This window comes from Brassica napus, chromosome C6, assembly GCF_020379485.1.
Source record: "Brassica napus cultivar Da-Ae chromosome C6, Da-Ae, whole genome shotgun sequence".
NCBI lineage: Eukaryota > Viridiplantae > Streptophyta > Magnoliopsida > Brassicales > Brassicaceae > Brassica > Brassica napus.
This window is the reverse complement of record NC_063449.1, coordinates 10,893,741-10,960,983: the sequence shown is the minus strand read 5'-3', so window position 1 is coordinate 10,960,983 and position 67,243 is coordinate 10,893,741. Positions and strand designations below refer to the sequence as shown.

Below are 67,243 nucleotides of genomic sequence, written 5' to 3'. Positions count from 1 at the left end.
CATTTATTGATTTTGCTGACGTGCCATTCAAATGTGAAGTTTCAAAAAATTGTTATAATTTGATTAGTTAATGACTTTTGTTAAATATTTATTTTGATCAAATCTAAAAATAAAAAGAAATTCTAGAACCAAATAATACAAGTTACAAAAAAACAAAAAATATTACAAATAATAATTTATGGTAACTAATTGCATAATTATACAAAAAATATATAATATTTCATCAATTTTTTTCATTTTTATAAATTATTTAAAATATTTCTATATTTTTATAAAAATAAATATAATGGTTGTATATTCTATATAAAGAATTAGATTTGTATATAAAGCATTATTAGAAATTTAATGTTTTCTAAAACCCACACGAGATTTATAAATCATTTATAAAGATTTTGAAATTATTTAAAACATTTTTAACTCTGTCCTACAAAATCATTTTATTAGAGTTTCGTAATCATTTATGAGACTTTTATCAAATCTATTTATATAAATCTTGAGCACATCTTGTATAGATGCAAAATGGTATATGCTTCTAAATCTAATTATAATTGTATACAAGTATAATTTAATGATTTATAAATCATATAGAATTTTTTCACACTTATTATCTTATCAGTTAAAATATAAGTAATTTAAGTGACTTATGGTTGTTATGCTAGACATTTTGGTAGATAACTAGACAAATGACAGACGGCGATAAAAATGGCGATTGCCAATAGAAGATGAATCTGTGTCAGTTTCAACTTTCCCTTTTGATTTTGGAAGATCGGAGTAAGGATTATCATCAGGAGAGGAGGATCGGTTTGATTCTCAATGCGACGGTACATGGGGATTCGAATCTGGTGGAATCTTGGGGTGTTCACATAATCTGGAGATATGGGGATCTTAAGGAAATTCCGATTTGGAATTTGAATGGTCCTAGGCTGGCTAGTGAAAAACTTCTACCTTATTGGGATCTGCTGGAAGAGAGGATAAAGGATTTCGGGGATCTCTTCGTTATGGTAATTTCTTGGTTTCTGTATGATTAGTTTTGGGTAGACTTTCAGCGAATCAATTCTTTCCCTTTCTCACATGAGTTACGCAATAGAAAATATTGGATGTGTATGTATGTAAAAGGGAGATTTGGGAGTATTTTCAGAGATCATGATTTCTACGGATCTGGTGGAATTTCCGACGATACTGATGAATGTTTTCGATTGAGTGTTAGGGTGGATTATGGATACAAAATAATTTGGGTCGATCTCTTAGGTTTTAATAGATGCTCAATTTGGCTCAAGATTGATTTTTTGATATCAAAATGGATTGCAAATGATAATTTTGGGCATTTAAAGTTTGTGATTGAGAGAAGTATTGTGTGTTGCTTGTGTATATATATAACACCTTACGAGCTTTTTTTAGTCATATATTATCTGGTCACTTTTGACTTATATATCTTTATACTCTTGTTTTTTCTCTTGCTGTGTGAGGATAATCATGTCTCAAGGACAATGGCTTGTGAAGTCTGGGGGCCAGAAGAAGCAGGCGCCAAGTGGGGGTTTGAAGATTTTGATCCCGAAGTTTTACAACTCCACACTTATCACGTGGTATTCAAAGACTCTGATTGGCCGGTGCATGAATCCGCTCGAGCAGGAGATGAATGGGTTGCTTTATCATCTCCCACGAATCTGGAATGTTGAAGAGAGGGTGGTGGGCGCAGACTTGGGTCTTGGAAGATTCCAGTTTGATTTTCAGGAGGAAGAGGATATCATTGAAGTGCTTAAGAAGGAGCCATTTCATTTTGATAATTGGATGTTGTCTGTGGTGAGATGGGAACCTGTGGTGGAGGATAATTATCCTTCGAAGATCACTTTTTGGGTGAGGGCTATTGGAGTTCCTCTACACTTTTGGGCGGAACCGACTTTCAAGAGTATTGGTGATGCGTTGGGGGAGGTTCGTGGAGATGATGCGATTGATATTAATGATGGGAAGATTCGGGTGATTTTGGATGCGTTTAAGACGCTGGTTTTTTTCATCACTGTGGAGGTTCATAGTGGGGAGGAGACAGTGATTGCGTTGCGATACGATCCTCTTCATGGCTTCTGCAGGACGTGCTCGAGCTTGAGACACGACCAATCAAGGTGCCCCACCACAAAAGGCACAACGGAGGAAGGTGATGTTGGCCCATCTGACAAGCCGGATCAAGGAGGGAAAGCGTTAAGCTATAAAGGGGGCAGTGAAGTCTCAACATACGGAGAACACTTCTGGTGGAGATAGTAGGAGGCAAAACCAGCAGGGGGCGGGAAAGCAGGGTGTAAAAGGGAAAGGCATTGCTTATGAGGGAGGAAGACAAGGAGGTGTAGCTAAATCGGGGCCAGGGAGAAGGTATAGAGATCATGGGAGACCAACGGCGAGGTATGTTAGGCAGGCTGGATATCTTCCACCTCAGGAGCTAAATGATAGCTATGTCATGGCAACGTGTGGTATCAATGGGTTGAGGAACCAGGAGGTGGGAGGCCATCTGGATACTCAACAAAAATTAATGCTTGAGGCTTTCAAGAGTGGGGAAATAGGGAGGCCTCAGAGTCTAAGGCCCGTAAAGCTTTACTGTTTGAGAGCGAAGGTCATGAGGAGGGACTTGTTGTTACATCAGGTGGGGTTTCTGTAGAAACTGTTCAGAGGAGGGAAGAATTTATGGAAAAGCCGGGATTCTCTACGGAGGTGGCTACTGCAGAGGCAGAAGGTATGGAGGAAAATAATTTTGTGAAGTGTTCAAGTGCGGAGAGTGAAGGAATGCAGGTGATGGAGATGGGAAATAAGGAAGAGGCGGTGTCGTCGGAGATGGTGGCAGGCCTGGATGATGAAGATGGGCATTTGGAGTATGAGATTATGGAGGATGGACTGGATGATGCGAGTTCTGAGCGAGAGGCGTCTGGTGATTTAAACTCCATGGATGTTGAGGAAGCTTTTCCGATTGCTGAAAGTGAAGACTTAGTAGGAGAGCAAGAGCATCAGGTCCCAAAGAAGAAGAATGGGAAGATCACTGCTGCTGCAATGGGAGGGAACGCGAAGAAAAGATTGGTTCAGAGCTTCGTGTCTCCACGGAAGAAGGCAATGGCAAAGCAAGGCAGTAAGGCGGGAGACAAGGGTCCAGTCCCCACCAAGAAGGCTTTGATCAAGCCGAGACCAGACCAGGATTAATTTCCCCTGGTGTTTTTTTCTTTAACTTAAGTTATGAATAAGTGTAGGGCTTTTGATATAAAGTATCTGGTTTTTCATATTTTGTTCTCTTGGTTTAAGTTGCCTCTCATAAAGTCAGGGAGTTGGAATAAAGGAGTTGGTTCCCGTTTTAATTTTCTTGGTCTATGTTGGAGTATAAAGTTTCATTTGGAAGTATGTATTTTTGCTTTGGTTATGAGGTTAATAGGGTATCAGAGTATCTTGGAATTGGTCTATAGGTGTTCGTATAGTTGTTCCTATGGTTTGTGGAAATGGTTAACGAAATGGATTATGGTCTGAAATGGTTACTGGTCTAGTCCAGTTATAAGTTTGTTGGATGCTATTACAGGAATGGGCAGTCAGGTTGTGGCTTGTGATTTGGTCTCAAAGTCATACAATTTCTATGCAAAGTAGCGCAAGCAAAGAAGCTGGAAGAGTGGTCTTACTGTTTGGTTTTCAAATTGGAAGATGTATACGATTTGGTTAGGTTTTCATGCTGGGGACCGTTGCTGGCGGTGTTGCGGACGTTACGAACAAGCAGGTAGTAAGTATCGGGTTGAAGTAAATAGGAGCTTCAGTGTTGAGATCAGTTTATCTCTTCGGTTCAGTTGTATAAGTCAAGTCGATGATACAAACCTTATGCTTATTGACGATAATTTGTTAATCTTTTGGACAGGTTTTTATTGTTATGAATATAAGTTTTCTTCTCTGAATGGTTTCGGTGAGATTATAATTTCTTTCTTCTTGATGGCCTGAGGCACTGGTGGAGTGGAAGATTTGGATTTAGTTTTTTGTGGGTCGCAAGTGTTGATAAAGCAAGTGGCTGATGAAACTAGTTGTATGTCTTATTCTTTACTTAATTGGTTTGGACAGGACGTGTATTATGGATCTCCAAATGCTTTGTTTTTTTTGTATTTTTCAACACAAAATTTATCAAATGATTACACAAAGGAAAAAAAGGGGATATATGTGGGATTTAGCTATAAAAGATTATTATATAGGGACACGATTTTTTTGTAATGGTTACAATTATCATGATGAGGGTTTTAAATTTTTTTTAAAAATAATATAAGGAATTGGATATGAAAATATTGAGTTGGAATTGTAGAGGAATGAGGAGCAATTATACGATTAGTTATCTGAGGGATATATGGCATAAACATAAACCGGCGTTTCTTCTCTTATCGGAAACAAAACAACAGTTTGGTTTTGTTCAAAATTTTCAATTTCATTTTGGTTATAAACACCTACATACGGTGGATCCTATTGGGAGGAGTGGAGGACTGGCCCTTTCTTTTGACCATGATTCACCGGTTTCTATTATCTATTCAAGTAATAGAATAATAGATATTGAAACCACATATAAAGGAATTTTTTTTTTTTATTTTGTATATGGGGACCCTGTTCAGGGTCTTCGAGACCACGTCTGGGAACGTCTTACTCGAATTGGGATAAATAGAGTGGAACCATGGTTTATTATTGGGGATCTAAATGAAATAAGAGGTAATCATGAGAAGGAATGGGGGGGGGGGGGTGGTTACGACACGCGTCCACTTTTGTTGATTTTAATAATATGATCGACAATTGTGGTTTTTTGGAATTTCCGTCTGTGGTAAACACTATGTCATGGAGTGGGACGAGGAATAAACAGACGGTAAAATGTAGATTAGATCGGGCTTTAGGGAACGTGGAATGGCACACCCTATTCCCGTCCGCCTTTGTCGACTATTTGGGAATGGTAGGTTCGGATCATAGGCCTATTGTGACGAATTTAGATGAGAAACAAGTAAGAACGAGAAGGCAATCTTGGTTTGATAAGAGATGGATTGGTATGGATGGTCTTATGGACTCCATTTCGAAAGGTTGGTCTACAGAAAGGCCAAGTCATAATTCGGGTGTTGTAGATAGAATTATCAACTGTAGACGTGAAGTTTCGGTTTGGAGGAAAATTAATCCTCCATATGGGAAGAAAAAGATTAATTCTCTTCAGAAGGCTTTGGAGGACATTCAGTGTGATAATACCAAGACATATGAGGAGGTGCTAGAGGTTTCCAGGAAATTAAAAGAAGCTTATAGGGATGAAGAATTATACTTGGAACAAAAAAGTAGAACGACTTGGCATGCAAAAGGGGATAGAAATACAAAATTCTATCACGCTCTAACTAAGCAGAGACGAATACAAAATAAAATTGTGGGTTTGAACAATAGTGATGGTAATTGGGTAACATCGGAATTTGAGGTAGAAGGTGTTGCGATAGATTATTGTAATGATTTGTTTGCGACGACATCACCTTCGGGCTATGAAGAATTTCTAAGGGAGGTACCTACTTTGATTACAGAGGATCAAAACAGGTCTTTGGGCATCAGAGGAGGAAGTGAGATCAGCTTTATTCATGATGCATCCTGAAAAGGCTCCAGGACCGGATGGAATGACAGTTTTATTTTTCCAACAATCCTGGTCGATTATTAGATCAGATATCACAAATATGGTTAACGAGTTTTTTAGGACTGGATATTCGGAGGAGAGGATGAATATGACCAATATTTGCCTCATCCCAAAAACAGTGCGACCAAGTAGAATGACGGAATTGAGGCCCATCAGTTTATGTAATGTGGGTTATAAGATTATTTCGAAGGTGCTTTGCCAACGGCTGAAGAGGCTATTAGCACAATTGGTATTAGAAACACAATTTGCTTTTGTCTCTGGGAGACTGATTTCATATAACATATTAATTGCACAGGAGATGTTTCATGGATTAAGAACGAATAATTCATGTAAGGAGAAATTTTTGGCTATAAAGATAGATATGAGCAAAGCGTATGATAGGGTTGAATGGCCTTTTATTGAGGCGATGTTGCTAAAGCTGGGTTTTTCACAAAGGTGGGTATCTCGAATAATGTCTTGTATTACGTCGGTACAATATAAAGTTTTGATTAATAGTCAACCAAAAGGAAATATTGTACCAAACTGAGGACTTCGTCAGGGTGACCCATTATCACCTTATTTGTTTATTTTGTGTACTGAGGTATTAATAGCGAATATACGGAAAAAGGAAGAAGAAAAATTATTAACGGGGTTAAAAATTGTGCGTGGTAGTCCGGCAATTACACACTTATTATTTGCGGATGATAGTCTCTTCTTTTGCAAAGCTAATAGGCAAGAATGTGAGATTATCCTACAGATTTTAAAAGACTATGGGAGAGTATCAGGGCAACAAATTAATTTCATGAAGTCTTCAATTCAGTTTGGACATAAGGTACCGGATATAGCACGTTTAGAGGTACAACAGGTTTTGGGCATTACAACAATTGGTGGTATGGGAACATATTTGGGGATTCCCGAAAGTCTTGGTGGCTCTAAAACACAGGTATTTGGTTTTCTTAGTGAATGGGTCAATAATAAGGTTAATAACTGGACTATTCGATTCATTACGAAAGGAGGAAAGGAAGTTTTAATTAAAGCAGTGGCATCCCCTATGCCAACTCATGTTATGTCTTGCTTTCGTTTACCAAAAACGGTTACGAAAAAACTTACCAGTACGGTTGCCCATTTTTGGTGGAGTGGCAGTGGCAATACAAAAGGTATGCATTGGTTTGCATGCGATAAAATGTGCAAAGATAAACCGGACGGTGGTATTGGTTTTAGAGATATTCAAAATTTTAATACGGCGTTATTAGAAAAACAGCTATGGAGGTTAATCGATAAACCTGATTCTCTTTTCGCTAGAGTTTTTAGAGGAAGATACTATAGGAAATCTGATCCTTTGGATCCAATCAGATCATATTCTCCCTCATATGGGTGGAGAAGTATTACGTCAGGTAGATCTCTGGTTAATAAAGGGCTAATCAAAAGAGTGGGAACTGGTTCAAGCATTTCAGTCTGGAATGATCCTTGGATCCCTGCACCTCGCCCGAGGTCAGCAATACAAAAATGTTCGAATCAATATTTGAATCCATTACTTAAGGTGGAAGATTTAATTAATCCAGTCGATCTCTCTTGGAATCTGGATCTGCTCAAAGTATATATTCACCAGGACGATGTGGATATTATACGGAGTTTAGCCATTGGCCGTAACCCAAAACCAGATTCATATGGATGGCATTTTACGGATCACGGTTGATATACGGTTAAATCAGGTTATCGAATAGATAAATTATTTCCGGATATGGGATCTCCGGATAGAGTTTTGGGACCAGATATTAAACCACTTTTGGCTCATTCTTGGAAGCTTCAATGTTCACCAAAGCTGAAACATTTTGTTTGGCATATACTTTCGGGTAGTCTACCGGTAACCAAGAATCTTTATTCACGTGGGATAAAATGTGATGTGCAATGTCAAATATGCGGTGCAGAAGAAGAATCTATTAATCATGTTCTGTTTGAGTGTCCATTAACACTACAAACATGGGCTTTATCTAATATTCCCTCATGCCCATGAGTTTTCCCCACCCCGTCACTTTTCACAAATATGGACCATCTTTTCTGGCGGTTACCCAAGGAACCGGATTTGAATTATTTCCCATGGATATTGTGGTATATTTAGAAGAATAGAAACGCTAAAGTTTTTAAGAATCAGATAAGAACCCCTTTTAATATTCTTCGGATGGCGGAGATAGAAGGTGTTTTGTGGGCTGAAGCCCAGACAGAGGAGTCTATAAATCGTGAATCTCTAAATATTGCAGAGAACCATTTTCCACATGGAGTTAACAAGTGTTATATAGATGGAGCATGGAAGGAACATGATATTTATACGGGGCAGGGATGGGTCTACAGAAAAGATGGATCAACTGATACTATGATGGGTGCAATGTCTATTCGCAGGAGTCTATCACCTTTACATGCTGAATGTGAAGCTTTGATATGGGCGATGGAGTGAATGAAGACCCTACAAATCTCAGAGATGGTGTTTGCAACAGATTGTTCTCAATTGGTGAAGATGGTGTCTACACCGACAAAATGGCCGGCGTACACTACACACATGGAGGAGTTTCTGCGATGTAAGGAATTATTTCTTAACTTTACTATCCAGCATATACCAAGGGCGCAAAATACTCTAGCGGACAAGCTGGCACGAGGTGCTAGGACTTCGCCATCTGCTATGGTTTATGTTGACTCAGTTCCCCCGAGGTGGCTCTCGGACCATGAATCTTCTTATTTTCATAGCCTTTTGTTGTAAAAAAAAAAACTAGACAAATGACTATCATATCATTTTTCACCTGAGCCTATGGGGTTTAGGAGAAATAAGCCCATATACATATTTGGAGCTTCGATATATAGTTAAATATTCTTGGTTCACCACTAAAGACCAATAAAAATTTGTCAATTCATATTATATTTTTGAAAAAAACAAAAATAAAAATATAGTAATAATTGTCATAAAAAAGACAAAAATTTTAATCCTATTAACACATTCAACAAAACACTAAACCTTAAATTTTTGGATAAACCTTTGTGTAAATTTTAAACCTTTGGATAAACATAAACCTTAAAGTTTAGAGTCTAGGATTTTGTTGACGGCATTTAGGGTTTAGTGTTTAAAATTTTATGTTTAGGATTTGCTGAAAGCATATTGTTTCTTTCTTTATCATTTTATACATGTACAAAACTAATTCCAATAACGTAGAGAGAAAACCCCAAATGAAACAAAGACTAGTGAAACTATATGAAATTTCAATTTTTGTTTATATTTATGGTCTCCAATTATATCTCAACTGAAAATATATGTATCATCATTAATCCTTTACAATTTGGGTGCTCATAGAATTTTTGTGGATCTTTAACATCAAATTTATTTACATGTATAATCTTGGCCTCCAAGATAATTTATTTTAAATATTTTTGATCGAATGTATTTTTGAAAAGTGTTAGCCAATTTATGGTATTTCAATCAATTGATAAAAAGTTATTGCTATTTTAAGAATTATGGATTTAAGGGAAATGTCAATAAAACATTTTCTAAAACATTATTACTTAAATATACACTTTAGGTGGATGGCCCACATGTAATATAGTTTATTTATTATATATAAGTTTATAAAATTATAAAGTGTGTATGGCCATTTCATGGATATGTATAATATTTATGTGTGTAAAATTTAAGGTTTAGTGTATGTTTATATATGAAATAAGAAAAAATAAATATTGGCTTATGATAATATATTTTAATATTATATAATTGTTTATATATTTGAATTAGCAATGGTTGGTATACCATTTTTCGTTGATGGATATTAATGTTTCGAGTAATAATATTTATTTTTTATGCGTTTTACCCTTTAGAAAGCTTAGAAGAGTTAAATCGAAGATAAAATATTGGATAACATGTGTAAAATTATATGCAAAAATATATTGTGCAGCATGGTTTTAACACTAAATATGATTTTGGTTGATGCAATGGTACACATTTCTTAATATTTTGATCCGTACAATAGTGTACAATTATTATTTTTTTGTTCCATTGATTGAGATAAGAAACAGTCGTAAACACATTTATTGATGTTTAAAAATCTTTGCTTAACGGAAGAACTTGGATTGAGATAGAAACAGTGAAAATGTCACCCTAATATAAGTTTGGTTTATCATATTGACTATTATAAAAAGTCAATTTGATAAACGATTAACCGTTTTAGACTCACTGTTTTTCCATTTCGACGAAACTAATAAATTTTCAAATAAAATCCTAAAAATGATAAACGGCAACTTGTTATGAGTTATGACCAAATAATTATTGGAAGAATTTCATGTTTATGGCACCATTATTCATCTTTACCACCATTGAATTGAACATTTTCAAAAATACATTTTCCAGACAAAAGACTTTTATACTCTTGTTATATATATATATAATAAATAGTTATTTAAATAAAATAATAATAATAATAATAATTTTTTATGTTTTTGAATTAAAATTTTTCAAATTCGAACTTTTTATAAAATTTTTGTTTTGAATTTTTTTTCGATTTTTTTTTTCAAATTCTTTTTAAAAATCAAAAAATTATGTTTGAAACTATTTTTAAAAATTTCTTTATATTTTTTTAAGTATTTATTTATATATTTATTAGAATCCTAAATTTCACATTCCAAAAACATTATCCCACCACTTAGCTCTGAACCCTAAGTCTATATTATTTAACCTTACGAATATAAATGTCTTTTACTCTTCATTAAAAATGAGGGTAAAAGTGGTTAGTGTAAATATAAAAAAATGACACTATAAATATAATATTTGTGACAATTTCCCTTAGTTCTTATTATTATTTTAGTTCACCAATTCTTTAATTTTCCATAAATAAGCAATGCAGTAGTTCAATTTCTCATTTGCCATTTTAATAGTAATAAACTTTAGCTCTTTCATTTATTTGGGAATTTACCAAATATGACTCAAAACCTGATTTTAACCCCAAAAGCATACCCAAACTTCAAGGAAATGCAAAAGTAATCCAAAATGTGAAATTACATCCAACCACTTATGACCAAACAAAAAATCAAAATTCATTTTTACGAATATAACCCAAGAAAGTCTTATGAGGTTATATAAATTTTTTGGAGACGACTTCATAAAAGTTTTCTCATATAGTAGATCTTAAAAATAATTTATAAATTTTATTAAAAATATTTTGTTGGGAGAAAAATTGAAATCATGTAATTATAATCATTTGTTGGTTTGATATTCTTGAAGTTATTTAACACTTTTGAAAGTTCAAAAATATATCTTAAAAGTACTTAACAAGTTTACAAAAACTAACGTAGAGAAGTCTTCTCGAATTAGATAGAAATATTAATAAACATGAATGCTAGTAACCTCATAATGAAAACCAATTAAGTTATGAATTTCATTCAGGAGCCCCGATATCGACTAATATACATGAATTAACAAGACAATGTTCAAAAGTATTTACAGTTTTAGAGAAAATGAAAGTTTATTAAACATTGACGTAGAAGATTTCCACTGAAGTCGTCTAGAAGACTAGTTTCTAACAAGTTTTCTATTTATGTCATTTTTGCAATTGAAAATTTACAAAAGAAGACTTCCAGATAAGTCTACTCTACAGCAGAATTCTTTGGAAGTCTTGCTTTGTAAATATTGGCTTATTTTTGTTTCTAGAAAAGACATAAAATCAATCCAAAACTAACCTCTGTATTGACTAGAAGACTTCCGTAAAAGTCTTCTCATTGTAGAAGACTTACACGGAACTTTTCAGGAGAACAAATCTGGAAAAAAATTTAAAAATCATTGTTAAATCCAGTGAGGTTCATGATTAGCTTCTCCAAGCACAAATCACTTAAAAGTTACTCATTCATTTTTACAAGAATCATGAACTTGAGTAACTCTAGTAAGCTTATAAATTTTGAAATAAAAAAATTTGGGATTTTGGGATGAAGTAAAAGAGGAAGTGAAAAGGAAATGGTTTGTGTCTGTAAGAAATAAGAATATGAAGATGTAGATGTTGATTTTAGACGCATTTAGAGCTTGAAATTGTTTGTTCATGGTGGTTGATATATTGATGAAAATGACAATGTTGTAAATAAAAGAGAAAGATGAGGATGATTTAGTAAAACAACCATTTTCAAAAAAAAATAATTAATTTTTTTTAAAGTAATGACATTTTCGCGAATAAACCGAAATTTAGAAGTGAACAGAGCAAAGAAAGTTCCAAAAAGGTCATTAGTTTTGTGTTTGACTTTGAGTTTTGAGTCATTTTTGCAAAAATTCCATTTTACAATGTATACAAATCTTATATGTTAGTTGATGATCACATTTAAATATTGGTTGTGGTTTGATCTCTATATTTTTTTAACTCTTCTTAATCTTCTAGGATTTTATACACATTTTTTTTCTGCATTTAATAACACCTTTATCATTTATTTTATTTTAAGTCCAATTTTGTTATTCACAGCTGTATTTATTTAAAATTTATATTATTATATATTATAAATAAATCTACAAATCTTAAAACAAATATTGTAATAATTTATTATCATATCAATTGAAATATTTAGACATTTATTGTTAAAAAGGTAATATAAAATTTTGCTCGGACATTAAGTTCCCAACACTTATCGAGGTCTCTTGCGATGAGCTGAGCATTGACAAAATCCCTTAAGCTCCTTCTCACAAACACTTAGACCAACAGGTCCAAATATCTTTCTTCAAAAACTATCATTACACAGTGGATCACAAGATTTTTTTGTGTCAACTGGGACATTATACGTACGAAATACTATTGGGTTCCTTCTTTGCGCATCTGCCATCATTCTTTTTAGATGTAAAAATACTAAATTTTGTATGAGAGAAAATATATAGAATATTTTCTGAAATATAAAACTTAATTATAAACAAAAATCTGCTTAATAAAGTTTTGTTTTAAGCATTATAAACAAAAAGACACATAGGTTTTCTCTTTAAATAAGAAACTAGACTATGATAGCGCGGATATGAATTTTCAGTTTTTAATTATTTATTTTATTAAATGATGTATTTGTAGTATTCGTTCATATTATATTCATTAAGTAAATAATTTTTTTTTTGCATTTTAAACTATCTATTTTTTTACGAATGTGTGATATCATATAAAAAATATAAAAAACAATGAGTATAGAGTTAATTAGATATTTTAAAAACAGAAATTTTTCTTTTGTGTGCGATATCATATAAATAATGATCTGCCCAGTTAACAAAAATCATGATTATTTTATGTGTATTTTTTTTTATTTTGACCATTTTCTTAAAACTATATCAAATTTTACATACTTTAATTAGAATATTTTTAATATCTTTACCTTTTTATTTGAAATGCAACTCAATATTTTTTTAACAATTATAAAAAATATTTAAAAAAATATTTTAAGAATTTTTTTGAAAAATATGAAAATTACATTTTAAATTAAAATTATCCTAAAATATGATAAGTTTTGATATAAACGAAAACTCAAATTATGTCAAAATAATGATATTCAATGATAATAACAATTTTAATTGATTATTTTTTAAAAAATACATTTACAAAAATATTGTTTGAAAGAAAATTCATTTATTTTTCAAAAATAAAATGAAAATATTATAATTAAATAATAAAAAATATAAATAAAAACCATAAATTTAGCAAATGACAACTGAGTTATATTATGTTAAAATTTTCTTTCTAACAATTTATCAAATGATAAATGAGTTATGAGAAAATAATACCATATAATTTTTAAAAACATAGCCATTCTAAAATATTTTTTGAATAAATAATTATTTTTAAATTTAATCAACTGAAAATAATATATGTATAATTGTGTGAGTCAAATTCTAGTTTTATTGATGCATGTTATATATTAGTGCTGCATGTTTTAGTTAACATTTTAATGATGCACGTTTTAAAAAATCTCCATTATTAAAATTATGCACGTAAGGATAACTCATGAGTTTTTTTGGTTGATTAAATGACATTATGTCCAAATTTATTTAAATATATTTCATTAAGGTAACTGAAAAAGACAAACAATAAAATAGGAAGTTTAAATTCATTTAAGCATATTTCATTAATGTAACTGAAAAGACAAGTAATAAATTAGGCAGTTTTATTCGTTTTAGGATATTTCATAAATGCAACTAAAAAAGACAAGTAAAAAAAAAAGAGTTTAATTAATGAAGTAAGAACATTTTCAAAAGGGTACTTCTCTTTTAATAATATAGATGAGCATATGATTTGATTAAAATGTTAAATTTTCATTTTTTTTAATTTTTTTTTAAGAATTATGTTCATAATAATATAAAGTACACATAAAGTTTTGATGTTTTAAGAAAAATTAATATATATATCGAAAAGCAAAACATATTGACTACAAAATATAAAAATCTAATTCAAAATAGTTCTTAAATTTACATATGAACTATAGTTCATCCATATTATGAAAAATGGTTGTTAGCGTATATGAGAATGAAAGAAAAATGTAGAGAAACTAGATCCTGAGCGCGGGTATGAATTTTCAGTTTTTAATTATTTATTTTATTAAATGATGTATTTGTAAAATTCATTCATATTATATTGATTAAGTAAATATTTTTTTTTTTGCATCTTAAACTATCTATTTTTTTACGAATGTGTGATATCATATAAAAAAATATTAAAAAATGAGTATACATAGTTAATTAGATAATTGTAAAAACATAAATTTTTCTTTCGTTTGCGATATCATATAAATAATGATCCGCCCAATTAACAAAAATCATGATTTTTTTTATGTGTAATTTTTTTTTATTTTGACTATTTCCTTAAAACTATATTAAATTTTACATATTTTAATTAGAATATTTTTAATATCTTTACCTTTTTTATTTGAAATGCAACTCAATATTTTTAAAAAAATTATAACAAAATATTTAAAAACTATTTTTAGAATTTGTTTGAAAAATATGAAAATAACATTTTAAATTAAAATTATCATAAAATATGATAAGTTTTGATGTAAACGAAAACTCAAATTATGTCAAAAATAATTATATTCAAAGATAATAACAATTTAAACTGATTATTTTTTAAAAAAATACATTTACAAAAATATTGATTGAAAGAAAATTCATTTCTCTTTCAAATATAAAATGAAAATATTATAATTAAATAATAAAAATATAAATAAAAACCATAAATTTAGCAAATGACAACTGAGTTATATTATGCTAAAATTTTATTTCTAACAATTTTGCAAATGACAAATGAGTTATGAGAAAATAATACCATATAATTTTTAAAAACATAGCCATTCTTAAATATTTTTTGAATAAATAAATATTTTTTAATTTAATCAATTGAAAATAATATCCGTACAATTGTGTGAGTCAAATTCTAGTTTTATTGATGCATGTTATATATTAGTGCTGTATGTTTTAGGTAACATTTTAATGATGCACGTTTTTTAAAATGTCCATTATTAAAATTATGCACGTAAGGATAACTCATGAGTTTTTTTTGTTGATTAAATGACATTATGTCCAAATTTATTTGGGGATATTTCATTAAGGTAACTGAAAAAGACAAACAATAAAATAAGAAGTTTAAATTCATTTAAGCATATTTCATTAATGTAACTGAAAAGACAAGTAATAAATTAGGCAGTTTTATTCGTTTTAGGATAATTCATAAATGCAACTGAAAAAGACAAGCAAAAAAATAGGGAATTTAATTAATGAAGTAAGAACATTTTCAAATGGGTACTTCTCTTTTAATAATATAGATAGATGATAAAAAAATGAAGATATCTACTTTTTTTTATGATGCATGGTATTTCTTCATCATGTATAAAGACTATACATTTAAAACTAACAATTGACTAAAATAGAAAGAATAACTCTTAAAATACTTTAGGGATCATCCTTGTAGGTTTAACATAAAAAAATGTTTGACTCAGTTTCTATATTTTCTAACCATCTAGATATTAATTATTTTTACAAAAAATATTATTTAATACTATATTTTATATAGTGAAAAATATTATATGAGCTTTACAATATATTAAACATAAAATTTTAAGGATCTAAGTATATGCAAGATGTTAAGATGTAAATACAAACCAAGTGAGAGAATGATAAACATAGTTAAGAAGGTGAAAAAGAGTTGAAGGAATTTCCTCATCTTGGATTATAAAAATGGATTGGTACTGAGTTAAAAATTTAGGAAAAAGAAGAAGTACTCTATTTTCTCACGAGAGAAGAAGAAGAAGTATTCTAACATATATACATAATAAAAATATATATTTTAATCTACTCACATTTTTATGTTTCGATTTAAACGAATCTAATTTAGAAAAGTTCTAAAACAATTTTGGTCATATAATATGTAATAGCTTTAGACTCGTTCTCTTAATGTGTGTTCTACAAGTGAAATAAATTTTGGTGTTCTCAAAAAACAGTATTGCTATTTTGAGAATTATGAATTATTTAAGGGAAATGTCAATAAAATACTTTCTAAAACATTATTACTTAAATATACATTTATTAGGTGGATGGTCCACATATAATATAATTTATAGATTATATATAAGTTTACAAAATTATACAATTTGTATGGCCATTTCATAGACATGTATAATATTTAGAGTTGTATGTATGTATAATTTAAAATTTAATGTATGTTTATATATGAAATAAGAAAAATACCTATTGTTTTATGATAATATATTTTAATATATTAGATTAATATTAACATATTATATATAAATATAGTTATATGCTACCCAAAATTATAGAACTCTATTAAGTTGTAGACCATTAAAGATATTATAAACTTGCTATATATTTGAATAAGTAGACTTGACAGAGTCAGATGTTTCGGGCAAGCTAACCCGTCAAATTAGGAAGGATGTGCGAAGTAGAATACAACATCAACCAGTTAAGCAAGGCTCGTGTTCCCAAACCGTATTTGTTATCACACACATAGAAAACAATTGTTAACGATTTGGCTGTTTTTAACAGCTTTCGGAGTTAAGCAGCCTAAACAAATGACATAGGCCCGAAAACAAGCCTATGACAAAATGAGATCCAATGTTACAAATGAGATCGATGTGCGTGTATAGCTCTCTCTAGAGTTTTCTCTGTGTCTTTTATTTGTACTCATCGATCTCTTTTTATAGCGGATTCATTTCAGATTTCTCTCAACCTCTCCGCGATCTCCGGCTCTTCAAATCGATCTCCTCTCGCTCGCCGGTATCGAGCTTCTTCGTTGGTTGCGCGGCCCAGGTTATTTAGGTCCAATTACATAATTGACCGAAATTAGGTCCAACAGACGTCTTATTTTGTCTTAAAAGTGCTGCTACTTGATTGCAGGAGGTCTTCCCAAAATTGATGACGTCAAATGTGACTATGTATTACATTGCCTGCATCGATTGTGTGACAAAGGCGAACAGAGGTCCAACTTCATTGATGTGCCCAAAATGCGGCAACGTAAGTAAACGTTTCAGGAGTTGCAAAGTAATGAACTCTACACTAAACAATTTGTCTTGGTTTAGTATTAATCAATGTTCTAAAAATCGCTAGGCGGTAACTAGGCGCTTTATAGAGAGGACTAGCGACTAGGCGGATTATTCGGGGCCTAGGCGAGGCTTAGGCGTTAGCAAAATATTGATTTATTTTATATATTTTATTCATTTATATGACATATTTTAGTTTTTAAGTTTAATTATAAAATTATTGTGATGAATTATCAAAATTAGATATACAAAACATAAGAAAGTAGACAAATTTGTAGATTTGAAATAATATTATTGCTTAATTTAACATATATAGACAATTTTAGATCGATTTTGACCAATTTTAACCGATTTAGAACAATTTAAACCAATTTGAATCATATAAATCGGTATAAATCGGATTTTAAGAAAATCGTTTCGGATAGGACCGAGTTAACCGAGTTGCCGCCTAGGCGCCTCCTAGACTAATTTTTAGGACCTTGGTATTAATTGCATATACGCTAGTTAAACCATTAATGAATTTGTCTATAGACGAGTGATCTTTTAGCGGTCTTTATCATCTAGAAAATCAGGTACTTTCAATTAATTTTATCACTAACTTTCAATTAGAGGCAAAATTTCTCACATCCTTAGAAGGAATCCTTAATAAAATATAAGAAAGATAGTGTCAATCCACTTATTACTAATTGGTTTTAGGTTATAACCTCATCTAGCTTAACACTATATCATAATTTCAGTGTATATTTTCAATGTATAGTACAATGTTATTCATTTGTATCTAGTTTAGATATCTGACTTGTCCTAATACTTTTAATAACTGGATACATGTATCATGTATGCAGAGCCGGTCCTGGGCCAAGCCTAATGAAACATTCGTTTCGGGTCCCCAAAATTTTTTAAAAACTTGATATGTAAAAAGACCTCCAAATTTGAAAAAAAAAAAAATTTAGGCTCCCAAAATTTTGAAATCTTTACTTAATGGTATACGACTCCCAAATTCTGAGGACCGACCCTGATATATGCATGCATTAAACAAATCAATATTCCTGATCCAAATAATTAATCAAATGTTCCAATGTTAATAGATAGTTTTCGTATTGATTCTGATGTTTTGAAACTCCAAACGGTTTGCAACTAAACTTCGGGTTACAAGAACTTGTTTTGGTATGGGAACAGAAACAAAGACGTTTCAAGGAGACGACCAGAAACGGAAAACATTGGGAACGTGTGTCTGAGAGGTCGTCTGATCGCGTGAGTGGATTAGTTTCGAAGAAGAGAAGAGCGAAAGCCAAATATGACGTCCACAAAAGAGAAAAAAGAGAGCCAATTATGACTCTCTGCTACGATACAATACAATCACGTGTGCTTTTTTGGTCGTCTACGGTTTCACCGACCTGTTAATTTCACTTATATCTGTAAGATTCCATATTTGCTGTAAATAATGTCATACTATAACGAGTAAGGTAAGAATTTTTTATTCACATTCATATATATATATATATATATTGTATATAGCAGAGGTTCAATGTATTATTCATTTAGCTATTTAATATACAAAACAAACCAAAATTCAAACTTATAACTATCAAAAAGGAATTGCAGTTACGGTAAAAAAGTAAAAGCATATAACATATGTACCTAATTTTCTATTTCTCTAACTTAAATTCAAACTTGTAACTAACAAGAAAAAAAATTCAAACTTATTATGGTGACCCTTAATGGTGACTATTACAAATACATGGTTTATGATATATATATTATTGAGTCTCAGTTAGGTATTTTTTTATATATTTATATTTAATTTATAAATCTATTAAAAGCTTGAAAAAATCATGTCAAAAACTTTAAAAGTTTTTTTTTTGCCAAAATGTGAATTCCATTTATAATGGGGAAGGTTTGTAAAGATATTACATAAAATTTAGGAACAGACTAGGATTCTCCTTGGCAAAAAAGATAAAAACAAGGAGGAACCTGGGGTATTCGGAAAAGGAAACAGAGGAGGGGACATAGTATTTGTGCTATGAAAATATAATTATGTATTAGTTACACATAAAGTTACATTTCTTTTTCAAAAAAAATATATCGAAAGTTATATTCAAAAACCTTTTTTTGGCACATTCAAAAACTAAATCTATACAAAATAGTTATGATCTTTTTATTTTACTTTCGTAGCCAGCTGTGAGGGGTTTGCTCTACTGTGTTTTTTCCTAGCTATGGTCAGTTCGTGTATGCTTCGGTTATTTACATTTTATATTGTAACCAAACATGCATGATGGGAAATCTGATTCTACAACAAAAAAATAAGTTTAGGTTTTGTTTGCAACCAAAAATCATTGCGCTTGTTTTGAAAGCGAACGAAGTCATTGGGCGTTAGAGACACTTGACCCCAATTTTTTCTCCCAAACCTAGTTTCGCATCTCCCTTCGTCTTTCTCCTGATTGCCTCTCCAGTGCCGTTCGGCGTTGTGAGGGGGCTCTTGCCGACCCCGTTATATCCAAATCCATCTCCGGCGTGAAGATCTGTTGTTGTTGTGACTCTGCTTCTGGTCATCATCTTCGCAGATGACATGTTCGATTCGTCGAAGCTGAGAAGGATTCGTGAACCGCCTCTAGCGACTGTACCGCTGCTTCATTCTTCTCTTCACCGAAGTTTTTGTTACTCCCGACTTTTCTCGCCGTACTGGAAAATAAAATGTCGCTTTTGGCCTCTGCCTTCAAAGGCTAACTCGGTACGTGTCGCCTGAGCTAGAGGTCTCGGGACCTCGGACTGGATACGACAGGGTCATCTCTGTCACTCCGCTGAGTCAAGATTAGGCGATTAACTATTGAGTGATGCATTAATTTAGCTCATCTCCCCTCCTTTGTTATTGGTGTTGGCGTTGCTTGTTAGTTTGGATTGGAATTGCAGGTTTATTCGAGCTGGGTTGTGGAGGTTCTTCTTTTTCTTGGAGCACCGGGTAACACTTTGCGGTTGGAGGAGGTAGTAAGACTCGGGAGGTGGTGATGCTGCCCCTTACTCTGTACCGACTTAGAGGGCGAATGTGGTCGAGTTGGTTGAGCGTTATTAAGCACTCGTGGTGTGTGTTGTCCTGTCTATTGCTAAATTTCTGGTTTAGTTCCTTCCCAGCCCGGACAGTCCTTGAGCGGGTCTATTTCTGCTCCTCGGAGGAAAGCAATTTGTGCAGGCGGCCGTTGAATCCACTTCCCACTAGCGTTGTGTTCCTCGTGTTCTAGGTCCTCGGGTTTCTCTTTCCATGCGTGTCTCGGCTCAACCTTCCATCCGGCTACTACAAGTTTATATCGAAACTTGATATCATGTACGCTCCAAAACAGAACGGTTTCAAGTTAGATTGTTTCTGCTTTCATGTTTTTACCTTTTTTTTGCCATGAAAGTAAGTTTTAGAGATCTTTTAGTTTGTTTAACACACCTTGTAAGCCTCAACAGTTCATTTCTGAAATGATATTTACCATTTATCAAAAAAGTTTATGTTTTGTTTTATAATCTCTATTATTTTTTTGGGAAAATTCCCGAAAAATACCTGAAGTCGTAAACATTTGCTTAATAAATACCTCAAGTTTTAGGCTCCGGTTTAATACCTGGAATATTTTTGGCTACCTGTTAAATTCACCAACTTTTGAAAATTGATATTTTCAAACCAAAAATTTGACATCGTTAAATCGTTAAACATAATCATTTAAACGGTGATTATTTTAATTAATCATGTGGTTCGTACTAATAATCCATCGGTACCCTTTTAGAAAATCTCAAATCAATTTCCCCCCAAATCAAACCTAAGTGTACCCTAATTTCTTCTTTCAAAACATTCCTCCTTGGCTTGCTTCATCAAACCCTAACCCTAATGGCAATAATAGTAAGTTTTCCCTCTTGCTTCTTCTGACAGGACCGTATTATATAAACTACAGAGAGCTGAATATTGTAAAGAATAAAATTGATAAAAATATACCAAAGATTAAGAAAAGGATGAGACAACTGCAGAGGCGAGATATTATGTTTTTTCTTAACTCAAAATATGTCCCGTAGTGTGACGGTTCGATAACGTAATGAGTCCCAAGATACAACTGCAAAAAATCTTCTGATTTGCGTCACTCCAATGGCGGACCTAGAGGACTTTTTTACCTGTGTCAAACATAAAAAAAAGTAATTGTAAAACATGAAAATCAACTGATTCAAAATCAAAAATACCTATAGATTATAAAGAGAAAATCAAATTTATGGTGTGTCACTTGACCCACACTACAAGAAAACAGCGGTATTCTGACGGACATTCCGACGGAAAATGAAATCCTCGGAATATCCCGAGGAATTTTCGAGGATATTCCGAGGAAACACAAAATTTGGTTTCCTCGGAATTTCCTCGGAATATACCGACGGAATTCCGAGGAAATATCAATCCGTCGGAATATTCTTATGGAATACCGAGGAAAAATGTATTACTCGGAAAAAACCGATGAATTCCGAGGATATATTATAGCCGTTAGAGAGCCGTTGGGAGATTTTAAAAATTCCGAGGAAAGAGCTGTTGCCGTCGGTATTCCGTCAAAATTTCCTCGGTCTGTCGGCAGAATTTCAACTATAAATACAAGCACCCCTCTTCCTCTTCATTCACTCCATATCTTCATCATCCCTCTTACTCTCTTTACACACGAATTTGATTCATAAAAAACATGTCTTCTTCAAATTATTTTTGTTCTTGGATCGATCGACCTCATTTGGATCCGAACACGAGATTGCTTACGGAAGAATACCAACGAGGTATAACCGAATTCATGGTGTTAGTTCACCGACAACCGGAAGCAAAAACAGGTATGTTAAGATGTCCTTGCTCTAATTGTAAAAATAGAAAGGTTATTAAAGAGTGGGATGTTTGGACTCATCTATATTTGAGTGGGTTTACACGAAGTTACAAAATTTGGTATCATCATGGGGAAAGTGACTATGAACATGGTAGTACTAGCGAACCTCAGCCAGCGTTTAGATTAGAAGAACCAATTAGAACGAATGTAGATTATGGTGTAGGTACTGAGCAGATGGTAAATGATCATTTTAGAGGGGAAGATTTACCCAATGCACAAGCTAGGAAATTTTATGATATGTTGGATGCTGGAAAGCAACCATTGTACGAAGGTTGCAGAGATAGTCATTCAGCTTTATCATCTGCTACAAGATTGATGGGCATTATAACAGATTATAATTTGGCTGAAGACTGTGTGGATGCGATTGCTGATTTTGTAAAAGGTATTCTACCCGAGGATAATGTAGCTCCTGGTTCATACTACGAGGTTCAGAAACTCGTAGCTGGTCTTGGTTTATCGTATCAGGTAATAGATGTATGCAGCGATAACTGCATGATTTATTGGAGGACGGATGAACAGCGGGTTACATGGAAATTTTGTGGAAAGCCTCGTTATAACGATACGAGTGGAAGAGTTCCAGTGCCATATAAAAGGATGTGGTATTTGCCTTTGACGGAAAGGTTGCAGAGGTTGTATCTGTCTGAACGCACAGCGCAACCAATGAGATGGCATGCGGAGCACTCAACAGATGGTGAGATCAGACATCCTTCAGATGCAAAAGCGTGGAAGCATTTCCAATCAAAGTATCCCGACTTTGCGTATGAGAGAAGAAATGTCTACCTTGGTGCATGTACTGATGGTTTCAGCCCGTTTGGCAAGAGTGGAAGACAGTATTCTCTATGGCCAGTCATTCTTACACCATACAACCTACCCCCAAACTTGTGCTTGCGACGAGAGTTTTTGTTTCTCTCGATTCTTGTACCCGGACCAGAGCATCCTAAGAGATCACTTGATGTGTTTCTTCAGCCACTAATATATGAGTTGCAACAACTATAGGCTCAAGGTGCTGAAACATACGATGTTTCGTGTAAAGAAAACTTTCAAATGCGGGCAGTACTAATGTGGACAATAAGTGATTTTCCAGCATATGGTATGTTATCTGGATGGACAACGCATGGAAGGCTATCATGTCCATATTGTCAAGATAACACTGATGCTTTCCAACTAAAACACGGAAGGAAAACGTGTTGGTTTGACTGTCACAGGAGATTCCTACCACCTGATAATCCATATCGTAGGAGTAGGAATTTGTTTACGAAGAACAAGAGGGTGTTTGACAGTCCACCTCCGGAAATTTGTGGGAAAGATTTGAAGACACAACTAAGAGATTTTGGTGCAGAAAGAACGCCAGACGTCGGTGGACATGAGCGTTTTTCGGTAGATGTTGTTGGAGACCTACATAACTGGCACAAAAAAAGTATTTTCTGGGATCTGCCATACTTGGAGGATCATCTGCTAAGGCATAATTTAGATGTCATGCATATTGAGAAGAACTTTTTTGACAATCTCATGAACACGATCCTTAATGTTCAAGGTAAAACAAAGGATAATTTGAAGTCAAGACTGGATTTAGTCGATATATGTGCTCGTTCAGAACTTCATGTTGATGAGAATGGTAGGGCTCCTTTTCCCATATACCGACTTGATGCAGAGGGAAAAGATGCGTTCTTTGATTGGATTTCAAACGATGTGGAATTTCCAGACGGTTACGCATCTAATTTGCGTAACTGTATCGACAGAAAGGAAGGAAAGTATACTGGCTTGAAAAACCACGATTGCCATGTAATGATGCAGCGCCTCCTTCCGTTTGCCTTCAAGGAACTATTACCACGAAATGTTCATGAAGCAATTGCAGGGATAAGTGGTTTCTTCCGCGATTTATGCACGAGATCAGTGACTCTTGAAGGTATTGAAAATTTGAAGACTAACATAGCTGTGATTCAGTGCAACTTTGAGAAGATATTTCCTCCCTCATTTTTTGATGTTATGGAGCATCTTGTTATTCACCTGGCAAGAGAATTGGAACTTGGTGGTCCTGTGCAGTATAGATGGATGTATCTGTATGAGCGGTATATGTTCCATTTGAAAAAGATGGTGAAAAATTTAAGTAGGGTGGAAGGTTCTATAGTCGCACAGATGACCAATAAAGAAACTTCAAACTTTGTCGAGTCCTACTTTCCAGCAGAAGTTCAGACCAAAAACAGAAGACCTGCTCGGCATGATGATAGAGGCGAACTGGCAACATATCATGTTACGGTTCCAGACATTTTCACAGACGTTGGACGACTTAGCGGAAAACCAAAGGACCGTCGACTTACTGAGCAGGAGCGCAGTAATTTCCAAACATATTTGCTCACCAACCGCGAAGATGTTCTTCAATATGAGAGGTAAATAAATTAGCTTACAAATTTTTATTTTAACAAGTTGAAATTTAAATCTTAATTAATTACATTATTGTCATCATATGTACAGGATTTTCATGGCAGAAAAGCGGTTCGAATATATATACGCCACAGAGAACGAACTAGAAGAAATGAAGCAGAGAGAATTTTCTCGATGGATGTTTACTTATGTGAGTGCTTTAAACAAATTAAAATATCATTTATCACATATTTATACTAATTCACATTTATTGATATAACATATATATGTGCTATTAATAGGTGTCTGCTGGTTTGGCCAGAGGTGAAACATTTGACGATTGGATACGCGAGATGGTCGTTGGACCAAAATTTGTTGTGAAGTCATATCCGAGATTTTGTACTCGAGGATATGCATTCACAACTCAGAAGAGGAGACGTTCGAGTACGACTTGTGATGTTGGCGTTTGTTATGCATCAGGAGATGATGTATACTACGGACACATACATGAGATTTTGGAAATCAAGTATTTGGGCATGGTTGGATTGCGCTGTACTGTTTTCTATTGTGATTGGCACGACAACACTCTAGATCGAGGTGTGAGAACAGATGCATTTGGTGTTACATCAGTAAATTCGAGGCGAAAGCTGCAATATTATGATCCTTTCATTCTTGCTTCTCAGGCCGATCAGGTAGTTAAATGTTAATTATTCAGAATGATTCATCATCATGTGTATTAATTTATAATTTTACTAATAATTTTTTAAATGTTACAGGTTTGTTATATCAAGTAAGGAACAGAGATGATCCATGTGTTACTGTTACAAGACTCAACCCGAGAGGACGAGTTCAGGGAAGTTCTGAGCTGGAAGACCCACTACAACCAAGCACATCCGGCAAATAAAGTGCAGCAGAAGATTTAGCTGGAATTGGCCTTGTAGTCGATTTAACCGACTTCGGAGAGGAAGCCGTCGTTCAGGTAGAGGATGAACCAGAGATTGGAGAGTTTCACCAAGATCCAGATTCAAATTCATCTGGTGATGATGACTTGGAAACAGACTAGCATCGACTTTTTTTTTTTTTTTAATAGAAATACCGAGGAAATTCCGAGGGAAAATAGGTTTTCCTCGGAATTTCCTCGGACTATTCCGAGGAAATTCCGAAGAAGTAGGGTTTTTAAACCGAAAACAACGTTTTACGGTTTGAATAACACTTATATAACCCTTATTAAGTGTCTTAGACTGATTATGAAGTCAAAACTTTGTTCCTTACCCTATAATAAACACTTTTCCGATTGTATGAACGAAATCCCCACAACATAAGAGAAACACTTATACACTTTAATGAACGGTAAAGGGAATACTTACAATTCGTTTTGAAATTTTGTTATTTCATAGTTTATGATCATCTATACAAAGATTCCTCAATGGTATGCATTGCATTTGTATAAGAAATGATATAGGGCAAAAAAATTTGATGTTTTGAAACCCCAAACATGTGTTCCTCGAAATTTCCTAGGAATATTCCGAGAAAATTCCGAGGAACAATATAAACCAACAGAAATACATGCATAGGATATTCTTTTTCCTCGAATTAATGAAATATCCGAGGAAATTCCGACGGATATTTAAGTGTCCGTCGGAATTTCCTCGGAATATTTTTATTTAACCGGGCAAACCAGCCGCAAAACATTTTGCGAAAATTGAAATTGAAAAACCGAGGAAATTCCGACGGAAACTATCCGTCGGACCCTAGGTTTTATAACGCCGAGACACTTCTTCTTCCCCATTTCTCTCTTCTTCCTCTCCGGCTCCTCTCCCACCTCTCCGGCGATCTCCCCCTTCTCTCTCTTCTTCCTCTCCGGCGAATCCTCTCTAAACCTACACAAATCATGTAAGGATCCTATCTCACTCTCTTAGGTTCTATTTGTTAGGTTTTTGTGTAGATTTGATAGATTTTTGTTAGGGTGATTGGTTAGGATTTTGATTTGGTTGTATAATAGGTTTAGAATTGTGATTTGGTTGAATAATTTGTATTGTTGAATTGATTTAGAATTTTTTTATAAATTTTTTATTATTTTTGTATTTATAAAATCGATTTTTGTATATAAATTCGATTTTTGTGTATAAATTCGATTTTTGTATTTTACAAAACGATTTTTGTATATAAATTCAATTTTTTGGATTTTACAAAACTTTTTTTGTATATAAATTCGATTTTTTTGGATTTTACAAAACATTTTTAATATCTATAAAACTTTTTTGTGATTAAAAACTATTATTTGGGATTTGTTTTAAAAAAAAAAATATATATATATATATATAATATAAATTTCTATATTTATTAAATATTTATTATTAAAACTATTTTTTGTAATTATTAAACTATTGTTTATTTATTAAAACTATTTTTTGTTTATTACAAATATTTTTATATATTTATTAAACATTTTTAATATCTATAAAACTTTTTTTGTGATTAAAAACTATAATTTGGGATTTACAAAAAAATTATATATTTAAATATTTATTAAATATATATATTTTTTTAATTTTTCAGTTCTAATGATGATCAGACCCGGCCTCGACAGCGTCGTGGTCGTGGTGGTACGGGGAGCCAGTCTCGGGATTCCAGCCATTTTCAAGATTCCCCTTCGCCCCACAGCTCCTACCATACATCTCCCTCTGCTGCACCCGCTCCTGCTCCTCTCGCTCCCGCTGCTGCACCCGCTCCTGCTCCTCCGGGTCCTCCGGGAGTGATGAGTGTTGCGGAGTTGGTTCGACAGCCCGGTCGTGACTATCTTCCCTATCTCATTCCGTATCCACATGGACGGGGTCAAACATGGTAATTAAACATTTTTTTTTTCATTAAAATTTGATTCATTATTAAGCGTTTGTTCTTTTTATTAGGTTCAACCGATCCGGGAACGGGATCAGCGCATGGATCAACCGTATGATGTACTCAGCCCTCGACAAGGGACATCCGACTTTCACTCACTTCCCTACCGACAAGCAGCATCTGTGGTTTCGTCAGTTTGCGGTAAGTATTCTAATTTTTTACTTATATTTTTAATCTTTAATATATATTTTCTACTAATTGTGTTTTTTTTTCAGCAAGAATTCAACTGGAATTCCTATGAGACGCTCTTTATCTATCACCACTTCGTCCATAAAGTTATGGACAACTATGGGAAGCAGATCCACGAGTGGAAGAAGAAGTGGGAATTCAACAAGGTTGTTTTTAATTTATTAAACAATTTTTTAATTTATTAAACTATTTTTTAATTTATTAAACTATTTTCTTTTCTTTTTTTATTAAAAGGTCCCAAAGTCGATAAACAACACGGTCTGGACGGAGTTGTGTGCGCATTGGGATAAGGAAGAGACGAAAGAAACTTCTTCCACCAACTCCACCAACCGCAGGAGCGACCGTAAAGGGAAGGGCGTCTTCAAGCATAACTTGGGTGCTCAATCAATCTATTGCCTCTCTATGGGATCGCATGGTAAGTTCAGCCGCTTTTTCTTCAATTATTTAAGTTTTGAAATTTTATTTTTTGTCCATTTCTTCTAATTTCTAATGTTTCTTTAATTTATGTTTTTTTCAAGGCGGAAGAAAATGATGGCGAGCCGGTTGATGATCTCGCCCTAATGAAGAGGGCGTATACCAACAAGAAGACCGGCCAGATTGATGACGGTCTTGTGAGGGAAGTGGTCACCCTGGTCCAAACTCAGGTGCAAGACGAAGCGTCTTAGCTTCAAACCGAGGATGACGCTTCGACAGCTTCGACGGCTTCGACCAACTTGTCCCGGTTTCGAATCAACGAAATCGTTGAATCCGTAAGTTCTTTTTTTTAAAGTTCAATTCATTTATTTCTTGATTTAAATTTGGCTATTTTCTATTTCAGTCGGTTCCAAAGAAGAAGAGACGTTTGGTCGGTTTGGGTCGTCGCACCCGGTCGGTTCCTCCTTGTTCTGCACCACCGCCCTTTGTTGATCCAGAAGTACTTACGGCTCAGTTGAAGGACAAGGATGATCGCATATCTTTGTTTGAGACCCAGATGGCGGCTCAACAGGCGGGCTATGAGGCACAGAGGAGGCTGAACCAGCAAATGATGGAGATGATGCAGAGGAAGTACCCGAACGAGGTGTTCCCGAACGTGCCAGACCCGTAGTTTTTTTTTTTTCAAGAACTCGGAATGTTTTATTTTTATTTGTACAACTTTGAATATTATCTAATATGTTTTCAATTTTAATTTTAATTTTATATTTTCGAATTTAAATTTCAAAAAATTTATTTTTTTAAAATAAATTAATTTTTTTGAAATTCCAAGGAAATGAACCCTCGGAAATTTCCGAGGAACATTTCCTCGGAATATACCGAGGGACTTATTCCTCGGAATATACCGAGGGACTTATTCCTCGGAATATACCGAGGGATTCATTCCTCGGAATTTTCCGAGGGACTCATTCCTCGGAATTTTCGAGGGACTTCTTCCTCGGAATATACCGAGGGACTCATTCCTCGGAATTTTCCGTCGGAACTTCCGAGGATTGGACCATCGGAAAGTCCATCGAAATATCCCGAGGAAGTTCTCCCTCGGTATATTCCGAGGAGCTTTCCGACGAACTGGTGGTCCTCGGAGTTTCCTCGGAATTCCGTCGAAAATTTCCGAGGGATTTCCGAGGAATAATGAATTTCCGAGGAGTTATTTCCGAGGACTTGTTTCGTCGGTATGTCGTCGGAATAACCGACGATTTTTTCCCTCGGTATGTCGTTGTTTTTTTGTAGTGCCACCTTTTCATCAAATAGGTCCGCCTCTGCGTCATTCTATCAGAAGTCTGGCGAAACTAGATTTGCGTATACTCTCAGATTCGAAAGATAAAAGAAATATGGAGGATTGTATATTTTGTTGTGTGTACACAAGTAAACACAAGTGCTCCTTTTATAACTTCATAAGAATGAAACACGTTATGTAATTGAATGAGTCGACTAACGTACATAATCATAATAGCAATAAAGGAAATTGATTCCCATGACTACGATTCAAAAGACGTTAGTATATCAAGTCATAAAGTTGCATTGACCACATCAAAGCCAACAATATACTTTAATTGAGTTTATATTTTATATTTAACCAAATATAAAAATATTTTATGAATAAGATTTAGAACAAATTAATTGACATTAAAGTCTAATCAACTTATTAAATCTAAATTCAAACTCAAATATCCAAAGTGAAATATTTGTTAAACTTTATATTTAACCAAATAATAGCTTTATAAGCTTTTCATGTCATTCAATTTGGACCTCAATTTCTCATTCAAAACAACTCCGATTTTGACCAACAAATACACTAATTCATAGTGTTTACGGTGACGATTACATCCTGGCCAAATTCCGGTCCTTTCGATAGACGTCTCCGTCGAAAAACCCATCGAAAAATGGTCCGCAACACTTTGTCAAAAACGACACCCAACATCTTCTTCTATAAGAACAGGAAGATCCAACTTCCACCACTCATCTCCGGCTATGTCAGCCACAGCATTGCTCCAGAAAGCAGCTCAAATGGGCCCACGAAGTCAACGGCTACTCCAGAGGAAGAAGAGAGGTCGTCGCCAAGATCAAGCGCCTATACTAACATGATCACTACTACAATGAGTCAATGACCCCATCATCAGAGCATGGATTCAGATTCGAAGACTACTATACGATGGATCTTCATCATCACGGCGTTGGAGAAGCTTTCAACGGTGGTTTCATAGCCGGAGATGAAAAGAACGATGTGGCCAACGATGGTGGAGGGGAGACGAGAGATTTCTTGGAGCTATGATCGTTAATGTCTCATAACGAGATATAAGCTTCGCTAATAATCTTGGAAACTGTATCAACGCTTCTGATTCAGAGCAGCAACAACAATATAGCCAGCAAGATTAGTTAGTGTACTAGCTAGCATATGTATATATAGAGACTCAAGTATAAAGTTTAAAAGTATATATAAGGTAAGTGTTCTCGAAAAGATAATCATCCCAAGTTTATACAATAAAAGGAAATTTAATTTTATAATTTCGTTTCATGGTCGTTTGTTAATAAGCGTGGTTTTTGTTTTACATTTCCTCGTACACATGCAAAACATAAGACCATATTAACCTCAGTGTTAACTAGGGTTCTTAGCTTCGGCTAAGAGACGGTTCTTAGCTTTTCTTAGATTTTAACTAAGAAAAGTTAAAAACCGTCTCTTAAATAAGAGATATAAGAGCCGCCGAAAAATATAAAAGAAAAATAAAAACAAAAAGTGTCAAATCATGAGTTAAGAACCCCAGCTAAGAGACCGGGGTTATTCATATGCCCTAAGAGGGCTCTTTCTACGTAATTAGAGCACCATTATCCCAGTCTCCTAAGCATGTAACCATGCAACTGTTTCTTAACTTCCGGTAAGAACCTCATCATAAAAACTCCAGGTTAATCATTCTCTTAGGTTATTGTGTTTAAAAAAAAAATTGAAAAATACAAAAAAATTGAGAACACGTCTCTTATGAGACAGCTGTCGCATTCTTCTTCGTTCCTGCCTCTGAGCCGCGTTATCTCTGCAACAACAACAAAGCTGAGTCTTGTTCATCCTCCATTCTCCTCCTCTTCGACCTATCTCGCTTCCGCAGCAACCCTCCTACGGCTTCGTCTCAAAGCGTAAGCTTCTCTTCCTCTGTTTCATACCGAATCAAAGCAAAGAGATTGAATAAAAGCGCAATCACTTGTCAGGACACAGTCTGTTGTTTCATGTTGAATGAAATCCTTATTTCGAGGGCACTGGTTTCATCACTGTTGCTTTGGATGTGGAGATTGTTCCTCCAGAGAACTCAGTGCTCAATACCGCAGCGGAAAGGTTCTTTAAGAGCGAGATAAGGAGGAGGTTGTTTGTGACGTCTGTGTTGCTTGTACTTAGCCGTGTTGGATATTTAATCCCTTTGCCTGGGTTTGACAGAAGATTAATACCTCAAGATTACCTTAGCTTTGTCTCAGGTTCCGTTGGTGAGTGCTTTCATGTCCTATATAGTCGCTTGTTGGGATGACACATCTGAGTTTGTGGTTTAATTCTTTTTGCGATAGTGGAAGGTATAGTGGTGGCTTGCACTTCTCTCCAGTACTCTGTTTTTGTAGCCACAGCTCAGTAATCGATCAACTAATCCAAGTCCATGGTGGGTTTTCTCCCTCTCGTTGCTTCTCCATTTCCTCTGTTTCCTTTAAAATTGTTTGTTGGTTCATTTGTATGAATCCGAGAGAGATTGATTTGTTCTTTTGTTACCCTCTTACCTCATGCCATATATATAGATATCAATAGGTAAAGGTTTGTGCTTTATCATGTTGCATCAATCAATACTAACTATTCCTCATGTTTTTCATTTTACAGGCTGGGAGAATCATTGCGCAGTTCATTGTGATGGGTTCTGGGATATTAGGTCGTGCTTTCTTTCAAGCTTATCGTCAGGCCATTGCAAGTATGTTTCAGTTTCACCACTCTTTTATTACATATATGTTTAGCTTTTTTTTCTTTTCTTTCTGATATCATAAGTGCTCTCTTAGAAAAGTCTTGTTTTTTTTTTCAATTGACACTACAGATTGGGTTACAAATTGCATTCTCATGGTTACTACTGATTCTATTAGAATGGTTCATATGTTTCCCTTAACAGCTTGCGTTGTTTTATTTAAGTATTGCTCTGTTTATATATGTGTGTGTGTGTGTGTGTTAGCTTCATGAATCTAATGATGGCTTGCTCTCTGTTAGGAAGATCGTTGTTTCAATTGATAGATTTTTTTCACAGCACCTGGATGTTTGTTTACTACTGTTAGAACGGTTTAATAAATAAATTTTACTACTGGTTCCATGAAGAATTACAATGCTGCACAAGACATACGGGGAACTACAAGTTGTTGTGCTTGTTGTGTCTCTGTTTTATGTTAATGTTCTTGTTCTGTTTGAGTAATGAGAATGATATGCTTTGTTGTTTTGTTTCATGTTTCAAGTTCTGGTTATTGATTCATTTTATTGAGGTTTTCTTGTTTCTGTTTCATCGTCTTGGACATTGAAACAACATTGGCTAAAGAAGATCAAGTAAGAACGCTGTTCTCGTAATTTGCAGGTCAAGAAGAGTGAGAGTAACGCTGTAAGAATTTTGCAATGGAGCAATTAAATGTTGGGGATTCTTAAATTTCTCTTAAGTCACTTTTTGTACTTAAAAGCATTAAACAAATAATAAGAACCCCTAATATGGGTCTTTGCAATAATCATGCTCTTATGAACTTATAATCAATGGTCAAAGTGAAGTCAATATATTTATTTGTAACACATTTCGAAGTGAAGTCTAGGCACGTGTATACAAATGATTATATATTGTCATATTGATCATACTAGCTGAAAACTTTCTCGCCGTCTTATGTAATATTTGAATTATAATTGGAAATCTTTGTATTCACAAAACAAATATAATTTAGCTTGTTGAAAAATGCATATATATAGTTAAGCTTTTTCATTTGAATTTTCTATTTCATTTATCACCTAACAAAAGTTATCAAATTTTATGTAACATATTGATTACTGCTAAAGCATCATAGATTTTCAAGTCAAAAAGCGATCAACAAATTATAAATTAATTTATATCCCTTCTATATTTTTTTATAAATTCAATTAGCTCTGATGTGAGATTCCTAACGATCTCTTTAGAATTCTACTAATTTATGAACTAGTGAATAACAACAAACATCCAATCTTGTAGATGTTTCTTTTAAATATAATACAAAAAACGTAGTAAACTTCTTTCTTTTTTTGATAAAAAACTCTAGAACAACTATTACATTTAGTTATTTCAAAGTAGATAAAAACTATTCTTTTAGCTGGAAAGAGAATATTAATCTTTAGCACAACAACAAATGTTGCCATGACCCCTAGGACTAGCTTGGCATGAGGCAATGGTCTCCGGTGGAAACTCAGACGGTCCACACTGACTCTCACAGTCTCTGTTGCTCTCACACGAACCTCTGTAGACACACTGTGAAGGATGATCAGCATTCTCTCTTACATCTATCAGTTCACCAGCATATAAACAATGATTTCAGAAAAAAATAGAAAAAGAATTCGAAATATTATCACTCTTGATCATAGATGATATTATAAATAAAAAACGTATCACCTTTTGACTGGCAAGTAACAAGTTGAGAACATAAGACGAAGATGACTACAAATTGAAGCTTTGATAATGCCATTTTATTGGTATAATGTAAATTTCAGTGTTCTGTTTTTTTTTTTTGTCTTTGTTCGTGATGTGAAGAAAGTAAAGAGCAAAAATATGCGTATTAATACGAGGGAGACAGAGTAACTGATCAGGTCTATCTATATTGTTTATTGTGTTGAGATATATTGAGATTTCTGTTTTAAGTGGGTGAAATCTTTGAAAAGGTGATACAAATCTTCCTTTTCAAAAGAAAATATTGTATATATGGTCAATTTGTAAGGAAAATTTATTTAATTGATTCGGTATGATAGTACTTTTTTCTTTACAAGGAAAATCCATGAAAAAATATTTAATTGTTCGGTACGATAGTAACTTTTTCTTAAAAAGGAAAATTAATGGAAAATTATTTTATGATAGTAGCTTTTTCTTAAAAAGGAAAATTAATTATAAAAATAAGATATGATCTAAGATTTATTCAAGGGAACAAATTAACTAAGTTATTGTACCTTTGGAATGATTTTACTAATCTTTGTCCCCTTAGTACTAATGAAAAGTAAAATCCATTTTTGTCCTTCGTATTTAGATTTATAAATATAAATGTTAAAATGTAAAAACATAAGTAATTTCCAAATTGAGTTATAATATGATATATTAAATGTAAATAAAGTTAAAAAATCAAAACCCAATCGTCTCCAACATCTCTCCGTCGAAGGTCGAGAAAGGTGATTCCCGTGTTCGCCATCAACGTGTTCCGTCCGGCGCGTGTTGGTTCGCCGGTGAACTCTTAGTTGTCGTGCCATCTTTCTTTCCTTCTTCCCCCTTTCCTCTGTGGTATTTTTCTGTTTCTTCCTCCCTTGTTTTTTCCAACTTTGTTTTCTCTATGAACCCTAATTGACCTTGTTTTCTCCGACAGCGTAAATGAGCGTTGGCACGAGGCGGACAAAGCTTTCATCACTGATTAAGAACAAGTAGGTGTTCGATTTTCATCTCGGTTCCTCTTTTCCCAAAATTAAAGGTTAGGTTTTGAGATCCCCTTTTTGATTTGATTTGGTTTAGTGATTTTGTTGATGTGCATGTATTAATAAATTACTGAATGGCTTAGAAACTCAAATTGTGAAAGTCCATTGTTTGAGCTTAGACAATGATAAGTTCCGATGATAATGTAAGAGTTCTACGAGTGCATTTTCAGACAATAACTAGTCTTAAGATTCAATGTTTTAAAAGTAAATTGATTCATGTTTACGGTTTTGATTGTAGTTTTGGGTTGAGTTGATTGTGAGTTTTATGTGCTATTTTACATGTATAATAGTTTGATTGTGAGATTGAGTTGTATTTGATTGGAATTGGATTCATGTTTATGTATTTAAACAAAACATCTTAATGTTGAGTAGCTTTATGTCTCTCATAAGCGTTTCGAAGTGAGTCAATCGGGTATAGGTGGGTAGCTTTGACTCTGTTTCTTTGTCGTGTCTGCAGATTCGCTAACAAGTTGATGTTTTTGATTTCGTGTTTTATAGGAATGGCTTACCAGTTTCCAAAACGCATTCTTGAAGAAGGAGCTGAGACCCAGATTGATAACATTAACCATAGGTGTAGGCGTAGGACGTTGGATATGGTGAGAAGTGTTCTCAAGGATGAGTATGAGGAAGTTTTGCAAGACCCGGTCTTTGGTCCGATTCTGGCAATCCTAGAGAACAAGCTCCTGTACTCAGGGAAAATTATTCACAGCTTCATATGCAAGCAGCTCAAGGTTTCCAAGCTTCACGAGCTGTGGTTTGTATTTGCAAGGAGGCCTCTTAGGTTTTCAAAGCAAGAATTTTATGCTGTGACTGGACTCAAGTTCAAGGATGAACCTGACATAGACTTTGAAGATTGGGAGGATGATAAGGGGTTCTAGAGCACAGTGTTGAAGCAGAACAGGAAGATCAGCTTATTGAGTATAAGGACTGAGCATCTTCAAGTCTGTAACAAGTGGACGTATGTGGACAGGGTGAGGCTAGTGTATCTCTGTATTATCCAAGGATACCTCATAGCTAAGGATGATAGAGTTTCTATTCCTCTAGAATACATCCGCTTGGTGATGGATTTTGCTAAGATGAGGATGTTTCTTTGGGGTCTTCACGCGTATGATGAGCTGATTGATTCAATACGCAAAGCAACCAAAGATCTACATCTGAAGAAAAGTTACGTGTTGGATGGATTCTCCATTGCATTTCAGATATGGGTTATGGAGGCAATCCCCGACATTGGTACTATGGTGGGTCAAAAGTTCAACAAAAACATTACCAAAGTAGGTTGTTTAGGATACATGCTCAGTATTTTATGTCTGTGTTCGAAACGTGATTAATATTGTAACTGCTCTCTGATTTTACATTGAGAAGATCGAATCAGTTTGATATTCAGTTTTCTTTTGATAATCAAATAACTTGTATATGAAGAAGGGATTTTAACAGAAAACATTCTGTTGATAGTCAAATAACTTGTATAAAACGAAGAAAATACTGGATTTTAGCAAAAAACATAAAACTGAGTTCAACATGAAAAAACCAAGTTCGAGATGAAACGAAGATAATACTAGAAACAACTCTGAAACATATCTCGCCTAAACAGAATGGCTTGAATCCTATATTGCTCTATCACATGTTGACCTATTGTGACCAACCATACCACATCGACTGCATTTGCGACGTTTAGAGCGTTGAGTTCCTTGTGACGAACGGATCTTGTCTTCAACTTTCTCGTATCTGCGTTTCTTTCTCCTACTTGCACCTCTTCTACTCTCTGGAGGAAGTACTTTCGCTTGCTTTACGTGAGATGGGACAATCCATGAATCTTCCGGAACACTAATAGGATTTATGGTTTCCTCATAGACCGATCTCCATGAAGCAGTGGTATACATGTCGTCAATAAGTGTGAGTGCTTGTTTGCCTACACTGAAAGCTGCTTTTATGGCGTGCCTGCATTGGATTTTCATCAAATCGAATTTCCCACATGAACATGTGCGTCTGACCAAGTCAACCAAACATTCAAAAGTGTCACCTTGAACCAAAAACCTGTCATCGCCAATTAGGGAAACTTGAAACTTCTTACCCTTCTCAATCCTTCGGTCAATCTTCTTCTCCACCGCAATGGTCAGTGGCTGCGTGTGCTTAAAACTTAAAGTTCTACGCTTGAAAAACCAACGAGTCATCATTTCCCTTATGCTGTCCAACAAATGTATAACTGGAAACTCTCTTGGTGAACGCAAAGCAGAATTTATCGATTCAGCAGGGTTAGTGGTCCTAACATCATACCTGTAACCCGGAAATTGACAACGAGCCCACTTACTCACATCAGCTTCTATTAGATATTTTCCAATTTCAGGACTAATTACGAAAATAGCAGTGAACATCTTCTTAAAGTCAGCTACTCGATAAGCTTTAGAAGCTTTTGCAACCAAACCAGCGACACCTTTACCCTTGAAATATGTTACAACATTGTTCAACAAGTGGTGAATGCAAATTCCATGATGAGAATGCGGATACACTTTCGCAAGAGCTTTAGCAATGGAGGCGTTCTTATCAGACACAAAAGCTAAACTCTGATCATCAGCAATGACAACATTAAGTTATCTCATAAACCATTCCCACGAGCGGTCATTCTCTGAGTCGACAACTCCAAATGCAATAGGATATAGGTTCGAGTTACCATCTAAAGTAGTAGCAACCAGTAATACTCCTTTGTATTTGCTCTTCAAAAAAGTCTCATCCACAACAATAACTTTCCGAATGCCAACATAAAATGTGATGAAGAGATGAAGAGGAATCTGAATCTCCCATCGCTATCAGTTTCATAAAATGTGTGTGTTTCTGGATTAGCTTCCTTCATCATTTGCAAGTATTTGGGAATTTTTTCATAACCCTTCTCCGGAATGCCTCTCACAACATTTACTGCATACTCATGTGCATCCCAAGCTAAAGAGTAGGATATCTCAACTCCATGATCATTCCGCATAAACTGGATGATATCATTAGGTTTCGGCCCTTCCTTGACACTTTCGTACTTATGCATAATGAGACTACCAACTGTTTTTGATGAAGCTGTCCGAACAGAGTGGTTCCTTGATGATGGAGAACATGAATGATCAGGTACATACTTTTTGATGATAAAATATGAAGAACTTGTTAATCCCTCTGCGCGAACACGCCGTCAGCAATCATCATCCGCGCAACGAACGTACCAAACTGTTTTATCCGATTGCCAACCTTGTAGTCGAAATTATGTTTCATTGCACATATTTTCATTGTTGCCTTCAAAGCGTTTTTGGTAGTAAAATGTTGACCCTTCTTCACAACATCAACGAGAGAAAAACGAACTGACTTTCCATTGATCATATCTTTCTCACGGTTGCAATCATCATCACTTTCATCCACCTCAACATCTTCTTCTGAAACTTCAAACGACATAGGCTCTTTCTCTTTGTTAGGCGACTCAGTAGCTTCTTCATTCAAATTCAAATCGACTTTGATATTGCTTGTCTCGGCCTTAGATCGAATACACACACATAACCGCGTCGAAGCTTTGTTCTTCACACAGGTAAGAAAATTTTTGAGTTGCCGATCATTGGTGATGAAAACATGTGGTGAGTCGATGCCAATGACCAAATCAGAAGGTAAGTAACTCAGCTCGATATTGACCATGTTTACATCGATTCCAAAGTCTTCACAAACCATAACTCTTTGGTTGTCGAAGGTTTTGCTTGTGTCCAAAGTAAGTAATCTACCTCCTTTTTCATCATCAACAAGAAATCTCCATCCACTTCTTTTGGACGATTTCCACAAACCAGAAGAAGCATAGATGTGCATCTTCTTATGTTAGAGAGACAAAAGCTTCGAACAACTAGGAAATGATAGAAGCCCCACGATGCAAATCCAAAATCGTTGTGGTAAAGATGAAGACTTACATTTAGGCGATATTATTTAAAAAAGAAATAAAAAAATTTTTAATAGATCTAGGGAATATTTTCATAATCGTTTTTTCCTTAATTTTCGGATTTTTTTAAAAAATCTAGTAGAATATACATTCTACCAATGTCAGAAAAGAGATGAACTCGTAGATAGGGAATACTGTGTTTATAGATAAAAGAAGACATCGTAGAATGTATGTTCTACTAGATTTTTAAAATACAGAACATAGAAGGAACTGTATATTTCTTTTTCTTCCACACTAGATAGATATGTTTCTGGTGTATTATGCATTCTTCGTCGGTAGATCATTGTGTTCGTAGTGTATAACGCACTCTACGGATGGTAGATCACTGTGTCTTACCTAGATTGTATTTTCTAAATCTCAGTAGATGGTAGATCTGACAATGTAACTCTTTTAGTCCATTTTTGAACTTAATATTCCAACATTTTTTTGATTCCAAAAATATTTTTCGTATATTCACATGCTTAACTACTTCATGTTTTATATTTTTTTTAAAAAAAATTCCATTGTAAATATGATGATATGAATTTTTATTAACAAAAAGGGTAGTGAAAGTCAAAAAGTGGGAAAATTTGATTTTGTACTAAGGGGACAATAGCTTAGTTAATTTGTTCTCTTTTTCCAAATTTCCCTTTATTCAATCTTACAAAATCCAAATTACGTATGTTTGAGAGATTCAATAATAAGATTTGAAATATCGAACATTGTTTAAAAAATAACAAGTAACTAGACTTTGATTCGCGCGCCCACGCGGATATATTGTTTCAAAAATATATTTCTATTTATTTTTCATATCAATAATATTAGGGCTCGGCAAAATACCCGAAACCGAACCGATTCTGATCCGAAAAAGTATTACCAAACCCGAACCGAAATTGATTAAATATCCGAATTATTCAAAAAATTTGTTTTTAGAGAACCGAAAACGAATCCGATCCGAATCGAAGTAGTTCAGATACCCGAATGTATACGAAATAGATTTATATACTTATATATTAATTATTTTTATATTTAATGTATATAAAAACATCTAGAATATATATGATACTTTTAAGCTGGTTTAAATACTAGAAAGTGTATACAAATAGTCAATAGTAAATATCTAAAATAGTAATAGTATACTTAAAACACCAAAAACATTTAAAATAATTATTGATTCTGTATCCAAATATTTGAACTAAACTAATTTATATGTTAAGTTTAGGTATTCTGACATATGTTATTCAAATTTATATTTAATATATTATTTTGTTTATAGTTTTTGAGAAATTTAAAGTATATAATGAATTTTAAAATTTTAAAAGTAATTTAAATGGTTTATATGAACTCGAACTGAACTCGCAAAAATCCGAAGCGAACCCGAACTGAAATTTTGGAATATTTGAATGGGACTGAAATCTTTGACCCTGGAAACCCGAAACCAAACATACCTGAACCGAACCCGATTAGGTACCAGATAGATAGTTTTTCATAATATAATAGACTTCCAATTTTTCTTAAAAATATAAGCTCATTACTTTTTTTTTAAATATATTGTTATCTATATTTCCAAACATACTTCTTTTTTAAAATTGCAATCTATGTTTCCAAACAAACTTGTTTTTTAAAGTTGCAATCCATATCTCCAAACAAACTTTTTTTAAACTGCAATCCATGTTTCCAAACAAATTTTTTTAAAAAATTGCTATCTATGTTTCCAATCAAACATAATTTGTACTTGAGTTTTAATAAGATAGATTAAGTAATAATCTGTGTTTTTCCAGAGTAAAATATTTTCTAAAATACTCCATTTTTTTTTAAAAGATGCATATTTATGTTTTTTTTGCTAATAAATATATTATTTTTTATATTTTCCGATCTTTATATATAAAAGAAGGTTTGGATCCCTCCCAGGTATGCCACATGTGCATCCACGTCATAAATTGGGCTTTCCTGCGCGCGACACGTGTCCTCTGTGCTGCGTTTCATTAAAGTGAATTTATAATTTTTCGGGCTTGCGGTTGGGCTTGGCGTTGCGCTTCGTCTGCGAGTAGATGAAATATTGTGTAACCCTGAACTAAGAATTAGTGAGTGCGATCTAGGGATTATTAGGGGATAGAGAATGGAAAAATGTAACTATTTGTCACCGTTTTGACACTAGATTCAAATCATCTTATAGTATATTTAGTTTATTTACCTACGGGCGAGATAATATTTTGAAAATAATGAAAATAGTTAGAGTAAAAATTCAATATAAATTGTTATATTTTAAAATATACATATTAGTTAAATTCTGTATATGTTATTGTATTTGGAGACTAAATATACCATGGTGTCTTGATAAGTATTTCTTTTATGGTGCCATCACATCATTTTTGGTAATTTTATGGAATTGGATGAATCTAAATAGTATCGTGAGGAAAGAGACGAACTTGTAATTATAGATTAAGTAAACATTTATGAGTAAAATTTATTATTAGGTCGGTTAATTATTAGTCGTGTAAACCGAAAACAATAATATTATAATATCGTAGCTTGACATGTTGGGCAGCTTAAATTTGATATAAACCAATCAACGATGCACTGGTGGTGAAAGATATGGTTGCATGGCAATTAGTTGAATTCTCTTTGCTTACAATATTGTTAATGCATACAACGCAGAGTTCATATTCTTTTTAGGTGTGAGTGTCCTAATATATACATCTGAACCAATAATTACACAATATTTCTGAATATTAGATGCACCTCATAAGTTATTATATGATAATAACTTCCATAACCACGGCATAAGTACCCAATTAAGAGTAAAATATAAGCTAAAATAAATAATATATATATATTTATATTTAAAACCCAATAAAGCATTTGACTGAAATAAATAATATATAAAGATCAAATCTTAGGGTTTTTTATGTTTTTCGTACTCAGTATATATTATATGTTGAACTTGAAAAAATGACTATAAATTAATAAGCTGTTAAATTCTCACCGAAATTTTGTGATTGATGTTTAGATATTTATAACATAATACAAAAGAATACAAAAGCGTACAGAAAATAGTTTACAACTAAATATTTATTATATTAAACTAAATAATTATTCAAAATTTGATCTAAATAGTTGCATTGTATTTTTAATATCAATTGTTAATTAGTAAAAAAATCACCCTTTTCAAGATTTTTATCTATATATATTGCTTTCCATCGAAATATACGAATGACTATTTCTACTTAACAATATATATTTAAAATTTGTGCAAACTATTTTTTTTTGTTTTTTTTTAATATTACTATTATTATTTTTTAGTTATAAGTATGTTTGACTAGTTTATGTTGTATGGGTTATATTTTATGAGGCTATGTTATACACCAGTTGTGTCGACTTATTTGAAACCAATGGATTATATTTTTATATAAAAAAATTCAAAAATATAACGTTTAATTTATAGGGATGATTTTTTAAGCAATTTGCATATGTTTCCATTGGTTTTATTTTTTTTCATAATATTTAAGAACCCAATAAGAAACAAATGCTAACCTTTTGTATTAACTTTTATTGCTTTTAAAAATCTTCTTAATAACTGGAGAAGGAATTTGATATATTGCATGTGAAATTGTAGAATTCTGAAGTTGATTTGCTTTATATAATATATTGGTTAACTTTTTGCATATTTAGGGATGTCGTTTTTGACGTTTGAGTTTTCTTTATCTTGTCATTACAAAATATGTTATCGGAAAAACATTTTAATCTTTTTATCCATAACCTACATTCTCCTCATGTATTATTTTCGTATACTAAAGTTGACTCCTTCATTACGTTAGAAAATTTGCTAATCGATATAACATATGAAACTGAAAATAAATAGCACATTCAGATAATGTGCAAACTGTGTTGTAAAGTCTGATAGTATTATTGTTCTTTTTGGCTAAAATATGTTAATATCATTGAAAAATGAAATGTGAAACTACAAATGTAAGAACCTAATCTAACTGAACTCCATGGCAAAAATAAAGAAAAAACAGGAAGCCAGTCATGCACTTCTGGTTGATGACTCTAAACATACTTATGACATTTATTGACTGCTGGTTGTGAAGAAAGTTGTTGCGTTTGTTGCGTTGACGCCATAGAAGAAAAATTGCAGCTTGAGCCACCACAGTCCTCATCGTTTTAGGAGCAGCTGCTGAGCCTTGCCTCAACCATGATAAGAGCTGTGGCCATGAAGAAAATAGATTGCAAACTGGATCAAGGCGTAAGAGGATAAGTTTCCAGACCTCCCTATATCAAAACATACTCTCTTATTTCATTTGCCACAACACACAGACAGCAAAGAGTGGTTATGTTTAAAATGAGCATAATAGAAGATCAAGTGTCTGATATTCCATCACTGAGGAAATTAAACTGAGCATATCAGCAACTGTCGTTAGTTTCCAAGCTAGTGTTAAGTGTTGGGCATATCATCCACGAAGAAGAAAACAGAATAGTCTGCGAAGAAGAAAATAACAATTGAGCATATCAGCAACAGTGAGCATATCATCCACGAAGAAGAAAACAGAATAGAAGATCAAAATTCAAGTCTGGGTTTTGTAGGGTGTTTAGTGTTGACGTTTGAAGATTGCAACCCATAGTCTGTGAAGTGATAGCTTGTGCAGCAGGCTGATCATCGAAGCCTAAATTAGACTTGTATTTTACAGATACTCCCTCCGACAAAGTGTCACAGCCCCCTCTTCAACATAAAACACATAAAGCGAAAACCAAAATCAAAGGCATCTCAACACTCACACACTCACAAATTCATAGCAAAGAGAAAAGTAAAGACGATTTTGTTATCTCAATCAGACATTCAACGCATCAACAAATAAATTAAATCAGAAGCTTCTGCATCTCAACTAACAAATAGATTTAACAAAAATGTGCAGAAAGCAAATGAAAAAGGCAACCTTTATGGCGGCCTGCGAATCCGATTCCAAAAAAAAAGCTTAGTTAGTTGGAAACAACAATAAATACAAACTCTGTTCGACCAAAAATGTCAAATAAGACAGCGTTCTTTGGAAACACATGAAAACTTACAAACCTTTTTAAGGCCGGAGAGCATTCATCGCCGGAAAACCCTTTTCGAATTGGGGATAAGATTTATAAAAACTGCTCATGTACGACTCAGGATCTTCATGTTGATGGAGTCAATAAAAATGGATACATAAACTACAAAAAAGGATACAAAGATTCAACCTTTGTGGATTTCTAGAGTTTTCGAACACCAAGCAAACGCAGGAGGAGCGATCTCCACCATGTCGGAATCCATTGACGAAAGATGTGAATGAACCCTAAAAGTCGGCGTTAAGTTGATGAAGACGATTAGTCAAAAAAAATTGATGAAACAGTGAGTTTCAACCGGCGGACACGTGTCGTCCTCTCGTGCAATGACTTTCTGACGTGGACGCACATGTGGTGCAAGGAGGAGTGAAAGAACCCTTCTTTATAATAAAATTCCGCCCGTCTTCTATTATTTCCTTAGGGTGAAAACAGAAACAAATCCGCATGTATTCCCTTCGTCTTCTATTAATTCCTTTCTGCGGATCATTTCGCTCTTTTGTATATATATTACTAATAACATCCCTCACGTGAAGCTATATGGGATGACATATCAGAAAGTCGATGTCCCTGGATGCGACACGTGTCCACGTACACAATCCGCAGCGTTTCATTAAAACGTAAATACAATTTGTTTGGGCTTTATTATATCTGGGCTTTCAGGTTTTACGTATAAACCCAAGTATGTTTCCAGTTCTTCCGTCTACGTTAAGAAGACGTCACCGTCGCGTCGATCCAAGTACAGGCCACCGCCTCTTACCAGAAGAGGTGTAACGGTCTAAGCTTTCATTGAATCTCCGTCATCTACGTTCTCATTCACTCCATTAAACCACCACCTTCATTAACTCGCATTCAATAGCACCTTCACCCTCCTCGATGGTTACAAAAGTTATTCTATAAATAAAGAGGTAAGCTTCGCCGAAATTCATCAATCATCATAATGCTTTGCTTCAGTATGGAGATTTCTTCATAGAAATAATTGTTGTTATTAGTTTCTCTGTTTTATTCCCTCTTCTCTTCTCATATTCATTCAACATTACATTACTTTGTTCGTCCCTCACTTTCAAAATCTTAGGATCTATCTTTGAAGTGGTAGTCAAAGTTGAAAATTTGATTAACGGATCAAATACAAAACCAGGAGAAGTAGCTTGGAAGAAAGAAAGGAGAATGAATCAGCAATTCGGATGGAATTAAGACCAAACGTTTTTTTTTTTTTTTGTTCTCAAAACTAGTCGAAGTTGTTATTATTATGTTGCTGTATCTATCTTTGGCGGTCTTTGTGGACTAAGTTAAGAATAAAGCTTCTGGTGGTGTGTCAATGGCGAGTTATACGATGGTGCCAGCTTCTCTCCAAGGTTTTGCCGTATTATTTTCCGAGTTCACCCTTAAAACAACTCAAACGTCAAAACAAGATATATGTAGGGAAACAAGATAGAAAAAAGAGTCGGAGAGATTTGGAAAACAAATATTTTTTTGCAGGACTTACGATGGGAAGTCGTAGAGATGCAAAATATTGTCTTTCCAAGAGCACGACAAAACTGGCTTGGTTTCTTCATCATGTACGCCAGAGGTTCTGCTCTGATGAACAGTTTATGGCGATGAGGTTCTTATTAGATAGAGTTCTTGGCACTGCTCTGAATCGCTGATGCTCTGCAGAGACTTAGTTCTTACTCTCCACCATCTGGATTTAGCTCTTACCCTCGTCTCAACTGCTCTCGGAACCATCGAATCCATTGGCAAGGCAAGTCCGTCTCTCCCTGGAAAGCCGGAAACCAGGTAGGTATTACTCAGTTTACAACACTGTGGTTATGGATTATGACACTCATCTGTATTAAATTCCCTTGAGATACCTTTTCTTTGAAAAAAAAAAAAAAGTTCCCTTTAGATATGTGAGCTTGATTATAAGATTGATGTGAATATGCTGCTCGGTTCTCATTTTCATGTTCTTAATGACTTAGAATTCGATGATACAACAATTGAGTTAGTGTTATAGAGGTTTCTGATTGCAATTCATTTTCATCTGTTTAGTTGTTGATTAATCTTATTCCCGTTTGTTTTTTATTGCCTTCAAACCCCTCTACTTAGGCTTAGATTGACCCAAAGATGGTTGGAGGTATTGAGATTCCATTTATAATAAGTAACAGCTTATATTCGTATCATCCCGATCCTTATATTCGTATTCCTATCAACTTGATTTCGCTTACAGGAACTGACAACACCCATTACTTGGCACTGGTACTTGAAACATCTCATTACTTGCAGTGAAAGCAACCGGCTCTAATGCTTGGATGTCTTGGATACAGGTTCAGGAAGACACAAGAGGTAGCATCCCACTAATTATCATCCACTCTAATGTTTCGGCAACAACATCAATTGCAAGACTACAATCACTATTATTTTGTGACTCTTCACTCTGTTTACATTTTTACATTTCGTCCACATACAACTCTTATTTTATACTATAAATTATTCTAACATGTGTACAAACATATAAAATAATAGAAATAGATTGTACACCCATAATATTGATAGGTAAAAAAGTATACATCGCAAATTCAAATGTAGGACATGTATATTAATCAATAACATTATTAAATTTCATAAATAATATATACGGAAAGAGTCAAAAATTAGTAACCAACCCATAACATTCTCTTCCTGCGATCTACACACAATAAATAAATAAATATAAAACACAGATTCACAACTACATAAAAATAAAAACAAAATATATAGTTATATAGTAAAATAAGAGACCCACGATATAAAATAATGTAAGAGAATGAATAAATCAACAATTTTATACCACTGAAATAAAAACAGAATAAAACTTCAAATAAACAATCTTATTAATCCTAAGAAAAAAATTAGTTAATTGTAATGAGAATGAAACTAGATAAAGAATAACAATCAATAAAATAATGAATGAGAATGAAACTAGATAAAGAATAACAATCAATAAAATAATGAATCATATTAATATAGAACAAAACATTTTAAAATAAAACAATTATTAGACAAAAATCAAAAATATTTACTCTAACAATTTAAATTATTTTCAAATTATCATCTCGCCCGTAGGACGGGCCGGCCGAAGTTTTCTATAATTCTAAGTAAGTAGTATTTTGAAAATTACAATTATTTTGTAAATTGTACAATTTACCATTATTAACTACTAAAATTGCATCAAAAACTTAAAAATGCATATTTTGAAACCAAATTTTATTTTAAACACTAATCTTCTAAGAAAATACTTTTAAATTTTTAAATAATAAGAAGAAAGATATGCAAAATATATTTTAATGATTTGATCAAATTAAAACTGCAAAAATATATAATTATAATCAATTCAAGTATGATACATATTTCTAAAATTTCAAAATTAACATTTTTATGTATTTTTTATATGGTATATAGTTTAATCTAAATGATATTAAAATAGATATATATTTTAATCTAAATCTATATTTTAATAGTTGAGTTTTTGCTCACTTCTCATCGCGCCACATCAGCGTTTTGTGGGCTCCACTTTTAAAAAGTGTGAAAAAGTGTCACCAGGGCTCGAACCAGGGTTATTGAGATATAAACACCAAAATTTATACCAGTAAGCTAAATGATACTTTGTATATTAATGGCTGAACCTAATATATATTTATGAAAGTCGGAAGCCCTTGTTTCTTCGGCTTCCTCTGAGGGTCGGGCCTACAAGTGTATTATGGGTTTCATTTTTAAATGGGATTCATCACGTTATATGAAAAAAAATATTAAGTTTGCAACGATTATGGTTTTCCTATATTGTAAATTGTTGTCGTTTAACATGAGTTGGGGTTCTTTTCATCATTGTCTCAAAAAAGTCAGAGTTACAGAGTTGCGCCGTGTGTGTTCGTAATCTATTTTTTCACCAGTGAACTCTTCATGTCCCCATCTTAAATCACTTTATCATAAATGTTCCTGATTTGTAGCCCCTCTGTAAATCCTATATATATGATTCTCATCTTTGATGAACCCAATATGCATCTCCACAAAACTCATTGATTCCTCTTAGCTTTAACCATCTTCTAGAAAATGTTTCTCTCTGCCTCTCCAGTTCCTCAAACCGGCGTCTGTCACTCAACCTTCGAGTCTCTCCGTCTTGGTCGTAGTAGTCAGAGCATAGCCTCTGGCTTCCTCCGCTTATGGGATTCCATGAACTTCAAGAAAGACATGGAGTTTGTGGGAATCACGGTTCTCTTCCTTGATGAAAAAGTAAATTAATCTTCGATCTATCATACTTATTTAACATAATTGTTTTAATTGATTTCATGATTCTTTGTTGAATAATATTATTTGTAGATTCTGTGATTCATGGGTTTACTCTCGTCGGACGTGCTAATCATTACATGTCATCTTTGAAAGCAGGTTCCATTGAGAAAATCGATCATTTTGAGGTTGCTAGGTGCTCAAGCATGTACAAGATAACTGATCATTCATTCCTCATTTGTTTCATCTCACTAACCATTATTGATAAAGTCATCACGGATGCTCATGAGATCAATTTCCAGTCAAGAATAGATTGTTCGACAATCTCCAAGTGATTGCGAAGACAAACCTAGAACTTTCAGGTATATTATCATATTGCATCTGGGTTTATATTATGTTTCGATATCATAATTGATATTTAAACTCGCAGATGTGGTTGAACAAATCTGTTTATGTCCAGGGCTCTGACCTCACCAATAAAACAACTCGAGTTGTTACCCGTCTCCTCATTGATCCGTAAGAAACAATCAACACATAATTCTCTTTATATTACTGTCTATATTGTGATAACATCAATAATCAAAAATATTTTCTATCCAAGATTTGTGGTCGTCTATTTATCTCCCTCACTTATCAATCTAATTTTATATAATTCTTTATTTTACAACTTAAAAGAAACCACAATAACCCAAACAATCAAAACACCAAAAACTAGAATCTCAAAAAAGACGAATCATTAATGATCACCTCTCTTTTTGTCTAATCTTACAAATAAACTTCAAAACAAATATATACCAAATCAATCAACTCAACTAAAACTCAATGACATATACATTGAGTCAGCTAAACAAATACAAACTACACGACCAGCTATTTAACAATTTACAAACTTATTTTCGCAGATGCTTACGAAGAAGATGAAGACGACAACCAAGATCAGTGAAATTACCTAAACAAAAAAAAACAGAGTAAGTTACAAACTCTGATAAATACAACTAACAATGATTTTTGTTTACATATTACTCATCAAATAAAAGAGAAATAAACACAACCACACCAGGAGATACAAGAGACAATCCCAAAAGACACAAAGGCGACAACAACATCTCCACCTGCTCACTCCTCTTGTCTTATGAAAATAGCTTACATGTTTAATGTCGACAGGCCAATGTTATTGTCTTCTTATGAAAAATACATATATTCGTTTAAAACCCATTAAGGCTCAAATACTAATTGTCACTCATTTTATAATTATTTTTACAAGTCTTCATGTATTTGTTTTAAATGTCCGGTAAAAGCAACAAGTTTAAAAATAAAATAAAACATGTAACCAACGTAATAAGAATAAAAAAAAAATATTACTTAATACACACAACTTACACAAATAAACCGGAAAAAAATATTCAGAAACAAAAGGTACTCTCAACAACCTTAATATAATTTATGTAATCTCAACAGTATAAGTAACAAATTAAAAAGACAAACAAACAATAAGTTTCAGTGACACAGCATGCAACACCACGAACTATATCAATCACATTAACCTTCGTGAGTGGAGAATATTGCATACACAGTTCATCATCACAACTCTAACCCTATAACAATAAAAAAACTTGAAAAACAATGATCAACCCAAATACGTAAAATTCACAGCTACAATAACCCTAACAGATATTGAGACAAAAAAAGAACTATGTTCACAAGCGCGGGGGCAATGTGTAGCATCCCCGTCCCGCAGTCTGAACTGGATCAGTCCAAGGTCGGACTGATCAAACGGGATAGATATGTTGGACATTACATCTGGATAGTACTGGTCAGGTTAAGACGATAATATCTGTCCGAACATAGCAGTTGAGCTTGTCAGACTAAGCTGGACGGATTCAGACAAGGCAGTTGGACTTGTCATCCGAGATCAGTTAGTCAGCCAACGGACTGATTAATATACGTTCTGGCGGGAACGGATACAGAGCTAAACATGAACTGATTAGCCAAGGAAAAAGGCGGGAACGGTTACTGGAACAGTTACCGAGCAGTTATCAGGACGGTTACATGAGCGGTTACGGAGCGGTTACCGGATACTAACCGACAAGGACAGTAGAGTCGTGGAACTGCTACAACAGTTATATAGCAGTTGGTTTACGGGCAGTTGGAGGGGGACTCAAAACTGCAGGGGAACTGCTGGGAAGTTAAGTAAAATCGGCCGAGTGCAGTTACTGAATGATCGGAGGCGCGCTGGGACAGTTCCAAGGGTTAAGGATTGGTGTAACCGCGAGGGGGTGGTTAAGGGCAGTTATGCCGAGAAGGAAAACCGTCAGTCTGATTTTTAGGAAGGGATTTCGCGGATCAGAAAGGGGATGACGATTCTGAAAAGAAAAGATAATACAGGGAAAGATAGAGAGGACCGGGAGAGAGTCTAAGATCACCGAGTAGGACTGATTGGATCCTTCCCGACTTTTCCTAAAGTCGAGCGGTGGCCTTGCGGATGTACGGATGCGCGTCTGGTTCTATTTCCATGAGGGGGGCGATCATTTAAGAAGAATGATCGTGGCGTCTGTTGTTCCTTCTGGTGCGGAATTAAGGACAAGCCATGGGAAGGGTTGTATCGGCAAAGTCTATGTGCGGTGGAGCCATGTACTGATGGTGAGCGTCTTGATGGGATGCGGTTGGGAATGTGTATCGCCATGGTTAGTGTGATCCGGGAAAGGGAATCGGTCGGGGCTATGATGGACTGGTGTGATGTCTGGATACAAAGTCTGGATCATGTAGAAGAACCGCTCAGTCGGCGGTTAGGATATGCTGAACTGGAGCGTGTTGTGTGTGACTGAGGGACTGGATGGCCGTGTGGTTACTGTCGAAACGAGAGTTGTATAGACCGATTGATGTACTGTCTGATCATGGTATGATTAGCGACTGGTTATGGATCAAGGGTAACAGTATCTGAGGCGGTTATCGGAAGTTTGGTGCTGGAATGCTAGAAAGGCTGGCGTACTGTCTGTTCTGGATGCCTGGTTGGAACCCAGCCATCTCTCTTTGTTCATGGTCATGTGGGGATGGTTGGCTAAGTGACTAAGTAACAAGGGGATTCGGTTAAGTATCTGATCGATCTGGCTGGATAAGAACGAATGGGAAAAGGGTGAAGACAACAAGGATGAAGCGTATGGATGGACTGGCGGACAACTAGCATTGAGGCAGTGAGGTACATGTTTATTATTTTGTCAGTCTTAGTATTTTTCTAGGATGCTGGGTAGATTTAATGAACTTAGGGAACTGAACTGAACCTCATAGAGTAAAACTGGATAAAAATCCTAAGTTAAGAGAATAATTCGGTTAGGGCCAGTTTGGTCGAGAGAAGCGAACTGAGGACGTACCGGCGGTAAGGGAAACCGGGTCGGAGCCTTACAAGTGGTATCAGAGCGATTACGGTTCTAGGACAGAGTTTGAAGGATTATTCAAGATTTGTCTAGACCGAATAGACGTGGAAAATGCTAAGCGCGAGCATTGGAGAACTGACGAGAGACTTCATCTTGGGAGTGATCAAGTCAGACTTACACTTTGTATGGGCAAATGTAAGTTGGAAGTCTAAATGTAAAGAAACCAGAGATAAGATCATTGATGAATGATTGGATTGGTTGAATGAAGTCTGAGTTAAGATCATTTGGAGAATGATCGGATTACTTAAGGTGTTCTGGATTACTCGAGAGAGTTATCCAATAAATTTTTCTAAGTGTTGGAAACAACCGAGAGATTTATTTAAGTCAATGGATCCGGGTTATGAAGTGAAGAAACGGGAAAGATTGACGAAGTGTATTCTGAAGCTTAAGGATAATAAGCTGACTGGAGTTAGGATTGAATCAAGTGGCTCGAGAAAGCCAAGGATGCTTCGGAAAAGTCTAAATAAGACAAGGAACTGTCAAGGACAATGATGTCGGATACGGAGCCAAGGAGCTGATGAGTTTTAACTCTGTATGGACTAGACGTCCATAACTGAATTTGGCAAGAAGACTTCAGCGGAAAGGTTCAAGGTAGAATAGCCGAGTGGATGAGCTGAAGGTTGTGAACGGAAAACTGAGTTGGACAAGTCGTCCATGGAAGAGCCTAAGGACTAATGGCTAAGGCACTGATGCTGGGATATGAAGTACAGAGACTTACATTCGAATGGAACGTCTGTTGAGAATGCTTAGACGGATTCTAGGATTTCCAAGGTAATGGACAAGCTGGTCCGGGAAATTGAAACTGGAAGTTCCATTGAAGGATTCGGAAAAATCTGCGTAAGACTTACACATAGCAAGTGGCAAGTGTAAGCAAGTCTGGATATTAAAAAAAAAAATGGACAATGGAATTGTCAAGACTGACTAAGCTTGATTGTCTTAGTAGGTTTGTGCGGTCTGAGAATTGAGATCATCGAAACAAGAGATTGGAAGTCAGGTGTACTTGCCAAAGACTTGTTAAGTGATCAAGAAAATACTCGGAGGTACAAGATGCTATTGATGATGAGTTGTGGTCAGAATTTCAAAAGTAGTAAATGATCGGTTCCTACCAGGAGCGTCTAGATCAGACAATGTACTTTGGCGCTGTGATGCTTGCTAAGGCTTGCTGGATTTTTTATGATGGCTCGAAAATTTGGGACGATCATTTGAGTTTAGATTATTGATTCCTTTCATGCGAGAGTCTAGATCAGTCTAGGTGCTTATGGCTGAGATGCTCATTAAGACTTAGCTGGATTACTAGTCGGCTGCTCGATGACTTGGAATGATAATGCTAGACTAGACTAAGTGTTTGATCAACTGGACAAGTGGGAATACTGAAACATTAGTGTTAGTGGAGATGATATGCCCTTAGAAACTGAATGGGTTTGCTAAGGCGTAACTGTACTAATACTGTATGCTCTGGCGTCTATGGAAACCGAGAGTTTCCAAGACGTGACTGTCTGTCATCGCGTGTACTGTCCTGACGTATGTGGGAACCGGAGAGTTGCCAAGACGTAACTGTAATCGCGTCGATGGGAACTAGAATAGTTCGCCATCGCGTGTCTGTACTGTAGTCTGCGGAAATCCAATCTGATGTCTGTGGGAGATGTACCTTCCAAGACATAACTGTACTGTTACTGGAACTCAAGGAGTTCACTACTGTGGGTTTCCGATCGCGATGAAAGCATGGATGGGAACTAGTGAGAGTTTTCCATCACATGTCTGTAGGACGTCTGTCTGTTAGGTACGTATTGTATGAACTGATGTCGTTTGGGAACTGCTGAGTTTCCAAGACATAACCGTGACTGAGTCAATAGGAACTAGATGAGTTTGTCATTTTGGAATTGTGAACCGGGAAGGACTGGGAGTCCGAAAGGGAAACTGTGCAAGGGATCAAGTGTAGGATCCGGTAAGAAATGTCTGTAAGGATCAAGAATGATTCGGAGGTGTCAATAAAGATCAGTAAAGATCTGAAAAAGCTGATGTCGATCATAAGTGGTCGGGGACAGGTTAGGATCAAGGAGTGATCTGAGGGAAACAACTGTAAGGATCAAGATGAGATCCATGCGTTCTGAAAAGATTAAGTTCCTAATATTCGGAGTTTGGCCATGCTAAGGAACACTGGAGTACGAGAATCAAACAGTCAAGTCAGGATTGGACTGAGACTGGTTGGAATTGAGTTCCGGAGGGACTAAAGTTGAGTCAATAAGTGACTGTGATTGGTTAAGGTTTAAGCTGGAAAAACTTAACTAAGATAGTGAGTTAACACTTCGAGAATTGAGGTAAATTGGTCAGCACTGTTGGGAGTCTAGCGTTCTCGCCAAAGTGTGTGTCCAAACACCAAGAGATTGCTCGGAAGTAAGGACTAATATGCTTAGTGAGTTGGTGCACTGAACCGAGTCTGTTGAGATTTAAAAATAAAAAATAAAAAATGGTAAAGAGACCGGATCGAATAATTGATATCTAAGATCAACTCCAAGCGTGATTATGATCAGGAAGTCTGGAACACAGTAATGGTCGACTGACCGAAAGCCTGAACATTGAGTCAAGGCATGAGTGCCGTTTGATTGGGATTTATTCCAAGTGGGGGAGACTGTTCTGATTGGATAGAACAAAGTTCAATTGACTGCTGAACTCGAGGACGAGTTCACTCTAAGTGGGGGAGACTTGTAGCATCCCCGTCCCGCAGTCTAAACTGGATCAGTCCAAGGTCGGACTGATCAGACGGGATAGATATGTTGGACATTACATCTGGATAGTACTGGTCAGGTTAAGACGATAATATATGTTCGAACATAGCAGTTGAGCTTGTCAGACTAAGCTGGACGGATTCAGACAAGGCAGTTGGACTTGTCATCCGAGATCAGTTAGTCTGCCAACGGACTGATTAATATACGTTCTGGCGGGAACGGATACAGAGCTAAACATGAACTGATTAGCCAAGGAAAAAGGCGGGAACGGTTACTGGAACAGTTACCGAGCAGTTATCAGGACGGTTACATGAGCGGTTACGGAGCGGTTACCGGATACTAACCGACAAGGACAGTGGAGTCGTGGAACTGCTACAGCAGTTATATAGCAGTTGGCTTACGGGCAGTTGGAGGGGGACTCAAAACTGCTGGGGAACTGCTGGGGAATTAAGTAAAATTGTCTGAGTGCAGTTACTGAATGATCGGAGGCGCGCTGGGACAGTTCCAAGGGTTAAGGATTGGTGTAACCGCGAGGGGGTGGTTAAGGGCAGTTATGCCGAGAAGGAAAACCGTCAGTCTGATTTTTAGGAAGGGATTTCGCGGATCAGAAAGGGGATGACGATTCTGAAAAGAAAAGAGAATACAGGGAAAGATAGAGAGGACCGGGAGAGAGTCTGAGATTGCCGAGTAGGACTGATCGGATCCTTCCCGACTTTTCCTAAAGTCGAGCGGTGGCCTTGCAGATGTACGGATGCGCGTCTGGTTCTGGTTCCATGAGAGGGGCGATCATTTAAGAAGAATGATCGCGGCGTCTGTTGTTCCTTCTGGTGCGGAATTAAGGACAAGCCATGGGAAGGGCTGTATCGGCTAAGTCTATGTGCGGTGGAGCCATGTACCGATGGTGAGCGTCTTGATGGGATGCGATTGGGACTGTGTATCACCATGGTTAGTGTCATCCAGGAAAGGGAATCGGTCGGGGCTATGATGGACTGGTGTGAGGTCTGGATACAAAGTCTGGATCATGCAGAAGAACCGCTCAGTCGGCGGTTAGGATATGCTGAACGGGAGCGTGTTGTGTGTGACTGAGGGACTGGATGGCCGTGTGGTTACTGTCGAAACGAGAGTTGTATGGACCGATTGATGTACTGTCTGATCATGATATGATTAGCGACTGGTTATGGATCAAGGGTAACAGTATCTGAGGCGGTTATCGGAAGTTTGGTGCTGGAACGCTAGAAAGGCTGGCGTACTGTCTGTTCTGGATGGCTGGTTGGAAACCCAACCGTCTCTCTTTGTTCATGGTCATGTGGGGATGGTTGGCTGAGTGACTAAGTAACAAGGGGATTCGGTTAAGTATCTGATCGAGCTGGCTGGATAAGAACGAATGGGAAAAGGGTGAAGACAACAAGGATGAAGCGTATGGATGGACTGGCGGACAACTAGCATTGAGGCAGTGAGGTACATGTTTATTATTTTGTCAGTCTTAGTATTTTGCTAGGATGCTGGATAGATTTAATGAATTTAGGGAACTGAACTGAACCTGATAGAGGAAAAATGGATAAAAATCCTAAGTTAAGAGAATAATTCAGTTAGGGCCAGTTTGGTCGAGGGAAGCGAACTGAGGACGTACCGGCGGTAAGGGAAACCGGGTCGGGGCCTTACACAATGCCCCTAATATTTATTAATGAGAGGGAGGGTGGTAACTGTACCAAAATTTGTTTATAAATGAACTGGTTAACAAGTTCAAATGATGAATGACTCAATGTCGCACTTAAAAAGTAAACTTACTGGAAGTAAATAGTGTTCTTTTTGTTTCAACACCAACTTTATACATTTCAGTGACACACAAAGATGTTTTTTTTATTTTTCCTTATTGTTCCAAACTTCCACTTTGAGTTGAAACAGAGTGGGTAGGGGAGATATGTTCATCAGAGACCTGCGCTTGGGTCACCAGAATTTGCTGCTACGACCCCAAATTCTTGGCTGGAGGTTGCTTCTTCTTCTTCTTCCGGGAACGCAACCGAGTCGCCATTTAAGCCATCAACAATCTCATCAATCTTTTTGAACTGGTATGGCCACTTGCTGTTGTACAGAAACTGCCTCAGATCAAACCTGTTGTCTTCTGGAGAGTAACTCTGCAACAAAAATCACAATGAGTTCTCTCTCAAGACAGATTCCAAACATGTTTCAGACAAACAGACGTAGTACCTCAGCGTGGTAGGATGGTGTAAGGACAGTCATCTTGTGTCGATTAATCGAATAATATTTGAAGAAGTATTTCACTTTCTCAGCTACTTCTGCTGGGCTTAGCTTTGTTCCCCACTTGTAACATAGATTCTGCAGAATCAACAGACACAAAGTCAGTTTCAGTGCATCATGATTTAGTACCTTTGTCTGAAGATCATAACTCAAACCTTGAACATGGAAACTGGACCACACCGGAATATTTTCCTCATTCTTCCATAGACTGAAAGCTCTTCATATGTCATTCCCATGTCGACTTCATCAAGCTGTTTTCACAACTCAAGATGTCTGAAAACACACGCCTTTATTCACTTCAGATATTGACTCACAAACAGTTTTGTTATTTACCTGAGTATAGTCAGAACGAATGGGCTCAAGCTCGGCTGTTGGCGGAGCAGCTTCTATATCTGCCAAAGATTGATAACCGAGATTCGTTGCAGCCCATCTTAAGAACAACCTCAGATCCTGTTTACTGATACTTCCTATTGGGTTTATGTCTGCTGAGCTACAATCATACTGTTCCAACCAAAAGAATTAATTAAATTAACAATCTATTGGGAACTGAGATGTAGCGGTACTCATCACCTTAGTCAGGTAACCACGAAGTCCTTCATCAACGTTGGAGCTGCCTAGAACAAGGTAAAATCCTGACTTGCTATGAACCCAAGGCAAGAGAGACGCTAACATAAACGCTAACACCATTCTCATCCGTGCTTGTATGTTCTGCAATCCAAGGTTCTCGGCATTTGATCCTCCATCAACCTATACACAAAACCATTTTAATCATATTTAGGTTGGTTCAGCTGTTTCTAAATTCATGCTTTACCTTATAGCGAGGCCGCTTGCCTGTAACCGTTTGAAATAAAGATAGAACCGCAGAGACAACGCCATCTATACAAACATCAAGATGCCACGCACCGATCTCATCTGCCAGCTGCTTTGCACGCATTTTTGTCTCCTTGGAACTGCAAATTTGAGATTTAAACATGGGGAAAAAGTTGATGTTTGCTGCAAAAATCCCACCACTACGACCAAAACTCGCATCCTCATCCCTAGGTTTCACTTAGGCCTGCGGATTCAGTTTCTTCGGATAGTTCTGAATTCGGTCATTTCAGGTCGGTCGAAATAACCGAAAAAATTTGATTTGATTCGGTTCGGTTTTCGGTTAGTTTGGTTTCAAAAAAAATTACCAAATTTTTTGGCTTTGCGGTTAATTCGGTTAAATTTTTGGTTTAAATTGAATAAAATTTGAAATTTTTTTGTTAATTTGGTTAATTCGGTTCGGATTTTGGTTAGTTACTCAGTTTGTTATTTATATTTCGGTTCGGATTTTGGTTAGTTGGGTTCAACATTTCGATAAGATTGGTACTGTTTGGAAAAAAAATTCTTTAGAAAACCGAACTAACAGATGACCAAACCGAACCAAAAACCATAATTTTTTTGTTACCGAACTTTCTTACCGAACTAACCGAAAACCTAAATTTCGGCAAGTTCGGTTCGGTAAAAAATCCCAGCCCTAGTTTCACTGATTTACCTGTTTTCGGACCCCATAAAGACAGTGTAAAATATACGCTTGGCAAACTCTTTGCTATCAGTAGGAAACTGTCCATCAGCATAGTTCCCAATTCGTTTCGCATCAGTTTTCACTTGCTCATCTCCATTCGCAATCTCTACACGATCATGAAGATATCAACATCATGTAAGTCTCTTTTTTAAGTTATTCACGTGTTTGTCCAACAAGACAAACACAGCTCAACATACCTTTGACAACAAGTTGGCACATGCACCCGACAATAGCCGCCACAGACGAGCTGTCTGCTCCACCAGAAAGGGGAAGCAAAAACCCTGAAGCTCCACTTCTTCTCAGATAGTCCCATAGCCAGCACGCAGGACCAAAGGCTATTTCTTCTTGTGGAGAGTGGTACATGATCTACACACTTGAACAAATATCTAAAACATTCACTCAAGTTCAAAGATTAATGGGAAGCAGAGGAGCATTTAAAACCTTCTTCGGACTGCTTAGTGTCATTTTCAGGTTGAAGGACTGTGTCAGCTTATAGGGCACATATACTGAAGATACTTTAACCTTGCAGCTTGCCTGTTCCTGAAAACTGCTTATAGATCCCCGAAGACTAGCAACCTTTCTCAACCAAAGAAAGCAAAAATTGTCTTAACAGCTTCGTCATTATATATATATATATATATATATATATATATATCATTAAAGGAAGTAACAACAGAGGATAAATGTAGGATACCGCATCTAGATCCACTTGGGAAATAATGACCTCAACGTCCTTCAATGAAAACTGTGAGCCTTGAGCTACAACATGCCCGTTTACAACAATGCATGCACATCCATCTACACACAAGAAAAAGTAGATAAGAATCACTCAAAATTTAAAGATTTTAATCATCCAAGGTTCTTTGAACATACCGTAGTATAAGCGGCCACCATCGCATCCCTGTTGATTACTGTACATATAAACCCCACCACGAGCGTTAGTAGCTCCCATGAAAGCGTTCAAGCGAATATTTAGCTTTCTTAGTTGGTGATGACTCCCACTTGCATTCATAAATACCTCCACCCCGTTCAACGCAAGCTCAGCATGAGGAGGGACTGGACTAAACAGCTCCTCGCAGACTTCGACTGCAACAGCTCTGATAAAGGAAATATAATAGTTGATTGATACTGTTTAGAATCACTGAGAAAATCATTGACAGCATTATATGAAGACTTACGTGTCGATAAACTGGATGTAACCATAACCAAAAGGGACTGATGTCTGTGACAAGGCCTCTGAAACGTGAATAGGGAGGTGAAACTCATCGAGCTCTCCTCTCTGCTTCCAAGCAGTGAACCACCTCAGCTCCCTATAGTTCCCATCGTTTGCGAGGCACAGTTTTGGTCGAATCATGATGATTCTTCTGTTCAAACAGAGAACCTGACAGTTATACCGCTCTGCTCCTCTGATCACAGGCATTCCTATGCTACACAAGATTCCATCTGTCCAATCACCAAGCAGCAACTCCTTCAAACACTCCCACCTGAAAATGTGTAAAAGCGTGATTCAAGAACTAGATTCCATCAATCTAATGGGAGCTAAAAAGAGAGAAGCATGCGTACGCGTGAGTGACGGTGTCAAGCTCCAAGAAGTGATCCTCGCAGCCATAGCCAGTGACCTCGAGCTCGGGTCCAAGCCTGATGACAGCACCGGCAGCCTTTGCCTGGGAAATCGAAGCCTTGATGTTCTTCATGTTGCATTCGAATTCCATGGCCCATTGATTCAAGTTACACGTGGCGACCTTCAACAGCCTCATCTTCGTTCGTCGCTCAAGTAGTGTATTATTCTACATACAGTACAATGTATGAGTCAGTCATTTTAAAATAGTTTGAGAGACGATCATAAATGGAATCATATCCAAAAGCTTGCCCCTATTTTGTTTTCATACTGAGAGATCAAAGAGATTCACAGTTAAAACAATATGCAGGATAGCAAACGAAAAAAACAGTAAATACAAAGATGAAAAGTAAATATTCAACGCAACTTCGAATGGAGAATCTTAGAGACCTGATAAAAAGCCTCTTTTTTTTTTTTTTTTTTGTGTGGTGAAGTTTGGCTGAGTAATATGGCAATGAGCTTAGAGTAACACTCCAACGTTATGCTGACACCGTGAAGGCCCTTCCAGAAATCTTACCAGCCACATAGCAACAAGGGGCTCTGGCTCCTGGAACAATGCATTCACCACTCATCAATGGCTAAAAGGATATTCTAGCTCACATCCAACTAACAAGGTGCTACTTCCTTTAAATTCAAAAACCAATATGAAAACAAATCAACTAAAAAAAAAAAAAAAAGATTGTAGTATATGATTCTAACCAAATTCAAAATAAACCTATGAATCAAGAAGGAGAATATCTATACCTATCCGGGAATCAATTTCATATATTTGGTACGAAATCTTCAAAAATAAAGTAGAAATTTTCAAAATCGCCTGAGAACTAAAACAGCAGAGAGGTAGATTGAGTTCTAAAGGAATCTGAGGAACTTCATACCTTGCTGGGAAATCGTATAGGCCAATCGTTCTTCTGAGCGCTCGAGAGTAAGATTCTTTTACTGATCCATAATCGTTGGTTTCCACACACACACCACCAAAAAAAAAAAAAAAAAAAAGTAGAGAGGAAACGATGAGGGAGAAGAAGAATCTTTAGTTGGGCTTCTCATTTCCATCTCTATACGGTAAGTGACAGAAACAATGAATCTAACACTCATATGTTTCTCTGTTTGGTCTGATCTTATTTGAGCTTTTGCTTATGGGAAATTACTGTTGATGGACAAAAGAGAAACCTAGAGGGAAGCGAACTATTTTGTCACACCCGCCACTTTCAAAATATAATAATAAATTGATAAAAACGGAAATAAAATAATAATACAACTCAAATAATAATAATCTTCATATCATAATTTAAAAGTCAATACGATACCAAAAGGCCTAAAAGCCCAACATTGATAACATCCGAAATATAAAATACGACATAAACCGAAAGTCTGAAATAAGAATAACATAAACGATAAAAGTCCAAAGGCCTAAAGACCCGATAAAGATAAAAGCGGTAAAAGCGATAGAAGCCCAAAAGCCCAATAGCACCGGTCCGATAATCACTCTTGCTCGTCGGTCTCACCTAAAAGGGGGAAAGAAGGAGGGGTGAGCGACAGGGGAATCGCTCAGCGAGGTATGGGATGCTACCCCGAAGTCCATGAACCCGGACATAGCACTCCGAATAAATATAATTTAATTCTAATTCATGTCAAACACAGTACCTAAAGTACTCAAGCAACAAACAATGGTCCTAGCGAGGTGCACACTCGCCGTCCACTAACAGGCCAAAACACTACCGAAAAGGTGCTCGGTTCATACACACACCGAAAAAGTGCTCGGTAACACACGCCCGTAGACGATATATCGACACTTCCAGTCTACAGCTCAACCGGTCGACTAAAGTTGGCTGTGACCTCCATGCAATCCGGCATACAGAAGTCCGTCTCTGTATCCGTCTCCAAACAAAAACAATCCTAGCTAAGAATTTACATTAAGTGAAACAATCAATGTTGAATCCTCTAACCCCCTAGTTCCGGTTTATGCAAAGAACCTAAAACTAAACAAGTAATGATAGACTCGATTTCACACAGACGAAACACATTAGAAATAAACTATATTTATTCGAGGTCCTAAGCCGTGTACGAGAAGTTCGAGAATAGACCCTCACCTTAGCAACAATAAGAGGTGGTATCTATGAACTCCCGCTGCTCAAATGGACTCCAAATCTGAAATCAGATCGAAATTTCGAGTCAGAACGCCTTTCGAACGGTTTAAAACGGGTATTTACTGAAAAGTCAACCCGCTGGTCAAAGATTAATTATTTAATTAATTAATAAATCAATTAATTAATCCGGTTTTTCCTAACCGATTTTCAATTGATTTTATCCGACCGGTTTAACCTAACCGAATCGAAATCGATTTAAACCGGTCAAACCACCGGTTGACCGAGTCACCGAGTTGACTCACTGGGTTGACTCGGCCGAGTTGGCGAGTCGCCGGCGAGTCACCGGTGTCGGTCACCGGCGGCGACGGCGACGCGGCGGCTTACGGGAAAGTCAACGGCGGCGACGGCGGCAGCTTCTCGGCGGCGAACGGACGGTGGTCGGTCACGGCGGCTCCGGCGAACGTTGGTCGGAGACGGCGGCGAGTGGCCGGAACTCGCGGTGGCTCCGGCGGACGGCGGCGGCGCGTGTATTTCACGCGCGCGCCGAGACGAATCTTCGGGAGGCGCATGCGGCTTCGTCCGTGCTCCAATTGAGGCGTGGTTGGTGTCTACGGCTTCGTCTTGACGAGAGGAACACGATGATGGCCTTGGATGCACGAGATGATCAATGGTTAGGAAGTTATGGACGATTTACTAAACGGAAACGAAACTGAGCTTAAGGAATGCGGTTTCCGGCGGTTACCTATGGCGTTTATCGGTGGTGGCAAGCTGAACGTGATCACGGCACACGGTTGCTCCGGCGACGAGCTCAGGTGAGCTTTCTCTCTCTTTCCCTCTCTCTTTCTCTCTCTCTCTCTCTCTCTCTCTCTCCTCTTTCTCTTTAAAGAAGTTGGGGATGGTGGAGATGGTGGAGATGGTGGAGATGGTGGAAGTGGTGGGGATGGTGGAGATGGTGGGGATAGTGGAGATGGTGGGTCATTACATATTTCTTCAACAAAGAAGGTAAATCAAGCAAGAATGTCACATGATGATAGCATAGTCTTTTGTTTTTTTTATCATATCTTCCTCTTACACTTCTGTCTTTTTCAAATCTTTTGTTAGGGACTTGATTGGGGAGTATAAGAAAATCTGTTGAAGAATCGAGCCTTATTGAACCGTTTGGCAGTTTCAGCTTTTGCTAATAAAGACTGATAAGTTGGCTGTCCCATTAGCATTCGTGGAGAAGAGGAGCATGTCCAAGAAGGTGAAGTTAAGCGGCTAAGGGGAACAGAAGATGAAGTGTGGATAAACCTCTTGGTGAGAAAGAGAGTTTTATATTAATATGAGTTATAGTACGTTGTCGTTTTGAATAAGTTGTAGTGTTACTTAAAGGCCGTTATCCCTAAGTTTATGGTATCAAAATATTTATCAACAAAACTTATACTCTCAGCCCCCATTCTCTCTATCTCTCTCCCCTTTCTAACCCATTTCAGATAAACCCTAATCAGGACTTATCATTGGTATCAGAGCAACAAAATGCCACCAAAGCAAGATTCTAACGCAGATCGGATGACTGCGATTGAGGGTCAGCTTGGCGGACTCGCGAGCATCATCGAGGAGATGCGAGCGGAGATGAAAGCGAACAACCTTCGAGCCCTGGAGAATGAGAAACGCGCGGAGGAGAGACACCGTCAATCCCTAGAGGAGAAACCGATGGGTGTTACGATCGCTGCGGTAACGAACCTGGAAAACCCTAGATCTGTTAAGGAAGGTGCAGTGGAGGCACATCGTTCGTTAGAAGAAGGTCGTCAACCACAGGAGAAAGGTCTGCAGATGCGAAGCGAGAAGGGAATCCTAACCCTTCCGGAGAACGCGGTTCCGTTAAGAGCAGCAGAGATTTCCAAGACACCGTTCACCGCGGGGTCTTCTGGTTACTCAGTGTTGCAGAAGAGTTCACCACCTCAGAAGAAGCTTGAGTTACCCGATTTTGAAGGGAAAAACCCTGATGATTGGATTTTTAGGGTGGATAAGTGCTTCTCAGTGAACCAAACGGAAGAAGAGGAGAAACTTACTCAAGCAATGGCGAGTATGGTGGGGTGTGCGGTGACATGGTTGAGGATGATTCAGGATCGGGATGAGCTATTGGATTGGAGGGATTTTAAAATGAAACTAAGAAGGAGGTTCAAACCCTCCCGGGGAGGAACCATTCTTAGTCAAATGCTGCGACTACGTCACACGGGAACCATATCTGAGTACCGTGAGCAGTTTGAAGAGTTATCTGCAGAAGTTCCACACGTTCCTAACGATGTGTTGGAAGAGATTTTCTTACATGGTATGAAGATAAGCTTGAGGGAGCAAGTTGTGAGGTTGAGGCCAATGGGTATGGATGAGATAGTGGATACAGCGAAGATCATTGAGGAGCAAGAAAATGATCGCATGCGTATCACTCTCGACCATTCCAGCGAACTAACTCAGCCCCAGCGCTTAACTCCAACCAGAGAAGCTCGAGTGTATCTCCATCTAATCCGGGGGAAACCACTCCTGCGAGGAGGTCATTGGATGCACAACGAGATGGTAAAGGAGGGGACCAGAGAAGGGCAGTGCATAACCCGTGTAGGCAATGTGGAGAGCGGTACTTTGCAGGACACAGATGCAAAACATTTCAAAAGTATAAATGTTTGGAGGTTGAAGAGGAGTCAGAAGGAGACGACGAAGCTGAGGATGAACTAGGAGAGGAACAGGAAACCAACAATAAGCAAGAGCTACAGGTTCTCTCTCTACAATCCATGGTTGGCCTCACAACAAAGAGAACCATGAGGATTAGAGGAAACGTTGGAGGAGAGGAGGTAGTAGTTCTGATTGATTCTGGAGCCTCTTACAGTTTCATCGCCACTAGGTTGGTAGAGAACCTCGGCCTACCTTTAATGCCTACCCCGGAGTTTGGCGTGGCCATTGGAGATGGTCGAATTATCACTGGAAAAGGGAAGTGTGTAGATCTCAAGTTGGTCGTTCAGGGAGTTGAGATACAAGGTGAATTTTTGCTGTTTGAGTTGGGAGATACAGACATGGTGCTGGGCTATACGTGGTTAGCATCGCTGGGAGAAACAAGAATAAATTGGGGTCTGCATATCTTACGGTTCCAAGTTGACAATGAGTGGGTAACGCTGGCCAGTGACCCTTCACTCGTGCGGGCTCAGGTGTCACTCAAGTCCATGGAGAAGTTGTGTGGAAGCGAAGGAGGTGTTTACTTGTTGGAATTGCAGGAGCTGTTTGAGAATGTCGGCGAGCAGGAGCGGTTGGTAAAGCCGAGTCATAACATTCAAAGGCTGATCCGACAATTCAAGGAGGTGTTCAACATGCCTACAGGGCTGCCGCCCAAGAGGTCAAGGGAGCATGCCATTACGTTGCACGAAGGAACATCACCTATTAACATAAGACCTTACCGATATTCTCATCTTCAGAAGAACGAGATCGAGAAACTGGTACAGAAGATGTTACAAGCCGGGATTATAAAGCCTAGTATCAGTCCCTTCTCGAGCCCGGTATTGTTAGTCAAGAAGAAGGATGGTGGTCTACGTTTCTGCGTCGACTACAGGGCGGTGAACAAGAGTACCATACCGGATCGTTACCCCATTCCCGTGATTGAAGAGTTGCTCGATGAGTTGGAAGGAGCAACAATTTTCTCTAAACTCGATCTCAAATCCGGTTACCATCAGATAAGAGTTAAGGCTGGTGACGTAGGGAAGACGGCTTTTAAGACGCACGAGGGCCATTACGAGTTTCTAGTGATGCCTTTTGGGCTCACTAATGCCCCCTCGACGTTTCATTCTGTGATGAATGACATCTTCAAGCCGTACTTGAGAAAGTTCGTGTTAGTCTTTTTTGACGACATACTGGTGTATAGTAGAGATGAGAAGGCGCACCAGGAGCACTTGAAGATAGTGTTACAAGTGTTGAAAGCTCACCGTTTTTATGCGAACGAGAAGAAATGTGCTTTCGGGCAGAGAAGGATCGCATATTTGGGTCACGTGATCACCAAAGATGGGGTTTCAGCAGATCCGGAAAAGGTCGAAGCAATGAAGAAGTGGCCACCGCCGAAGAACGTAACAGCCTTGAGGGGGTTCTTGGGGCTTACTGGCTATTATAGCAAGTTCGTTTTAAGTTATGGGAGGATAGCTCGACCTATGACTGAGCTTTTAAAGAAGGGTGGGTTCTGCTGGACTCCGAAAGCTATGCAAGCGTTTAACAGACTGAAGGAAGCTATGAGTGAGTTACCAGTATTAAGGCTGCCAGACTTCTCCAAGCCTTTCGTAGTTGAGACTGACGCTTCAGGTAGTGGGATTGGGGCAGTGTTATCTCAAGAGAACAGACCAGTGGCTTACATTAGTAAAGGATTTTCGAGCAAGGGCAGAGTAAAGTCGGTATATGAAAGGGAGCTTTTGGCTATAGTCTTCGCTGTTACCAAATGGAGGCATTATCTTACGGGTCATCAGTTCACAATAAGAACGGATCAAAAGAGTTTGAGGCACCTGTTGGATCAGAAGGCAGTATCAGTAGAACAACAAAAGTGGGCTTCTAAGCTGCTTGGTCTTAACTACACTATTGAGTATAGATCAGGGAAGGAGAATAGAGTGGCTGATGCATTATCTCGTCGAGTGGAAGAGACTGACGACGCGGCTGAACTTAAGAGGTTCCAGTTAACAGCTCCGTTGTCTATCGACATGGATGAGTTAGCAATTCAAGCAGAGAAGGATGAGCTGATGCAAGAGATCATGATCGGGGTGAAAAGAGAAGAGAATGAGTATGAGGGTTACAGCGTAGAGAATGGGTTCTTGTTCAAGGATAGGAGATTGGTGATTCCAGCTAATTCACCGTTTATTCCAGCATTGATGAGTCAGTTCCATGACAGTGCAGTAGGTGGGCATGAAGGGGTGCTGAAGACTTTTAAAAGAATGGCGAGAGAAGTGTACTGGAAGAGAATGAGAAGCGACATCACAGAGTTCATCAAATCATGCGAGGTCTGTCAGAGAAACAAATACTCAACGCTCTCACCAGCAGGCTTGTTGTCCCCACTACCCATCCCCGAGCAAGTATGGGCTGATATCAGCTTAGATTTTGTAGAGGGGTTGCCAGTATCAAAAGGGTTTGACGTGATCTTGGTCGTGGTTGACAGATTGACGAAGTATGCGCATTTTATTCCCTTGAAGCACCCTTTCACTGCGAAGTCTGTAGCTAAGGTTTTTATCAGAGAGGTGATTAAGCTCCACGGCTTTCCGGAGACGATGGTATCAGATAGAGACAGAGTATTTTTGAGTAACTTTTGGGCAGCGTTGTTTGAAAGTCAAGGTACAGCTCTGCACAAGAGTACTGCTTATCACCCGCAATCGGATGGTCAGACGGAGGTAGTCAACCGGTGTCTAGAAGCTTATCTGAGGTGCTTCGCAGGAAGAAAACCTTCAGCGTGGAGTCAATGGCTACCGTGGGCTGAATATTGGTACAACACCTCTCACCATTCATCTTCTAACACCACGCCATTCCGTGCTCTTTACGGGAGAGACCCACCGAATTTGTTGAGGTTTGGAGATGTGCCTACAGCTAACGCAGAGGTAGAAGGGCTGTTACAGAATCGTGATGCTCTGCTTCAAGAACTTCGAGACAACCTGGCTACGGCTCAGGCTAGGATGCAGGTAGCTGCGAATAAGAAGCGACGTGAGGTTG

The 67,243-nt window shown here is 36.4% G+C and overlaps 2 protein-coding genes and 2 long non-coding RNA genes across 8 annotated transcripts; 1 reads left to right on the top strand and 3 right to left on the bottom strand.

The window, feature by feature from the left end:
* The first annotated feature begins 30,826 nt into the window (after positions 1-30,826).
* LOC106352067 lies at positions 30,827-32,797 on the top strand. Of its 2 annotated transcripts, none has more exons than XR_001271500.3 (5): positions 30,827-31,065; positions 31,145-31,407; positions 31,486-31,574; positions 31,787-31,874; positions 32,517-32,797. It is a non-coding gene; the product is annotated as an uncharacterized LOC106352067 (long non-coding RNA). The 2 variants fall into 2 exon arrangements; XR_001271501.3 differs by having other exon boundaries at positions 30,837-31,065; positions 31,138-31,407.
* A 382-nt stretch (positions 32,798-33,179) lies between these two features.
* On the bottom strand, positions 33,180-33,686 carry LOC125588759. The gene is made up of 2 exons (XR_007324896.1): positions 33,564-33,686; positions 33,180-33,454 (listed from the first exon to the last, which is right to left on the bottom strand). It is a non-coding gene; the product is annotated as an uncharacterized LOC125588759 (long non-coding RNA).
* A 2,542-nt stretch (positions 33,687-36,228) lies between these two features.
* On the bottom strand, positions 36,229-37,655 carry LOC106350604. The gene is made up of 2 exons (XM_013790467.1): positions 37,536-37,655; positions 36,229-37,185 (listed from the first exon to the last, which is right to left on the bottom strand). Exons 1-2 carry the CDS (start codon positions 37,653-37,655, stop codon positions 36,229-36,231), a joined length of 1,077 nt encoding a protein of 358 aa, XP_013645921.1.
* An 18,085-nt stretch (positions 37,656-55,740) lies between these two features.
* Positions 55,741-60,588, bottom strand: LOC106348464 (glutamine-dependent NAD(+) synthetase-like). Of its 4 annotated transcripts, none has more exons than XM_013788210.3 (15): positions 60,338-60,587; positions 59,853-60,009; positions 59,408-59,631; positions 59,023-59,328; positions 58,718-58,941; positions 58,539-58,642; positions 58,286-58,420; positions 58,042-58,210; positions 57,815-57,950; positions 57,107-57,245; positions 56,866-57,042; positions 56,629-56,796; positions 56,451-56,546; positions 56,245-56,373; positions 55,741-56,171 (listed from the first exon to the last, which is right to left on the bottom strand). In XM_013788210.3, exons 3-15 carry the CDS (start codon positions 59,599-59,601, stop codon positions 55,965-55,967), a joined length of 2,184 nt encoding a protein of 727 aa, XP_013643664.1. In that variant the 5' UTR covers positions 59,602-59,631; positions 59,853-60,009; positions 60,338-60,587; the 3' UTR covers positions 55,741-55,964. The 4 variants fall into 4 exon arrangements, 3 of the variants coding, with proteins under 3 accessions (XP_013643664.1, XP_048616470.1, XP_022560752.1); XM_048760513.1 differs by having other exon boundaries at positions 59,853-60,086; positions 60,338-60,554; XR_007324895.1 differs by having other exon boundaries at positions 56,101-56,171; positions 56,451-56,568; positions 60,338-60,588.
* Between the last annotated feature and the right edge of the window lie 6,655 nt (positions 60,589-67,243).

Bases quoted from the DNA above. Each gene is read 5' to 3' on its own strand.
- LOC106350604 (XM_013790467.1), bottom strand. From the start codon at position 37,655: ATGCATAAGTACGAAAGTGTCAAGGAAGGGCCGAAACCTAATGATATC. The intron at 37,186-37,535 runs GTAAATGTTGTG...GCTGATGATCAG, and splicing joins GGGATGCACATGAGTATGCA to AGTTTAGCTTTTGTGTCTGA.
- LOC106348464 (XM_013788210.3), bottom strand. From the start codon at position 59,601: ATGAGGCTGTTGAAGGTCGCCACGTGTAACTTGAATCAATGGGCCATG. The intron at 58,421-58,538 runs GTATCCTACATT...TGGTTGAGAAAG, and splicing joins CCCAAGTGGATCTAGATGCG to GTTGCTAGTCTTCGGGGATC. The intron at 56,374-56,450 runs GTTTGAGTTATG...TTGATTCTGCAG, and splicing joins GTCCAGTTTCCATGTTCAAG to AATCTATGTTACAAGTGGGG.